The sequence below is a fragment of the Pleurodeles waltl genome, chromosome 10, assembly GCF_031143425.1.
Source record: "Pleurodeles waltl isolate 20211129_DDA chromosome 10, aPleWal1.hap1.20221129, whole genome shotgun sequence".
In the NCBI taxonomy this organism is placed as follows: domain Eukaryota; kingdom Metazoa; phylum Chordata; class Amphibia; order Caudata; family Salamandridae; genus Pleurodeles; species Pleurodeles waltl.
In genome coordinates this window covers 922,986,555-923,058,643 of record NC_090449.1, presented here as the reverse complement: position 1 = coordinate 923,058,643, position 72,089 = coordinate 922,986,555, and positions in this window count along the sequence as shown.

Here is a 72,089-nt window from a genome sequence, read left to right as displayed (position 1 = left end):
GCCCCCCCCTTCCCTTCCGCCTGAGGTGCCTGTAGTGTTTCTATCTGATGCCCCGGCAGTGTTCTCTCGGATTTTGGTCAGGTATGTATTGTGGGCCTCGCCCATGCATTTTTGGACTGTTGGTGCACGGACATTGTTGTGTACATATCTGCACTACTTCTTGTATTGTATATATAATTATGACAGATTTCGAGATATTATTCTGTATATTTTTATATGACATGTATATTGGCACATTACAATGTTTGACCGCAATTCGCTTTGTCTTTGCATTCTTCCGGGGGAATTGTGGGTTGGTGATGTGATATTTTTGACTGCATTGGTGTGTATGTTGTGATATGCGAGGGTGGGGGTGTTTAGTGGGTGTCTCCCTAACTTTTGCCTCCCCCCTCCCCCATGTCGTAGATGCAGTACTCACCGGTATGTTCTGCGCCTACGTCGCTGTTGGTCGTAGAGGAGCAGAAAGACAAGGGCAGGTAGGATTTGGAGTTCCGGCTCCATGGAGTCGTCGTTCCTCATGGAGTGTGTTAAGGTGAGCGTTTTCCCATAGCAAAAGCTGTTTCCGCCGTGTTTTTATCCACGGAGAATCCGCCCCGGAAAAGGTGGCGGATTGGTAGGTTATGATACTGTGGGCGGTACATTGTCTTCCGCCTGTCTGTTGGCGGCGACCGCCAGGCTGTTTGTCTGTACCGCCGTGGCGGGCGGTGTGTTAAAGTGGCTGTCTTTGTTGGCGGTTACTGCCAGGGTTGTAATTCCCTTTTTTTTTTCGCCGGCCTGTTTGCGGTATTTCCGCAGCTTTAACACCGAACGCCAGGGTTGTAATGGCCCCCATAGTTTTCATATTGTGTGTTCTAACCTTTTTCTTACTACAGGTCTCCTTCTCAGCTGTTTCCCTTCCTAATCCCCTCTTCCCCTCTTGAACTCTCTTAGCCTCTGTGATTTATCTATCAGAGTCTTGGAGCTGTTCAGTGGTGGATGTGTTGGGAACGTGGGCAGACCCCGAGGATCTGGTGACTCTGACAGAATAGTGAGCCCACAAATTATTATCCTCCTGGTTTGTGTATGTTCTCAGCATGGCCACGCTGGACGAGTTAATCAAGGCTATCACCCAGCTCCAGGCAGAGGTGGGATCATCCAAAGAATTGACAATTAGCTTAGTTGAGAGAGTGAGTCAGTTGCAAGATAAGGTAGAGAAGAAGGAACAAAGTCCCACAGGTGTGTCCTGGCCAGGTACTTCTTCTCAGGCTTCTGGAAGTAATCCGACAAACATTTTCCTAAATGTTCCTTCTGCAATTCCTTTAGCTCCCCCAGAACGTTTCTCAGGTGACCCTTTAAAAGCGCAATCTTTCCTGGTTCAAGTGGGACTACACTTCACCTGCAGACCACATACTTTCCCCGATGCCCAGTCCAAAGTAGCTTTCTTATTATCATATTTGGCTGGGGATGCAGCTACTTGGGCAGTTCCTCTTGTACGTAAAAATAGTCCCATGTTGTACAACTGTAGAAATTTTGTTTGTGAGTTTGAGAGAGTTTTTGATCGTACAACTGTAACACAGTCAGCAGATCGTGAATTATTAGATTTACGCAAAGGGAATCAAGACCTAGTGTCGTATTTAGCCAACTTTAACCGGCTGGTTGCAGAGACATCCTGGCCTGAAGAAAAACAAGCGGTCTTGTTTTACAAAGGACTCAAAGAGGAACTAAAAGATATCTTAGCGCAAATCGACCCCCAGCCTACAGACTGTCAAGAATTAATAAACCTTGTCTTGAGGCTTGATCATCGTTTAGCAGAACGTAAAGGAACTCCCAATAAGATTGAAAAATATTCATGGCGTGTTCATGATAACAGAGACTCAAAAACCCTGAAAGAGAGAACACCGGAACCAATGGAAATTGGAACCATCAGAAGACCTTTGACCAAAGATGACAAGGACCTACGCAGAAAAAAAGGACAATGTCTTTATTGTGGGCGGAAGGGTCATGTTTCCAAAGATTGTCCAATCAAACCAAAGAACAAGCAAGGTCCAGTTCAGAAGGTAGTAGCCAATGCACCAGTCGAGTTGGAAAACTAAAACACTCAAGATGCAGAGAAGGGTTGCTCTTGGGTGTCACCCTGGACCCTTCACAATCTAGACATCTTAAACTGGAAATAAGAGTTCAGGTCAAGAAAAAGATCTCTTTCAAAAAGGCTCTAGTCGATTCTGGGGCTACTGGGAACTTTGTTGATGTCCAATTGGTTTGTGCATGGGGGATCCCATGTATTGAAAAGAAGACTCCAGAAATCATCCAGGCAGTCGATGGAAAACTGTTGACTGGAGGTCCAGTAACTCTTCAGACTATCCGCTTGTCGATGATTTGTGAAGATAAGAATCAAAGAAAGAAACATAAAGAGAAAATCATTCTTGACCTGATCCATGCTCCCCAATATGGGATTATCTTCGACTTGCCATGGTTAACTCATCACAATCCAGAGATCAATTGGGCAGAATGAAAAATCGTGTTCTCATCTGCGCTATGTAACGAACAATGTCTCCAAAAGATTCAAGTACCAAAAGTTTGTAACTCTTACATAGCTACTGCAGCGGAAAAATAATTTCAGCTGCCCAATCAATATTCATCTTACAAAGATGTATTTGATGAGAAAGGAGCAGAGACTCTACCTCCTCATAGATCTTATGCCTGTCAAATTGATCTAGCCCCAGGTGCGATACTTCCCAACTGTCGTGTATATGCCCTGTCAGAACATGAAAATCAACATTTACGAAAATACCTAGATCAATTTTTGGACAATGGCTTCATTCGCCCCGCTAAGTCTCCTGCAGCTTCGCCCTTGTTTTTTGTTCCAAAAGCTAATGGAGAACTTCGAATTTGCATCGACTATAGGGGTTTGAACTAAGTCACCATCAAGAATAAATATCCTTTACCCCTAATTCCGGTATTATTGGAACAAGTAAAGAGAGCAAAAATCTACACGAAGCTTGACCTTCGAGGTGCTTATCATTTGGTCAGAATGAGAAAGGGTGATGAATGGAAAATAGCGTTCAAGACAAGATATGGCCTTTTTTAATACACCGTCATGCCTTTTGGTCTGTGTAATGCTCCAGCAGCATTTCAGTTTTTCTTGAATGACGTTCTTAGAGAGTACCTCGACATATTTGCCATAGTCTACATCAATGACATTTTGATCTACTCTGACAATGAAAACAAACATGTCCAGCATGTCAAGAAAATTCTTGCAGCCCTTCAAAAGCACCATTTATATTGCAAACTAACCAAGTGTGAGTTTGATGTTACCACAGTTGAGTTTTTAGGGGTTATTCTTACCCCTCATGGTATGGTGATGGCAGAAAAGAAAGTAAAAGCTGTATCTGATTGGCCCATCCCAAAGACTGTTCGTGATGTACAATGTTTCCTGGGTTTTGCACATTTTTACCGGAGATTCATAAATCATTTCTCCCAGACAGTGGCTCCTATCACTAAGCTACTCAGAAAGAAAGAAAAGTTTGTATGGTCCCCAGAAGCTGATCAAGCCTTCTAGACTTTGAAGAAAGCTTTCTCCACTGCCCCAGTCTTGACTCATCCTGATGCGAATCGACCTTTCATAGTGGAAGATGATGCTTCAGATGTAGCAATAGGAGTCGTCTTATCACAACAAAATAAAGACACTGGTCAACTTCATCCTGTAGCTTATATGTCTCAGAAGTTGAACGAAGCCGAACAGAACTATGTCATTGCTGAAAAAGAGCTTCTGGCGATTTGTGACACCTTTAAAGAATGGAGACATCATTTGTTGGGTGCCAAATACACTGTCACAGTATATACTGCACATCGTAATCTTCAATTCATGAGTTCCGCCAGCCTTTTGACCCTTCGGCAATTACGCTGGATGCTGTTTTTTGCCGAATTTGATTTTGTAGTAACCTTCCGGCCTTGTAAAGATAATCGCAAAGCTGACGCCTTGTCCCGTCAAGAGTCTACCACGTTGCCTGCATTTCAAGCCTCCAGAGCTATCATTGCTCCTGACAAGGTTCTATGTATCATAAAAACTGAAGATTTCTTTAAAGAAATTTGCAACTCTTTAACTGTTGAAACATGGGCCCAAGCAGATCCCAAAAGGTCAATCAAGCAAGGACTACCCTTTCATGACGCTCGTTTGTTCGTACCCACTACCAAACTTCGCAAGATAGTGTTTCATTAGTTGCATGTAATACCAATGGCAGGTCACCCAGGTACTCCTAAAACTCTTGAACTGATCAAACGCTATTTTTGGTGGCCTACCCTAACAAAAGATGTAAAAGCAATGATAAACAACTGCGAAGTTTGTGCTTGCATTAAAACAAGTCATTCAAAACCAAAAGGGTTGTTACATCCACTTCCAACCCCAAGTCGTCCATGGGAGCACATTTCTTTAGACTTTATTACCGGTCTACCAGTGGTTCAACAGCATTCAGTAATTCTGGTGGTAGTAGATAGTCTCACAAAATATGGACATTTCATTGCCTGTAACAAATTGCCCACTTCTAGTGAACTGGCAACTATTTTACTGAACAGAGTGGTTCATTATCATGGACTGCCAAACGTTATCCTCCCGATCGGGGGTCGCAATTTGCCTCCAATTTCTGGAAGACATGGTGTAAAACACTCCAAGTGACATCTACGCTATCTACTAGTCACCATCCTCAAACAGATGGTCAAACAGAGAGACTAAATCAGACTTTGAAACAATACCTATGTGCCTACGCTGAAAAGGCACTTCATTCTTGGACATCTATGCTCTGCTTAGCTGAGTTAGCTTACAATAACTCATTCCACACTTCTATTGGTGTCACACCCTTTTTTGGTTTATTTGGCTATCATCCTTGCACCCTGCCATCACAATTCCTCAAGAAAGTTCTCTTACTCCAGCTGTGTCAGAAACCATTCAGCATTTGCATCAAACCCAGAAACTGATTCAACTTCATTTAGAAAAAGCCAAACAAAAATACAAAAGGCACTATGACAAGAAACATTGTGAGGGACCGCAATATCAACCAGGTGACAAAGTGTGGCTTTCCACAAACATATAGACTTCAAGAAGAAGCACATGTTTAATCCCAAATTTATAGGTCCTTACACAATCCTTCAGCAAATCAATCCGGTAACCTATAAACTACAATTGCCCAGATCCTTATGGATTCATCCAGTGTTCCACACTTCCCTATTGAAAAGGGCAGTCCAAAAGGTCTACCCTCATCCAGATCCTGTTCTAGTACAGGGAGAAGAAGAATATGAAGATAAGAAAGTGTTGGATTCTAAACTACGAGGGCATAATCTGTGGTACTTAATCTCATGGAAAGGTTATGGTCCTGAAAGTAACTCATGAGTTTCCGCATCTGATGTTCATGCTCCAGTACTTGTGAGACGCTTTCATCGTCTTAATCCAGGCAAACCAGGCCCTAGAGCGCGTCTGGGAGAGGGGAGTACTGTCAACACCAGGGCAGTGCGCGCTCTATTGGAACTAGAATGCAAAAACCCAACACTCTCAAAACAATGTGATTTATGCAATGTGCTGATATGTTGTTGTTTAACCTTTTGTTTTGCAGAGTTCAATCCTGAAGACTTTTTTTTAATGTGCTTACAAATGCTGTTCATTTGCAAGGTATTGCTGCAGGCTTTCAGAGTGTGTTAGGGTGTGGTCCCTTTCCAGGGCCTTCTAGAGACTTTCCCTGCAACATGCCTGGGTGTGGTTGTGGGCTGGGCCAAGACTCTATAAAAAGGAGCCAGCCCAGCTCCAGGTGCTCACTATTCAGAGGTCCCAGTGCAGAGCAGCAACTACTTCCTGAGCTCCTGTCCCGGTGGCCTATTTGATCTTCCAGACATCTGACTTTCATTCTTCATTTGGAGATCCTTGTTCTGGGCGGTAAGACGGTGGTTGGGCTGGCCTCCCGACGCCGTTATCAAGAACTCTCATGTTCTTGGGCCTAATTCTTTTATGATTTGACAGAGTACTTTGCGCGTGTGAAATATGCACCTGAGTGTTTGTGACATTTGCAGAGTGACTTGCGAATCGGCAAAACGCGCGATTCGTTTAATGATAATTTAGTCTAGTTAATTATTGCGCGCTACCATTTCTTGACATTTACATGGTGGCTTAAGAATCGGCAAGACGCGCGATTCGTTTAATGGTGTTTTAACTTTGTTGTTCATTGCGCGCTACCATTTCTTGACATTTACATGGTGGCTTAAGAATCGGCAAGACGCGCGATTCGCTTTATGGTGTTTTAACCTTGTTGTTCATTGCACGCTACCATTTTTTTGACATTTACATGGTGGCTTAAGAATCGGCAAAAGACGTGCGATTCATTTCATTGTACTTTGATCTTGTTATTCATTGTGAGCTGTTATTTCTTGGCATTTACATCGTGGTTTACGAATCGGAAAGACGCACAATTCTCTCCTCAAGTTTAATTCATGTTGTTTATTGTATGCCACTATTCTAAAATATTTATCATGTAATATTCGAGTTGACAAGTTATGTGATTTGTTTTTCCTGAATCCATATCGTGTTATTCATGGTGCACAATCCTTTTATGGTGTTTACTATATATATATATATATATATATATATATATATATATATATATATATATATATATATATATATATATATATATATATATAAATCTACAATATGCGCAATTTGTGTTGAAACATTTTAAGAGTACACTGAAGATCAGAGTGTCTAGATGCAATATTGTATGGTCCTTGTATGCATTCTCAAAAAAGGATTTGTATGACTGGTTTAAAGTTAAGTCAGAAAATTTTTCTGATTCTCATGCAAAGGAAAGTACTTGAATAAGAAAGTTTTCATTTAATCCATCTTGATTCCCTTACAGGTATCCGGCCATCTTGAAACTTAGTCATTTTAAACTTAACTCTTAGATTGTTCATGTTTTCAGAATGACTATGCTTAGAATCATAGTCTAGTATTGATTTCAGGAGATATAATTTTCATATTGTGTGTTCTAACCTTTTTCTTACTACAGGTCTCCTTCTCAGCTGTTTCCCTTCCTAATCCCCTCTTCCCCTCTTGAACTCTCTTAGCCTCTGTGATTTATCTATCAGAGTCTTAGAGCTGTCTAGTGGTGGACGTGTTGGGAACGTGCGCAGACCCCGAGGATCTGGTGACTCTGACACCTGATTGGTTAAATTAATTTGCCTCTAGGTCACTAGCATATGGTGCCAAATGTATCCAGGGCCTGTAAGTTAAATGCAATCACAGGGCTGCAGCACTCATCGTGCCAAGCACTGTATTTGCAATGTAAAGCATATCTCCAGGCCTACCACTGTACCCTGGCTGTACAGTTTTAAAACTGTCAATTTCACCTGTCAGAACAACCCCCTTTTAACTTTCCTTTTAAATATTAATTAGTCTCCCTCAGTAAACATTATTGCCAATAATGCAGGGTGTATGGTACTTAAAAGTAGGATAGGTAAAAGTTTAATGTTAAACATGTCCTTGTGGTGAAACGACCCTAAAGGCTATGTTCATTGTAGAAGGATTAGTTATTCCATAGGAAAACCTTGTGATACAACATTAAGTTAAATGAATGTTATCTCTGGCTAGGAAACAGCGACGAATTGCATTTTGGTACATTTAGAAATTCACTGATGAAGTCAGATTTATAATAAATATGTTGACGACTTCTAGAAAGTGACTTTTGCCACGCCTGAAGTCCCAGGAAGCTAAATATATATTTTGTTCTCCTCTGTCTGCCGCTAATAATTAACATTTGAGTAGGTGTGAATGAGGTAACACCTTGCTCCATGAGTAAACAAAAGGCTCACCTGAACGGACAGAAAAGACCCATCTGAACCTGATAGAACATGCTGGGCAGGGCTGTGGGGAATCTTTTTGACAGTAAAGTGTCAAGTCAAGCTTGAATATTACATCCCGCTTGAGAGATCTATTAGGGATTGTCATATGACACTTGAGGCACACTTCAAGGAGGTCTGTCACAGGCACATGATAACTGACAATTGGACAGGGCTCTTCTTTTGTCTCCCAGCCTCACAGACATCAATCAGTAGGCCTCTTTTTGACATAGCCTGTTTGACAGTCTGGTGAGTTTACATGAAACATGTAACAGTTTTGAGGCAATCAACAGTTAGGGATCTGCTAGGGAGAGATACTGCTGGAAAGGAGACACTGTTCCATTTCCGTTGGTATCTCTACCACTTGGATTGGTATTTGGGGTTTGAGATATGATCCACCTTAGCAAAGTGAGACCAATAATGATCAAATAATGCTAACGGATTTGACAAAATAATGTTTAGACTTGGGGAAGCTCATTTCTCAAATCCTAGCATTACTTTTATAAAGAAATATTGTACCAGAAAGAACTAATAATGTGGAGGATGAAACATTCATTTCCTCAGCATTCCAAAAATGCAATAAATGTAAACAAAATGTGCATTAAATAAACACAGAAACATTTGTATTGCTGCTAAGTGTTCAAATCTGAAATGTATGTTCTTTTTCTGCCTACATTTAAAAAGATAACATGCATAGAAGCCTATGCATTCCACAAACTGAAGCAGTTTTTTATTAAAACACTATTTAAAAAAAATTGGTAGATAGGTGCTACAAATTCAGTTTTTCAGTGTGCATCGAAAGGGATATGACATAGTAAAGACAACTGTGGGTATTATTTATTTACACTTTTTAAATGATTTTATATGTTGTCATATGGTCTGACTTTATGTTCTCTACTGTTAGCAAAAGGTACTAGCATTGGCTTTACCCATTGTGATTTGCAATTAATTGCCCTACTTCACACATACTTCTCTCAGGGGTACAGTTGCCATATTCCTAGCTTTAAGTTTTGTACTATGATAGACTCCATGAAGCAGAATGCCTGGTGTGCAGGCCTCATCTGGCATCAACGAGAGCTGCCAGAAACAGTGGTATTCTTGCTGGCATGGGGTAGAGAGCAAATGTGTCCTGGATGTCAGGGATTTGATATCATTAATTCATTGGAGAAAGTAGTAGGCTACCCTTGACCAGGGCGAAGGTCCTGGTTGAGTGTACTCTATTACCTTACTTTCATTTTGACCCTCATTCCATTTTCTTCACAGTGGTGTAATTTTAATCTTTATATGTTATTCGTTCTAACTAAATTATCTTTGGATCTGTATATTAAATATTGCTAACTGCAATATTATTTTTGTGTTGATGTGTGTTTGCTACATGCAACGTTCGGTAAGGAAAGCCTTGCAGCTGTGAACTCTAGAATTCCTCGTACAAACCTGATTATCTAATTGAAATGAGATTGTTTTTTCTTGGTTGAACTTTACCACAACTCAATTCTTGACTATGACTCCTCTCTCCCGTACCACAAAGTTAGTTCCTGCATCTGATAGTCATAAACACTGGCCTTATCATTAACGTGTGGGGATTTGAGCCATTCACTCAAGTAGGCTGCAGTTCTACACTCTGCTGTCACCTTCTCTATGAAAACATGGGTGGTAGACTGTCAGCGCTCTGTTCATGGTGCCACTAGGCTCCTGAATGTCTTGGGAGACAGTCTCAAACAGTCAACCACTTCAGAGGTATGTCCAGCTTTGGCCATGTATCTTCCTCCACCTATGCTTTGCCACTCAGTGCCATTGCACTTCTCTTTCACACTTGACCCCAAAGGGGCTGATTTAAGAAAAGTGGTGCTGCATCCAGTGCAGCAGCACTTTCCTTGCACCCCTTAGCGCCCCCCCTACCGCCACCATGTACGCACCTTATTTAAAAGATGTCGCACCATGGCGCAGGGTAGGCGACAATAGGATTTTTTAACACTATTGATGTACTCTGCAGGAGTAGCGCCAACATTTTGGTGCTACACCCACAGAGTACATAGGGGCCCAGTGTCATTACAATCATCTTTAAGACAGGCATTCAGTGCCTTGATTTTGTATTTTCTGGCTTAGTTTTGCCTGTGGACCATCTGTGCCTTATTGTGATTTTCCTGCATATGCATGCCACCATGAATCACTCTGACACGGATTCCTATATTTCTGATCCCTTACTGCACTCGTTATGTACGTAAGAGCCAATATTTATGCTAGGGCACATTGACATTGTTGCTCGGTACACCCCCATGGCTCTGTACTGTTTAAGTACCCATTACTGGTCTGGTCTGATTCTTGCATTTGCTATTGTGTTTGCAGCAGTGACAAAAGCCGAAGACACAGTGTTTAATCCTCATGTATGCTGTTAGTGATGAGGTTTTTTTTCATATATTAAAGATTTGCATTTAGGTAACATTAACACATAGACTCATACTATTTGTAGAGAGAATGTTGTTTATTCATATGCAAACCTGAATTTTAGAATGGCTAATGCTGTTTCCCATCTTGTTTTGTGATGTGAACAATCTATTTCTAGGAGCTGGAATTCTAATTGTCTAACAGGATGCCTTTTTCATTTTTTTCATTCTTTCTCATGTGAAGCAATGTTTTCTTTTCTTCAAGAGAAGCTTGTTAGTAAGAAAGCCTTGATAGCCTAAAGAGTATGTAATTGTATCATCTTTCTTTAATCTGACTAGAGATTCTTATGAGAACTATGTGTAGGTATTTAAAATGTTAAAGTTGTGTTTCTTATATATACTGGAGCTGAGTTGAGACAACTGAGATTTAGAATTAAAAAAGAGCAGAGCAGGAGACTTTAAAGTGTTTTCCGAAGACAGTGATCTGACTTTCGGTCCTTTCCTTTTTGAGACAACTCCATGCTGGTTTGTCCTTTGAGTTTCAAAAAAATATTTACTTTGACTTGCATCTTAACTGAAGCATCTGAATTTTGGTTATTAATTGACCTGATTATTGGATTTTGTAAACCATCAACCTTTAATAAACCTTCAAGGTTTGAAAACAAAATTATTTTCTGTCCTTCATGTGGAGCCTAATGTGCTTCACAGGCTATTGAAGGTATTTGTTGACCAAGTGCAGTTGTGTAACGTAATCCATCCCATAAAGCAATATAGTCCTCGAAATTAGCTCATAGAAAAGCACTAACATTAATGACCTGTATGTTCGATTTTGCTTGCACATGGAATAGCTAACCGAAAGGGAGGTTTTCTTGGGAATGGCTGTGGAGCTTGTAGTTTTTCAATTTTCTTTTGCTATTAATCCGATATTAGTTTCTCTTCTTCAGATGACTTTGGTGTCTTAGTGAAGAGTGTCAATGTCATTGAGTACCCTGCATTTTTTGCTACTGAGTTGCCAGTCATTTGCAGTTTGGCTACTCAGGACAATTCTGCAACTGGAGAGTTTTCGTTAACATATTCCTATGGTTAGTAATTTCAAATACATCAAGGTACTCGTTTCTTAGTGTGCTCCCTATTCTTTTCTTGCTCTTTACAGCAAAGAATTAGGCCAATCCTCAAGGGACTTTTATTTGCTATGTATTGATTGAGGGATCAAAGATCATGGGGTGCTTCTATCAGGCTCAGACTTATCTGTGGCTGCCTAGGTGGAGTCATACACACTTTAGGTTGACTGGAGGTACGAGACAATGTACTGCCCTCCAAAGAATTCTTGCAATAGTCTAAGTATTCCAAGTCTCTTCGACTCAAAGCCAACATAGTCTTTGTTCACTGCCCACAATTCTGGAAAGTTTGAATCAAAAAGGCTAAAAATGTCCTTGGATGTGACAAAGCTTTTGTGTATTAATTAAAATGTGTATTTTTAACAAAGTGCAGAATAATAATCAATACTCCAATTCATTATGTGGGTCACTTATATAATACTATTGCCTTTGAAACACTCTTAGTATGACCTGTTAAATGTATGTTCCTGGATTATGTTTAATAGGACTCACTAGGCCATTGACTGTTATTTCTACTGCATGCAGTCAAGCAAGTCATTATTTCTGAATGACAGTATTCTCTACCATAGGCTCACAAATGTAACATTTCCTCAAGGTCCTCCCAATTGCATGCAGTATTGAATTCATTCAAAATGGTTCACCAGTTTGCCCTGGCACCTCTGAATGACATTCAGAGGGGGCTCAACCAATATTCATGTAATGGAATAGTGCATAGGTGACAAGACTGTTTGATGATTAAAAAATCAGTTTTTTAATTGTTGAAAATGTGTTTCTTTGCTCACACCACGATGAATCCGCAGTTTTCATTTTAATTTATGGGAACATTAAAACTTCTGAATTTGGAGGTTAGCCAGGAAACTTTCCCCTGCTACTAGGGATGCTGTCCATTTTCTTATGATTGTGCTACACATTTGGGACTTAGGGGGTCATTCTGACCCTGGCGGTCACCGACCGCCAGGGCCAACGACCGCGGAAGCACCACCAACAGGCTGGCGGTGCTTCCATGGGCATTCTGACCGCGGCGGTACAGCCGCGGTCAGAAACGGGAAACCGGCGGTGTCCCGCCGGTTTCCCGCTGCCCCAGGGAATCCTCTACGGCGGCGCTGCTTGCAGCGCCGCCATGGGGATTCCGACCCCCTTACCGCCATCCTGTTCCCGGCGGTTTTCACCGCCAGGAACAGGATGGCGTTAACGGGTGCCGTGGGGCCCCTGGGAGCCCCTGCAGTGCCCCACATTGATTTTCAGTGTCTGCCAAGCAGACACTGAAAATCGCGACGGGTGCCACTGCACCCGTCGCACGCCTTCAACTCCGCCGGCTCCATTCGGAGCCGGCTTCCTCGTTGAAGGCGCTTTCCCACTGGGCCGGCGGGCGGCCTTCTGGCGGTCGCCCGCCGGCCCAGCGGGAAAGCCAGAATGGCCGCCGCGGCTATTTAGGTGACTAATGTGAGACTTATAGGGATTTTGGATTTTGTCTACTGATATTGATGTTTAGACTGTCTATTTATATATGTAATTATATATTTTTTTATGAATCATATATGTTTGTCTCTTATATACATTGTTTATGCTCTAGCATTTATTTAACATCCACTATGTGATATGAACAATTGTTTTTTCATTATTACGATACCTTGTCTTGTTTGTTTGTTATATACAATGTTTATGTTCTGTAATTTGCTTAACATCCATTATGTTATATGAACATCTTATTCATCATTAAGATACTCCTCTTTGTCTCTCTTATTGTAGGTCAAAGTTTTGTTTGTGGCACAAATGTAGCATGTCCCAATTTTCAGTTAATAGCTTTATTAGGTTGTAGGGTATCTGTCCTTGGTGTTGCCAGCACTTACAAAGGACTCGTTTAAACTTTCTATTGATATAGAAAGGAATTCTACTATTTAAAGATGGCGCCCTTGGAGCGGTTGTTGTCCGCTTTCCATTTCTTCAATTAGTGCGTCGGAGGTGACGCTTTCAATAGGGCTGTTTCTGGACAGTCGGCTTTTACGATTGATGCCGATACTACAAAACTCCACGCGATTACTTGAACGCGGGTTTCGCATTACTGATTTCATGCCTGACAGGTGAGTGATTTATGGGGAGCCAAACGGGCATGGTTAAGCTTTCTATAAATAGCGAGTTAACTGTGGGAATTTTGATTGTAGATGTGATTGCAGACTCTTTTACCACAGTAACGTTTGACTTTGTTTACTTTTACTTAGGTTACCTATACAATATTTCTCAATACTATATGCTATGAAATTTTGGACACAACAAGGTTAGTCTGGGCCTTATGGCCACACTCTAATTAGATCATTTATTGGTTATTTTACTCCATTATGTGCATTTTGAGCTGGAATCTTAGTGAGTTTATTATTATTTTCTAGATACTCTAATAGATTGAAGGAGTGGACTTATTAGCTTTATAATTGTTTTGGCGAAGGTATGCTATGTTTTTACTTTGGGTAGTATAAGGAGGTTTGGTTCTCTCATTTCACTATAAGTGTGTTTGGTTTTACTGGCTGTCTTGCACGTCTCTTTTTTCATTTTCTTATTATTTGATCACGTGGGAAGGTCTTTTAGCTCAATGGCTGTGAGGACATGCACATTTGTGTCGTGACAACAACTTGATCAGGATGTTAACCCATATTAAATCTGGATGATGTGGTAATTTTGTACAATTAATTGTATTTTGTAATGGAGACCTCCTGTCCTGTTTTATGTGTAATCTTCTTCCCTTTTTTCTTTTGTCACATAAATCACAAACTGCATTGGTTTTTGTTCACACAATTGTCACGGTTTAAAGGGTTTGATCGCCTTTTTTCATATTTCTTTATATTTTGTTAAACAAAAAATTGGATCGTGTGTACTAAAACTGTAGTCACTGTTTTATGTATTTCAGCCCTGATGAAGTCTTTGAGGTTATTATCTCATAGGACGAAACACGTGTTGGCGTTTGGCTGTTGTTGCTTTATGGATATTGACTCCAAGGACGGCTATAGTTGCTGTGATGAACTGTTTATCTCAAGAATAAATTGAGTTCTGTTTCATTCACGAATCCCTGTCCAACAGCGAAATTTATTATGTGGATACTGGCACTAAATATGCAAATTGGACCATAAAACATTTACCTAAGATTGAGCTTTTGATACATGAGTGCCCTGACATTTTGTTTATTCTCATGGTCGTTTAACTAACTTTTTTACTGATCTTTAATGGACTCCAAAGTTTGAAGCCTATTTAGACATTATAGCGGATCTGTATGGCAAAAGCCTATATGCAAGGTTTCGTTTCGGCTCCTTGCCTCTGATGTAATTGACTCACAGGTGGGGGCCGACTGGTCTCCCTGATATATGCCCTGCTTGTGGCAGTACCTCCGAAACCATTGAACACTTCATGTTCTTCTGTCGAGCTTATGCGAATCCGCGATCAAAATGGATCCGCAACACTTGTAGGGCTATGGGATTTAAGATCTGTTCCTTCGCTCTACGGGTGTTAAAAAGTCATAATTTAGCTGATGTAATTCTTCCAGTGAGCAAGTACTTAGTGACAGCCTGGCGCATACGTTGCCACTTCCAAACAGCAATTTAAGATTATTATCTCTTCTTAGAGCTTTATGTGTAATTTGAGCTTTTACTGTTTTAATGTTTTAATGGTTTTAAATTAATTTATTGTTGTGTAGCTGCTGTATTTTATCAAAATGATTATTTATTCTTGTATTTTCGCTAGCTTTGTTTTATGCTGCTTTCATGGTCACTTGATCGAATAAAGCTGTGTTATATATATATATATATATATATATATATATATATATATATATATATATATATAAAATATTTATTTGTGGATATGTTTATATGTATATATTATGTATATTATATATATTTGTATATTTATATATATGTATATATATATATATAAAAAATATATATATATATCTATATATCTATATATATCTATCAATATATATATATATAGATAGATATATAATAATATATGTATATATATATATATATATATATATATATATATATATATATATATATATATATATAATCAAGAAACCGGTGAAAAGCATTTCATATATATGTATCCACACACACACACACACACACATGTTGCAACCCACAAACCTACCAACTCTAAACTCAAAAAATGCCATTATCACCCTGAAACCCATAACCACCCTAACACCTAAAAACACCCATACCACCTCAAAACCCATACCCATCCTAAAATCTAAAAAAACATATATATATATATATATATATATAGAGAGAGAGAGAGAGAGATGCTTAGACCACTTAATACTTACCTGTACTTACATGCAAAACTACCACGCATACACCTTTACCATTCATGCCTTTACAAAATAAAAAATAAAAAAAATCCTTATCTTTAAAACCTTTACCAGGCATATACCTATACCGTTCATGTCTTTAGAGCAAAATCTGTGGTAAAGGCATGCATGGTAAAAGCATATTGTGGTAATGGCATAGCTGTAACTGCATTTCATAGAAAATGCATCATTCTAAACAATGTTTCCCCACCCACAGTTGTACGATCTCTCATGTATTCATGTTGGCTCACATCACTATTCTGTTGTATATTTGAGGACTCTTCGCCTTGATCACTTTGGGCGTCCCAAACTTTCTTTGATTGCTGAGCTGAAGCTAAGAATTAGCTAGTATGTGGATATCAGCTGTTCAGAATTTAGCTTCTTCTAAAAAAATAAAGCAGAGAGCAAAGGTACCAATACAGAATATAAAAAACAAAGCAATTCCCAATTCCCATTCCCCAAGTCAGAGTAGCAACCATTCCTAAGCCATACCAACGAATCAAAACATGCTATAAGAACCAAACTCTCTGTACCATACTTTCAAACAAGGTTATTCTTGAGCGGGGGTGACTGTCACACTATCTGTTGTGGAGGCCACTTCACAACAACTCCTTCAGAAAAGGATTGGGAAGGATTCCACTTCATTAGGGTTGCCCTGCTTGTGCCTCAGTAGGCTATCCATTGTGGCAGGTGAATAGTGGCATCAGCCTTTCTTGAACATGTGAAAAAAAAAACTCCCAAAGGCTTTTATTCCCAATCAAAAAATCGAAGCAAGGACAGGGTCAAAGGTTGTCCACTAGTCTAGACATGATTAAAGTTCCAAAGGTGAGTACCTCAGTGCTGCTGTTATGTCTTGGGCCACCTGGCTTTCCATCAAGCACAATCCAATAGTTTGTTCCCAGTGTCCCCACAGCTGCATTTCAGCCATGAGGGTCCAGGTTCTGGTTCCACTCAGTGCCTCTCTTATAGGCCAATCTAAGGCCGAAGGTGGATCATTAAACAATAGCATGTGGTCAGCAGCTATAATTTTGAGGCTGGCAGGGAACAAGAGCATGTAGCTGATACCGACCTGTTTGACGTGACTGCCTTAGGGTGGTCTTCCACCAACTTTATGCCTGCCTCCCTCCACTTTTGTGATCTCTTGGTTGCTGATTTTAGGACTCTGCACACTTTACCACTGTGGACCAGAGCTAAAGTGCGTGTGCTCTCTCCCCTAAACATGATAACATTGGCTTACACCCAATAGGCATATTTAACTTACTTATAAGTCCCTAGTAAAGTGTACTACATGTACCCAGAGCATGTAAATTAAATGCTACTAGTGGACCTTCAGCACTCATTGTGCCACACACATAACTAGCCCTGTAACCATGACTCAGGCCTGCCATTGCAAGGTCTGTGTGTGCAGTTTCACAATCACTTCGACTTAACATTTAAAACTACCTGCCAAGCCTCAAAAATCCCCTTCTATTACATGCAAGTCACCCCTAAGGTAGGACCTGGGTAGCCCACAGGGCAGGGTGCTATGTAAGTAAAAGGCAGGTCATGTACTTGTAAGCTGTACATGTACTGGCAGTGAAAAACTCCCAAAGACGTTTTTCACTACTGTGAAGTGTGCTTCTCTCATAGGCAAGCATTAGAAATTCCCTTATATGCTTTTAAGTGGTAATTTATGACTGAGAGGAGTGGCATTGTCATGTTTGGTGTGGTTAGAATGCTAGTGAGAAATCCGGCTTACTGGTGAAGTTGGATTTAACATTACTATTTTAGAAATGCCACTTTTGGAAAGTAGGCATTTCTCTGCACTTACTGGTCTCTGGGCCTTACAGTCTGTCTCCAATCCACGTTTGGTCTGTGCTGGCTGACAGTTCCTCTTGTGCATTCCACCCAGACAGCCATAAACACAGGAGACTTAGCTGCATCTGTATTCATCTGCATACTGATGGGTCTTCCTGGGCAGGAAGGGTGGAGGGGCTCTCCATTACACTTCAAAGGTTAGTTCCCTGCCCTCACACAAAGAACTGATAAATCCCCACATACCTCCTGGAAGACACGACTGGGTTAAAAGGGGAACTGGTGTTCTTCAAATCACTTCTTGAAGATTTCCTCCACTTTAAAGGCACATTTAGGTATATATACTGGGCCAGGGACCTCCTAAAAGCAGACACTTCTGAACCTACAACTGGACTCTGTCAGAGGGACTGCTTTTCTTCCCAAAAACTCATCTGGACTGCTTTACTGGAAGGATTGCTCTCCTGCTTCTTGCCCTGTTGCCTTGCAGGCCCTTGACTCTGCTGGAAGGACTTTGCCTTCCCCTACAAGTGCTCTTCAAGGGCTTAGACTGAGCTTGCCTCCTATTATGAAGTATCAGGACCACAAAAGACTTAATCTGAGGGAGAAAATCCATCCACAGCGCTGGAAAAATCAATGCAAAGACTGCAAAATTTGATGCAATGCCTTCTGGATCAATGCAGTGCCTGTTGCCTCTTCACAACGAGTTTTGGATTTTCCACCCATCGTCCCTGGGTGTCAAAATATCCCTGCATCGCAATGAGGAACCAAGGCTGTGCTCATAGAAATTAATGCAGCACCGTGCCGCAGGAAAAGAAACAACACATCACCTTTGCTGTGCCGGAAAAACTGACAAATTGCTTTTTACTTTACAATGCATTTCCTCCTCTGTGGTCCTCTGCGTCGTTATTTTTAACACAACCCAGGTACTCTGTGTTAAAAGGATACAACCACTGATTCTTATGGATTGAGACGCATCAAAATCTTTAAAAAGCGATATCTTGACTTGGGCATATTGGATTTTGGTAATTTTGGTCTTATCTTATTCAGATAAATATTAACTATTTTCCTAAACTGATGTGGAATACTTTTTGTGGTGTTTTCACTGTATTACTGTATAAGTTACTGAACAAATAAGTTACACATTGCCTTCTTAGTTAAGCCTGCCTCCTCTGTGTCAAGCTACCAGAGGGTGAGCACAGGATAATTTAGGTTGTGTTACCCTGACTAGGACTATGGGCTCTGCTTGGACAGGGTGCATACCTTTGCCAACTAGAGACCCAATTTCTAACACTACATCTCTCAATTCTCTCTTGACTACAGGGAAAGATTCCCTTTGTTGCTGAACCTTCATTGTGTAATCCAGAAAGAAAGATAGCAACCTCCACGTTCTTCAACTGAAAATGTCAGGCCTCTTCTGCTTTATGCAGAAATAAGTTGCAATCCCATAAATGCAGTAAACAGGCAACCACTGGCTGAGGGGGAGCCCAGATGGTGGTGGCTTTATGGTAACTCTGTTTGCCTGCTTCAGGGGGAAGAACTGTGATAGACCTCTGGAAGCAACCAAATTGGACTGCCAGGTCTCAAGGAAGACCACAGTGATAGGCCCCTCTGCATTCTTAGATACTCCCAGAAATCTAATGCTATAGCGCTGACGGGATCCTTATACATCTTCAGCCCATTTATCCCACAGGTCTACATGCAGGATGAGAGCCACCACCATTTCTTGCATGCCATAAACCAATGGGCTTCATGCGCTTGAGTGTGTCGGAGTTCCACTGCACTTGTTCAGCAAGTTTGCAGAGGACATCATGGACGATTTCCAAATCAATGGATGTTATAAATGTTGCTTTCTAGCACCTTATGCGTGGATGTCACTGCATTCAATATCAAGTCCAAGTTATCTTCAGAAGGTGGGACCACTTCTTCCTATGAGTCCTAGGTGGGTTGGTGTTAAGCAGCCTTCACCACCTCCTTGACAACTTTGGTGCAGGCCGTAGTGCCCAGGGGATCCTGCCCCTCCTGCAACCACAATGTCCAGAAAGAATTCCACAGGTAGGGCCAGTGCAGAAAGGAAAGGGAAGTCTAGGTAGGTGGGCTCAGGTGCCCAGTCATAAAATTGTGCTGGTCTGTCACCTCTGAACAGGCCTAGTCCCAAGCTTCTGCTCCCAGTCTGCCTCGCAGTTCAGGGGTGCCCCCCCACCGTAATCACATCTCCTATGGGGGCCCTCATGCCCTGCCACTAGCCCAGTTCCTCCCCCTCGAAAAGGGGGGGACTATATCTCTAGTGCCAGGTGCCTCCAGCCACTGCTCTACACTGCTGGCTGCAAGCTGCACTGGTGCCACCTATGCCCAGGCTGAGCATCCAGCCCAGCCCAGCTGCACACTCCAACTCATCCTCCTTCCCGGGTCTCCAGTGAAGTAGGGTGGCTGAGTCTCCTGCACTAAGACAGAGGCCCTGCCTGGGGACATGAGGATGACCAGCTGCTTCTGCGACCTCCACGGTATCTCATCTGCCCCCTTTTCAGGTAGTCAGTAAGGGTTCCTGGTATGAGCCCCAAAGAAGATAGGTGCCTAGAGGAGGCAAGGTTTCTCATCACCACTCATTGCTGCCATCTTAGGCACCATTCAACCAACAGGCATAGTCTTGTCCCTACATTCAGCTTCGCACATCCCCACCTGGGACACTCCTCCACCACACACTCCCTAAAACTGGCCTACATAGGGTCTTGTTCTGACTGTCCTAAAGGCATGATATCTCCAGGGAGTCGGTACTGGTTCCCGGAACTCTGCAAGTGAGAGGCCAGCATGGCTAGCCACCCCCCAAAATGATTTGTATCTAACTAGTGATGTTACTTAGAGTAGCTGTCCAATTGGGGTAATTGAATATAACACAGTGTAAATCATAGAATAAACCCATACCATTTCATAAACAACATAAGCCAATGAGTCGTTCTCAGACCAAGGATCTTATATAGAATTTGGCAGATGTCACACTTAGTTACAAACATGGTAAAGCCTGTTCACCATATTACAAGTATATTAGGCACTTGAAATATGGTGGACAGGGTATCCACATGTATACGATGAAGTATCGCATCTGCCAAACTCTGAATAAGTACCCAAGTGCCTTTAAAGTTCATGGAACTTCGAGATCACTTCCTCTATCCTGCTTAATTTTAGGAATTTGGGGTCATATGTGTAAAGGCATTTTGCATTTCTTAAAGATGCGATTCACAATTTCAGGCCATTAGGAAATGCGAAATGCCACTTCAGTATGTATGAAAGGCATTTGGAGTGGTGCAAAATGCGATATTTATCCAGTAGAAATCGCATTTTGGAAATCGCTAAATAGGAAATACCAAAATAGTGATTTCCAAATAGCGAATTGCTAATAGTATGTGCAAAGATTTCCTAATTGAGAATAGTCACAAAATAGCCATTTAGGAAATGCAATTACCATCAATGTGGATCCGGTGGTAACCAGGTGCAAACTAAACAAAATCGCCCAAAATGCATCTGGCTCATTCTGAATGGTGACTCTGTATGTTTTGGAAGGGAGGATGAGGATTTTGGCTTGTAGCCAAAAAAGGAGGTGAAGACAGAAGAGGATGTTTAGAGTGAGGGTCGCTGTTTTTGAACAGACTGAGGAGGAGATGTATAAGTAGCACAGACTCACTAGTGAGGTAATCCTGGGATTAATTGCTGAGTTATAACCTCAGCTAGAGACCCCAACAGCCAGAAGTAATGCAATCCCACCACATGTGCAGGTATAGTGTTGTCTACACTTTTTGGCTCCAGGCAGTCACCAGGGAGTCATAGCAGTGACAGGAGGAGTGTCACAAAGTGCTTTTTCCAGAGTTTTTTTTACAGGTTTCTGGCCATCATGGTGTGCAAAGTAAACAAATATATATGTTTACCAAATATGCCCCAATATTGAGAACAGGCCTAATTACTGTTTTCTAGGGTGGTACAGTGTCCCAATGTAATTGGCTGTGTTGTTGGCACACATATTGCCTTGTGCCCTTGAATACTGACCCCATACTTGAATCCAAGAACAAGAAGTGAAAGGCAGTACAAGAGGTCACATAAGACACCAGGATCAATCATTGAACGTACCTTTGGTATACTGAAGCTCAAGTTCAGAAGTCTCTTCAAGAATAGCGGAGCACTGCTTTGCAGCCCTGAGACGCGTTGCGTAATCATTGCCACAAGTGCCATTCTCCACAACATAGCCATGAAGAAGGGTTTGCACAGCATTGACATCGAGGCTGAATCCGAATCAGATGAAGAATGACAACCACTACAGGTGCAGCAGGAAGGGACATGTGCAGCAGAGGGTTGTGCACAACACAGAGAGGTCACCAACACCTATTTTTTAGGTAAAGGTGATTACGACATCTAAGAAATAGACATCACACATGATGGCAAATGCATGGTGCATAACTGAGAGATCGCCTTTAGTTCAGGTTGTGACAATAATGCATCCTTCCTAAATCTACTGTATCCATTGCGGATGTAATATTGCTCCAACAAAGTCCTTCTATCTCTCAAGCATGGGAGGATAGACCCCTCTGTGGATGAAATCCAAACATCACAACAGAAAGAAGAAGATATAAAGCAGAAATTCCATCACCTTGCCATCAGATCTCAAGATCTTGTGTCTGAACCTGTGCCACTGTATTCTACTAAGACCAGCATTAGGGTCCCATACAGTAAGCTAAGAACACCATACAATCTTCCTTCTCTGCTGTAAAACATCTTATAAAATTACTGGCTCTATCACTATAGCTTTTCCTCCTTTATGTATTCATCATTTATCTGTTGACTTCCTATTTGGGCTTAACAACCCAACTCATACTCTGCACAAATATACTTGCATTAGAGTTAAATATATTTTAGTAACAGATATTTCATTATACGTAGGAAGGAGACCGGATGAGCTGGTTGATACAAAGATGGCAGTTGTGCATGTGTATTAATGTGTATGAAGAGTCTGACATCCTTAAATATTTTATACAACATTAAAAACTATTCCATGATGGCTGCCTCTGTATGCAGCATATACGTGGAATAAAAAATAATGCAATATTTAACTACCACAATCTCCAAATTACATTGGGCGTTACATCCATTTGTCAGCCCTCATCATCCATTGTCATCACACCAGCTTGCACAGACCAGAAATATTTACTTTGCTTATACTTGTTGATTTTGTTGGCAGCAACGATATTGAATTATGCATATGACATGCACATATGAAGAGTTTTGAAAAGCCCTGTGACAGTGATAGGGGATCTGCCTGGTCTTTGCCAAAATTAATAATAAATAAATGAACAAACCAAATTTAAATGCCTAAGTGATAAGGCACATATTAGCCTGTGGTCCCTGGCACTGAAGGGGACTACTTTTTTGTGTAACTGCACATTTTAAAGGAGCAGGATGCCATCACTCACACTGACATGAGCCTTTGTCCTAAGTGGTTTGAACCTGTCCTCCATTTTGTATGCTGTATTGAGTGGAACAAAAAAACATTAAAGACACAACAGCAGACCAATGGACCTACAAAGGTCTACTATCTTAATATAATTATATGTTTCAAATACTTAGTTACACAGCCATTGTAAATGCCATTATCTTTGCAATATTTGTTAGACAGTAGTTTTTATGAAAGTAGTGTAACGCACCATCAATCTGGCAAAAGAGCCATTTCATTTTGCGATTCCCTAATAGAGATTTCTACAAATTTTCTATTTGGAAATCGCAAAACCCAACTTTCATACATAAGGCCCTTGGATACTTTACTCCTTATAGTACATTGTATTATCATGCCCTATATTAATAACACATATAGGGGGTCATTCCAAGCTTGGCGGGCGGCGGGACCGTACCGCGGTCAAAAGACCGCGGCGGTCATTCTGGGTTTCCCACTGGGCTTGCGGGCGACCGCCAAAAGGCCGCCCGCCAGCCCAGTGGGAAACACCCTTCCACAATGAAGCCGGCTCCGAATGGAGCCGGCGGAGTGGAAGGGGTGCGACGGGTGCAGTAGCACCCGTCACGAATTTCAGTGTCTGAAATTCAAAGTGGGGCTCTCTTACGGGGGCCCCTGCAGTGCCCATGCCATTGGCATGGGCACTGCAGGGTGCCCCAGGGGCCCCACGACACCCCATACCGCCATCCTGTTCCTGGCGGCCGAAACCGCCAGGAACAGGATGGCGGTATGGGGGTCGGAATCCCCATGGCGGCGCAGGAGGATTCCCCTGGGCAGCGGAAAGTCGGCGGTACACCGCCGACTTTCCGTTTCTGGCCGCGGCTGTACCGCCACGGTCAGAATGCCCAGAGGAGCACCGCCAGCCTGTTGGTGGTGCTCCCGCGGAACCCGGCCCTGGCGTTTTTACCGCCAGGGTCGGAATGACCCCCATAGTGCTCCTCCCTTGCTTCACATTAACAAAATGTGGGCCCATGTAAAGTCACGGTAGTATCTGCCGAATATTTAAATAACTCTTGGTGCTACCACTGTCACTGTTCTACTATCATAAACCTGTAAAAATATTGAAAATGATACAGGCAGATCCATAGAAAGTCTACAAATACTAGCGGCAGATCAATACTATAGTGATGTGGTAAGCGCACTTACGGTACTGAGACACTAGCATCTCAGAATAAACTTGTACATAAACTTTGCACATCATTTTTGCTGCTCTACATCAACAGGACAAACGGTCGCGGGGCCTTCCATCCTATAGTTATCTTATGCATAAACTGCGGTGTTCCTGTGAGATTTCGCAAAATCACTTCATGCAGTGTGGGTGTGTTATTTCATAATGTTTACTAGTTGCAATTTTACAAGTTGTCTTAAGTCAGGATATTTTTACATCTATTGTATACCTAGAAGGACAGTCGCTCTTAAATTGCACGGCCGCCAATAGAATCGTCTGGAAAGGTCTCGCTGGGGTGTGTGTAGATTGTTAAGAAAAAGTTGCCAAGTACCACTGACAGAGAACATGAGGTGGAGCTCTGCTGGATTCAGATACGTCTTTTACGTTATTATTCAGCACATAAGCTGCATTTTCCATTTGGATCTATCACCATATATATATATATATATATATATATATATATATATATATATATATATATATATATATATATAATAAATTATGCTGTTCAGCATATTCTATGGAGCGAAAAGACGGTGAAAGCTATTGTTTTCTTCTAAAACCCTAAGCCTGCTCATTGAATGGGACGTGCTGAGGTGTCATTGATGTTCTGCAGTTCACTGGCAGCAGAACAATAGTCCCACAGTACTTCTGGACAGCTGGAGGTGCTGAATACCAGACGCTTTCACTTTCGGTGCAAGATGGGACAGATCTGAAAACAAACTGGTGCTCAGCTTTCCTTTGTAATTTTCTATGGTTATTTAATAGCGTTACTGTAGCATGATGTTCTGTTTATATTCTTTTGAACGCTTGATATGGGTGCAAGTGAGTAGGTGACACAAAGCTGTAAACAGTAAAAGAAAAAGATAGTTCTACGGTTGACTTTCTGTCTGGAAAACTACATTTTAATTCTCTAATTGTTGACGACGCGAATGGATACTGTCTATTCTGGTTACATGTTCTGCTCTTAAAGGGAATCCTTGCTGGAATCAGTTCGGTTATATTTGGTATTGCCTGATGCACAAAGGCAGCTTACAACGTTGTGTAAATGTACCTTTTTTGGGTATTCACACATTCCAAGTTAATAGTAAATTTAGGGCCATATTTATACTTTTTGACGCAAAACTGCGCCAAAAAAATTAGCGCCGGCTAACGCCATTCTGAAGCGCCATGCGGGGGCCGTATTTATTGAATGACGTTAGCCGGCGTTAGCCGCCGGCGCTGTCTGGTGTGCGTTAAAAAAAACGACGTACACCAGGCAGCGCCGGCGTAGGGGGAAAATGGAGTATGGGCGTCCACAAATGGTGCAAGTCAGGCTGAGGCAAAAAAATCGCCTCAACCCGATTTGTGCCATTTTTTTACGACTCCCAACCCCCATTGAAATGACTCCTGTCTTAGCAAAGACAGGAGTCATGCCCCCTTGCCCAATGGCCATGCCCAGGGGACTTATGTCCCCTGGGCATGGTCATTGGGCATAGTGGCATGTAGGGGGGCACAAATCAGGCCCCCCTATGCCACAAAAAAAATACTTACCTGAACTTACCTTAATGTCCCTGGGGTGGGTCCCTCCATCCTTGGGTGTCCTCCTGGGGTGGGCAAGGGTGGCAGGGGGTGTCCCTGGGGGCAGGGGAGGGCACCTCTGGGCCCATTCTGAGCCCACAGGTCCCTTAACGCCTGCCCTGACCCAGGCGCTAAAATCCGGCGCTAATGTGGGTTTTTTAGACCCGCCCACTCCCGGGCGTCATTTTTGCCCGGGAGTATAAATACGACGCATATCGGAGTCATTTTTTAAGACGGGAACGCCTACCTTGCATATCATTAACGCAAGGAAGGTGTTCACGCAAAAAAATGACGCTAACTCCATGAACTTTGGCGCTAGACGCGTCTTACGCCAAAGTATAAATATGGAGTTAGTTTTGCGTCAAATTTGCGTCGAAAAAAACGACGCAAATTCGGCGCAAACGGAGTATAAATATGCCCCTTAATCCTGCAGAGACTTCGAAGTCGGAACAGAGAACCCCTCATATAACGAGATAGTCCTGTCCTATCTTTTTATTTGCGTTTTTCCTCGAATCGACTGCGGAGTCTCCTCGGTCATAAACTTACCATTAACTCGTACTTTGTTAATACCAAAAAAATTTAACCTTACCAAAAAATAAAAAAATACCTTTGTGAATCAGGTCCTCCGTACCTAAGTTACTACTAAAAAGAAAATACCACAGTAGTAAGTCAAGAACTACAAATTGGCGAACACTGGTACTGCAACACCCCCGATAGAAAATAATGGAGGCTGAAGTACCAGTGATTGGCCATGTGTACTGCTGGAATTACTGCAAAAGTGTAAGGTACTAAAAAAGTGCAGTTTGTCAATACCTAAAAGAAGTAAACTCACAAAAAGTCTGCACCTACTATAAAGTGCAGTTTGTAAATGAAGCACAAAGTCTTGTGTGTTACGCCATGTTTGCTTTAGAGTCCTCAAGGAACTGTGCTTGCACATAAATACCGTGATCACTGGGTACTTCAATTGCCGGCTGGCCACTTTTGCTTGCTAGTTCCATTATGGCTGAATATCTCAACTTTGCCTCCACGTTTAGTGACACAATATTGTTCATTAACTTTGGTAAAAAGGTAGGGTTTGGTAGCATTTCAAAAGTAGATGAGGGCCCAGAAGAATACAATCAACATAAAGGTTACTTCCCAACATGTAGAACCTCGAATAGCGAAAAAACTAGTCTGCTGCTCCCCAACTGTACAACAGGATCTAGTTATAGATCTGAAATAGTGTCAGTAATATTGCTGCAGATGTAAAAAAGTTTGCAAATTCTATTCACACGCTGGCGAGGTAGCGGACTTTCAATGTTATGGCCCTTACCAGGATTCAATTGAGTCTTTATAAGACAAAGGCCCAAATTTAAGAAGGGCCTGGCACCAACTAGCGCCTTATTAGCATCATTTTGTTATGCTAATGTGGCGTTAGATTGGCTTAAGTGCTGTGCCATATTTACAAAGTGGCATTGAGCCACTTTGTAAACCCTTGTGCCACATTATGCCTGTGCCAGGTATAATATATGCAAAGGGGTTTTTCCCCGTTAGGAGGCCCAGAAAAATGGAGCAGGGTGCTGGTGCAAGGGTGACTGCGTTTCATGCAGGATTGTTTTTGGGCAGGAAGGGTCAACTTCTAGCACAAAAGCAATTCTGTGAGGCTTTTTTCCTCTTTCTATGTCTGCTGCAAAATGCAGCACACATAAAAAGAGGAATAAACAAGGAGAAATAAAGATATTTCTTCCTGTTGTGCCTCCCCTGGAGAGGCGTAAGGTTTTGACACATCCCCAGGTTTGCATGGCCTTGTAAATCTGGGGATGCGTAAAAATTCATGGATGTTGCGCGGGAACACTCACCACAACACCCATGGAACGCCTCCCTAACGTAAAGTAAGGCAACACAGTGATTCGTACTAACCTTGCCTTACTATATATCTATGAGGCGATACAAAGCCACACAAGTGGCTTGGTGTGGCCTCATAGATATTGTTGAAAGGTTTGCACCACCATTAGATCACTAAAAGTGACACAACCACTGTGCAGGCCTCTCATAAGTATGCCCCTCTGTACATTAAAAAGGTTACCACAACATTTGTTTCTCTTTTTATGAAGGTGATTTTTAGGCCTTGGTGGAGTTTGCATAACAGTGCTACGTGGAATTCCGCAAACTAAAAAAAAAACTCTGTTGCACTATACAGAGTAGTGCTGGTGGGCAGAGTTTCTTTCATTGCTTGTTTGCGTGATGTTTAACGAAGTACGTCCTCGCGTTGGAATTCTTGCACAACCAACACCACGCAGTTCACATAGGTGTGGATATCTTGTTTTTTTTGCATGTTATGGTGCTGGGGCCTACTTTTCTATCCCTCTATATGTCTCCCATCCCTCTGTTTTAAAACCTATTTCCCCCTAGTTTATTTTCATTATATTACTTTTTCTCTTTCTCTTTTTATATTTTAATTTTTTCCTAATTTGTTTGTGTTTTTTGCAACTTTTTTACTCTTTAATTTTTTTGCTTTACATTTTTCCCTTCCTTTTTCCTAATCCTTCCTTATCTCTTTCCCCAACCCAAGTCCCTGCACCATTGCACAGCAGGGGAGCAGCAGTGCCAAGCCCCCAACCACAACCATAAGCTGCCTTCCTTGCGGGCGGCGGCAACGTCAAGGGTGCAGTCCTGCACCATATTTTTGAGGCGGAGGTGGCTGCCATGGTGTTCTATGTGCAGGGCCACGTCCCCTACACCTTGGCAGCAGGAGGCAGGCCCGGGTCTGGTATGGCTTCCGGGAGTGGCAGCAATGCTGGGAGAGGGTGCACCGGGCTGTGCATCGCAGCTCTAAGATCACGCGCACCTAGCAAAAGATTATGCACCGGTGGGCCAACATCCTAGATCGGGAGACAGACCTGCTAGGCATCGAGTTTGCAGGGCTCAGTGAGTAATAATACATGTTTTGTTGTGCTCTATGCTAATAGTTTCTTCCCAAATAGCAAGCATGCTGATCACACACCGGTAAGTAAACTTTATGTTACAGTTATAATATTATGTGGTCGTCATCTAGACAGCTGCTTGGAGCTACCTAATTGTACTTGTTTTGGGCACTTGCTTAGGCTGATTATGAAGTAATGCAGAGACTCCTCCTGTGCACTATCTAAGATAGTCATTGGTAATATATTAGTATTAGTGAGTTTTCATGTTCTCTCACTTCTCTCTTCCTTTATTTGTTGTAGCTTGTACAGTGTAAGTTGCCAAGCAATTTCCCAGTGATGTGTAGTAGTTTTGCATGCATCCAATCTATGCACTGAGAGATTGAGTATGAGATAAGAACTGTAGAAATCATTCATTGCAATTTATTAGTAATTTCAAAATATAGTTTAGGAAATTTGAAAATGGTTAGGAAATCTGGAATAGGATGACCCATGATACTAGTATTATTACCATACAGGTGCTCTGAATCTCTAATGTAGAAATGTTACTGAGCTTGCCTTTTCCTCTAAAAAAAAATAATATTCTTGGACAGATTATTTATTAACAGTACCACTAATCTTTTCTAATTCTTTTTCTTACATCATCCAGCATCCAGGGGCAGGAAGAGGCCTGGTTTTGACGAGGTGGGCGAGGCAGCTGAAGGTGGCCCCTTCACAAGTGCTGGGGAAGATTACTCTGCTGGCCCCAGTAAGTCCTCCTGTTGTTGTTAATATTAATAGTTATGACCTTAACTTTTACCGCTCCACACTTTGGTCCTCATTACAACCCTGGAGGTTGGTGATAAAGCAGCGGTAATACCACCAACAAGCCGGCGGAAAAAATATGAAATTATGACCACAGGGGAAACCTCCCACACAGACAGCCACTATAGCACACCGACCGCCATGACGGTAGCAACAAGCACAGCGGTGGTAACCCCCAACAGCCAGGCGGAAGACAATGTACTTCCCACAGTATTACAACAGGCCTATCTGCCACCTTTTCCAGGGCGGTACCAACGACATCAAAAGCATGGTAGAAACAGAACAAAGAAGTCAAAGGTAACACCTCTGGACACTCAGGGAAGAACCACGCTGCCATGGAGACCGAACTGCAGGTGTTCCCCATGCTGGTCTACCTCCTCCTACACCAGGAATACCAACGGCTGCGAAGATGACCACAGTGAGTACTGCTGCCTAGCACACAGGGTAGGGGGAGGAAAAAGAGAGTTACACACACACACAGAACACCCCCACCCCCACACCATACACACAAACAGATGCAACAACATTACACATCTACCCTGACCCCTCAGGAATAATGCAAGGACAAAAGGAATTGATTGAAGTTAGTGTAATAAGATAAAAAAACAGAAATACGTCCTCAAAAATCAAAACAGTATTTACATATATACAAATGGAGGGACACTGCCCAGTCCATAATGTCCGTGGGCCACAGGGCCACATCACATAGGCCAAGGCCCCACTTGACTCCTGCATCAACACGGAGAGAACACTGCAGGGGCATCAGGTTAAAAATACACAGGCACCTCAGGTGGAAGGGGAAAGGGGGGGGCACCTCAGCCGGAAGGTGATACTACACCACTTGCCCTGTGTGATGTCCTGGGGAGTGCAAAGCCACAGTCTCTCTAGTGGATGGCTTCTCCACTGCTTGGTCCTAGGGAGTGCAAAGCCACAGTCTCTCAAGTGGGTGGTTTGCCCACTGCTTGGTCTTGAGGAGTGCAAAGCCACAGTCTCTCAAGTGGGTGGTTTGCCCACAGCCTGGTCCTGAGGAGTGCAAGGCCACAGTCTCTCTAGTGAGTGGCTACTTCCACTGGTTCTGGAGGGGGCCTTGTGCCCAGTGTGCTTCATCCTGGCAAGGAGGGGGTGAGTGGAGGCCTTCTTCCACTGGTTCTGGGGGGGCTTTGTGCCCAGTGTGCTTCATCCTGGCAAGGAGGGAGTGAGTGAATGCCTTTTTCCACTGGTTCTGGAGGGGCGGGGCTTTGTGCCCTGTGATGCAGCTCTTGGGGAGTGCAAGGTCACAGTCACTCACCTGGGTGTCAGACCCACATGATTTGCAGTGATCAGGATGCATCACAGTCCATGGAGGCAGGACTACACACTGCCCCCAGTGGCTCAGTGGTGGCAGTGCCGGTGCTGGTGTTGGGGCTGCCAGTGGTGAGGGGAGGCTCCAGTCCTTCCCCTGCAGCCTCGGACGGCTGACGCACCATGGTTGGTGTTGGGGGCTCAGAATCAGTCCCAGCACCAGGCCGCCTGTCCTTGCTGCCTGCAGGGGCAGGGCCTTTGCCCTTCCACTTGTAAGCTGGTGGTGCCACCTTACCAGCTGGTGGTGCCTCCTTGCCCTTCCACCTGCCAGCTTGTGGTGCATCCTTGCCCTTCCCTTTGGCAGCTGGTGCAGGCACACTGCCATTGCTGATGGGTGTCTCACACCTGCAGTAGCTGCCGAAACTACTGTGGCCGTGGACTGGGTGGCTGAGGTGCTAGCCTGGGTTCTGACCACCCTAGCCTGATGTGAAGGATGGGGGGAGGGGTAGGGAAGAGGTCAACGGCGGAGAGGAAAAGCTTCTTAGGGACAATAGGGCAGGAAGAGGGTGAAAGGTTTGGGAGTGGAGGAAGAGGGAGTGGTTGTTGGAGGTGTCTGTCTGCTGTGTTTGGGTGCAGGTGCATGGGCTGGATGCTGTTGTGAGGTGGATGGCTGTTGGGTGTCTGAGTGCTTGCATTTGTGTACTTTGGAAGGAGGGGGCACAGACACAGTGGGAGAGGACACAGGGGATGTGTGCATGGAGGTAGGGGTAGTTACTGCCAGTGAGGTGCGTGTAGTGATAGGCGTGATGGTGATGGAGGCAGTGGATGTGGATGTAGTGCATGCAGGTGTGAGTGGAGGCACTACTGGGAGGGAGGTAGACAATGAGAAGGAGGGGGACACAGTGGGGGCAGTGGATGTTGGTGTGTCTGTCTCTGGATGGTGTTTGTGTGAGTGCCTGTGGGATGATGTGTGGTGCCTGTGTTTGCCTGAGCAACTCCTGTGTGTTGTCTTAGGTGCATGCAGTTCTGAATGTGTGGTTGGGATAGGTTGGAGTTGAGGGGAATGGGACTAGGCAGAGGAAGTTGGAGGGTGAAGGCTAGAGACAGGAACAATGGCTGCCATCAGGGAGGATGGCAGAGCCTGGATTGATCTCTGTTGGGCCGGCATGCCACAGTGAATGCCCTCCAGGAATGCATTTGTTTGTTGCAAATGCCCTGTCAGCCCCTGGATGGCATTTACTATGGTTAACAGCCCAACAGAGATGGATCTCAGGAGGTCAATAGCCTCCTTACTGAGGGCAGCAGTGCTAACTGGGGCAAGGCCTAAGGTGCCTGGGGCCAAAGAGATACCCACCCTCCTGGGTGAGCGGGCATGGGAAACTCTCTGAGGGGCTACTGGGAGGGCAGTGCTGGTACAGGGGTGGCGGCTGTACCTGTAGTTGTGGTGGGCACAGAGCTGTCCGCCACCACTAGGAAGCTTCCATCGGAGGAGGTATCACTTTCTGAACTGTCCCCTCCTGTCTCTGCCGTGGTGCTCCCCTCCCCTCTGTCCCACTGGTGCCCTCACCGTCGGTGGATTTGGCCTCATGGGCCCTGTGGGATGCAGCTCCCTCTGTCGCCGGAGCAACAACACCACCGTTGGCCTACACGACACACACACACACACACAGGGAACCTCCCTACGCACTAGGCAATGCACTACCAGTCACAATGCTAGTCACCAGGCCATGGACAGTAATACCTAACGCCAATTGCAGCATACCTGAGACCCACAGAGCCCTGCCCAGTAATGGATGCCACTAGCTTGGTTGGAAGTGGAGTTCATCAGCCCCTGCCCAACATAGAACCTACCCTCAATGTCCGGCTTGGCTGAGGGGCACCAATAGGCCCACATCCCCCACCCGAAGGCCACTCCACCACGCACAAGTGGTATAATGTGAAACTGTACCCACTCCCTTGTGGCTGCTGTGATGCCCTCAAGTGCCCATCCAGCTTCGGATATGCCACGGCCAGTATGCGGAACATCAGGGGGGTCAGGGTTCGACGGGCAGCCCTTCCAGTTGGGCCTCCATTGTCTTCCTTGCCCAGCATCTCAGGTCCTCCCACTGTTTGCGACAGTGGTGCTCCGCCTGCCGTAGACCCCCAGGGTCCGCACATCCTTGGCAATGGCACGCCATATACCCTTTTTTTGATGGGCGCTGACCTGTAGAGAAATACACATAGAAAAAAGGTATCAGTCAAACCGTCCGGCTTGTTACACTAATGGCCCACCATATCCCTCCCATCCCATTACGCACATACATTGCCCACCATACATGCAGCATGCTGCCCAGGACCCCTCAACCACCCCCCTTACACGAGGCCCTCACAAACAGCACTCCATGCATTCATGCCCCATGCATCGTGTTCACAGTGTACTCTCCTGTTGGTCTGGAGGCCCATACAGCAATCAGCACTGGGGTAGGACCCCATCCACTAATCTCTCCAACTCTGCAGCGGTGAAGGCAGGGGCCCTTTCCCCAGTGACACCAGCCATGGTAGGTTCCAGACACAGGTCACAGCAGCACATGCAGTATAGGTCCTCTCCGGTTGAAGGTCAGGTAGCAAGTGAGTGAATAGATAGAAAATGACGGTCACGTCCACGGCAGTGCGTCACCATTGGCTACTGTAACCCATACAGCCCAATGATCACCAATTAGGAGTTGCACTGTGGTACTCGACCGCCTCCCGCAACGACGCACAATGTCAGAGGCATTACCTCATTTCCATATGTCCTTCCACACAGGACAGGCGGATGCCATTTCGGGGGGGGGCGGCAGGCCATGGCACCTAACTGCATCACAGCACACATTGGCACCTTTTGGGCCTATACAACAACATACTGTTTCTGTCTCAACATGCAATGCCCTGCACATTTTGGAAATGTTGAATACTAACCAGATGCTGATTGTTTTGCTCCCTAGATTACAACTGCTGAGGATGAATAGGAGATGGAGACATCCCTCCATGTACAGCCCCCTGGTGGACTTGGCAACAATGGAGGTCAGGCACATTACCCTCACCTACAGACTTGACAGGGCCACAATCCAAGATCTGTGTGCCCAGACCTGATCTCTGCTATCCGTCACCCCACTGGGATCCCCCCTCTTGTGCAAGTCCTATCTGTGATCCATTTCTTGGCGACTGGTTCTTTCCAAGTGACAGTGGCCTTGGCAGCAGGAATGTCACAGCAAATGTTCTCAATTGTGCTAACACGAGTGTTGTCTGCCCTGATTAAACACATACACAGCTATATTGTTTTCCCCCTGGTGGAGGATTTGGCCACAGTGAGAGCTGACTTCTATGCAATGGGACATATCCCCAACATCATTGGTGCAATTGATGGTACACATATTGCATTTGTCTCCCCCCAGAGAAATGAGCAGGTGTTCAGACATCAAAAGAGCTTTCACTCCATGAATTTGCAGATAGTGTGCCTGGAGGACCAGTACATCTCCCATGTCAATGCAAAGTATCCTGGGTCTGTGCATGATGCCTTTATCCTGAGGGATAGCAGCATCCCATATGTGATGCTCAACTCCAGAGGCACCAGGTGTGGCTAATAGGTGAGCCCATGGTCTCCACCCAGTATATGTTGGTGTATGGGTATGGGGTTGGCCCTAAGGGTTAGTGTCTGGCTAACAGGTATCCCTTGATATTTGCAGTTGACTCTGGTTACCACAACCTCTCATGGCTACTGACCCCAGTGAGGAATCCCAGGACAAGGGCAGAGAAATGTTACAATGAGGCACATGGGCGAACAAAAAGAATTATAGAGCAAACCTTTGGCCCCCTGAAGGCCAGGTTTTGTTGCCTCCATCTAACAGGTGGTTCCCTGTGCTACTCACCCAAGAAGGTCTGCCAGAGCATCGTGGCATGTTGCATGTTGCACAACCTTGCCTTACGTCGCTAGGTGCCTTTTCTGCAGGCGGATGAGGCTGGAGATGGGCGTGTGGCAGCGGTGGAACCTGTGGACAGTGACGAAGAGGAGGAGGAGGATGTGGAGAATAGAACATCAATCATACAACAGTACATCCAGTGACACACAGGTAAGACACTGTAACTTCACCTTCCATTGCAGTTTTGTATTGTAAATTCTCACTGGCAGGCTGATGTTCCCACTACTATGGCCACTTACTGTACCCTTTGACACGTCTATTTACAGATATATGTGCCCCACTCTGGCTCCTGGTGTATTGACTGCAGCAAACTACAGGTCATACCTATGTATACATTACTGTACGGTTGAATTGCAATGTCTACAGATTGTTAAACAAATAGATAGTTCAATCACTTGACAGACAATACTTTTTTACAAGGATGTTTATTTATGTGCTAATAAGTGGATGGGGTATTGCTATAGGCTGGGGGTGGGGGGTGGAGGAGAGTCCAGGTAAGAGTTCCAGTCCATTTGTATCACAGGTGCTTTGTCCAATAGGGCATAGGGAGCAATGGCAGTTCAAGGTGGACAGGGTGACAGAGTGGGATACAAGGGTGACAATCAGGAGAGTCTTATTTCCTGGTGGGAGTCTTGGCAATGTTCTCTGGCTTTGGCCTGGATTGCAGGGACCGTTTGCGGGCTGGTTCTCCTTTTGCAGGGGAGGGGTGTTGGTGGCCTGTTGGTCCTGTGGTGTGGCCTCCTGTCCACTAGCGTCAGCGGAGGTGGAGGGCTGTTCATCGGTGTGGCTAGTGTCAGGGGCTCATTGGTGTGCCACTGCCTCCCTCATGGTGTTGGCCATGTCTGCCAGCACCCCTGCAATGGTGACCAGGGTGGTGTGGATGTCCCTCAGGTCCTTCCTGATCCCCAGGTACTGTCCCTCCTGCAGCCGCTGGGTCTCTTGCAACTTGGCCAGTATCTGGCCCATCGTCTCCTGGGAATGGTGGTATGCTCCCAGGATGTTGTTGAGTGCCTCATGGAGTGTCGGTTCCCTGGGCCTGTCCTCCCCCTGTCGCACAGCAGTCCTCCCACCTTCCCTGTTGTCCTGTTCCTCTGTCCCCTGAACCGTGTGCCCAGTGCCACTGACCCCAGGTCCCTGATCATCCTGTGTTTGTGGGGTTGCCTGGGGTCCCTGTAGTGGTGGACACACTGCTGTTTGATGTGTCCTGGGGAGAGAGGTATGGGTCCGCTGGGTGGGTGCTGTGCTGGTGTTTCCTGTGGGGGGGGACTCTGTGGTGGTACGGGACTGTGCCTGGGTAACTGACTGTCCGGAGGTCCCTGATGGGCCAGGTTGGTCATCCTGATCCATCATTGTGGGCCTCTTCTGTGGGGGAACTGGATGTTGCTGGCACCTCCTCTGCGGTGACATTGTGTGGGGGTCCTGTGAGGATGTCAATGCAGTTTATTGTTTCTGCGTGTGACATCCTGTGCATGGGTGTGTTGCCCTGTATGGTTGTTATTGCCCTAGCAGCTTAGGCTTGTGTGAGTGGTGATTTGGTTGGATAGGTGATTGTCTCAAGTGTGCATGCTTTGGTGATGGGTGTCCATGCAAGTCTGTGAGTGGTGTCCATGCATTGGTGTTGCATGCAGGGCTTGGTATTGGGAGGGGTGGGTTGTGTTGGTGGAGTGTATGTGAGGTGGTGGGGTGATAGGGGAGAGGGTAGGGTTTGGGGGTATGTGATGGCATGCAGGTGGGGGGGTGAAAGTAGTGAAGAGTTGACTTACCAGAGTCCAGTCCTCCTGCTACTCCTGCCAGGCCCTCAGGATGCAGCATTACCAAGACTTTCTCCTCCCATGTTGTTGTGGGGGAGGAGGCAGGGGTCCACCACCACTCCTCTGTACAGCTATCTGGTGTCATGCTACCACAGAATGCACCTTCCCCCATAGGTCGTTCCACCTCTTCCTGATGTCATCCCTTGTTCTGGGGTGCTGTCCCACAGTGTTGAATCTGTCTACGATTCTCCGCCATAGCTCCATGTACCTAGCAACGGATGTCTGCTGCAGCTGTGCTCCAAATAGCTGTGACTCTACCTGGAAGATTTCCTCCACCATGACTCTTAGCTCCTCCTCTGACAACCTGGGGTGTCTTTGTGGTGCCATGGGTGTAGTGTGAGTGGTGTGTGAGGGTGTGTGGGGTGATGTGTTGGGGTGTGTGCTATGAGGTGCATGGATGGTATATGGGTGGTGGTGTTCTGTGGCTCTGGTTGTGTGGTTGCTGTATCTCTCTCTAGAGGTAATTCTTTTTAGTCGTAGAGGATTGTGGGTAGGGTGTGTGAGTGTTTTATAGTGGTGTGGGTGTGGTGGGTGTAAGGGTGTCAGGTATGTGTGGTTTGCATTGTCCAATGTGGTGTTGTTATGTTAGGTTGTGTGTATTTTGAGCGCTGCAGTATGTACCGTCAATGGTTTACCACAGTTGAATGTCCGCCACGGTAATTCGTGGGTCATAATGTGGTGGGTGTAGTTCTATTGGCATAACGGTGTGGGTTTTGGTACCGCCAGTTTATCACTGAACTTTGGGCTGGCTGTGTGTGGCTGTATAGTGACGGATTGCTATGTGTGTGTCATAATATGGGTAGCGGTAAACCACCGCAGCGGAGGGATGGTGGCGCAGTCGGCATGGCGGTAAGCGGGACTTACCACCAGTGTCATTATGAGGTGCTTTATTTCCTACCTTTTTACTGTTGCTGTCTCCTTATTGTTTTTCTGACTACACTTCGATTTATCTGTTTTGTAAATTCTTCTTATCCCTGCACTATCCTATTTACTTATTTTCTATATTTCAAGTATGTTTACTTCAAACTGTCTGGCTATACTAGTCAGTCTGTAGCTTCCTTTCTTCTGCCTTGTCAGTGAGACTTTCCTCTCTCCATATGTATCTTATCTTGTTGAGTGGTGGTAAGGTTCAGAGAACACATGTACTGAAGATTGCATGCCCATGTAACGCATTCTACACATGTTTTATGACTAGGCTTTCATTTTCTTGCTCCAGGCTCCTGCTCAATCATTAACAACAAAAAAAAGAAGGAAAAATAAGTTGTTTTTGAACGTGGTCATTTAATTGTTTGTACCCTCCAATGTTGTGCATGTATTATTAGTATACGAGCAGTTGATGACCATGCAATATGGTTAGAAGTATCAGGAGGATGGCCCCATTGTGTTACCAACCAACACCATATGTCCTTCATTGACCAATTATTGCACACTTTTATTTCTCTTGAAAAACTCAGATTCATTAATAGTTAATTCTGCCTCTCCATTTTTTTTTTACTTGACTACTTAGCTTTAAGAAAACTTGCCAACCAACAAAATGCCCACCTGATAGTTTGAAAGAAGAGAATCTGTAACCAAAATATAGTGATTTGTTGCAGTTGTATTTTGCTATTACAAAACAAAAAACAATAGGAAGAGGTGTATGTGGTGTCTAAATTGTACAATGTTTTTTTCTAGCTGCACCCACCACCAGTGCTGGGGTCAGCAGCAAAAGTGCCAGCACCGACGTGGCTGCGGGAGCGGATAAGGGGGAAGTCTCTCTGGTGTCAGTGGAGGGCAGAGGTAAGCCCTATTGCTTGCTTACTGACAATTAGTAAAATAGTCACTACAAGGGTGTTCTAGTGTTGTTCAGTCACTCGTCAGCATTCTACTTTTGCAGATGCAGTGGGAGTTAAACAAGTATTGGCCTCTTCTATCTGCAAATCAGCAGTCTAAGGTTTATAAAATGAAAATTGAACTATGATGTGTTTTGAAAATTTAAACGAAGAATGGAAGTAGAATGGGTGGATGAAATAAAATATGAGTGAAAGTGTGTGTGTGTGTGGATGAAAGGGTGCATAATAATAAACATATAGGTGGGTGATGAGAAAGATGATAGGATGCATGGGTGGGTGAAGGATGGATGAAGGGTATAAGGGTGAAGGATGCCAGCCCAGGTGGGTGAAAGGGTATGGGTGAAAGGATCCCATGCCTGGATGGGTGAATAGACTCCTTGGGTGGATTTGATCTCTTGGATTGGTGAATGGGTGAAAGGTTGCATGGGTGGTTATTGGGTAAATGGAAGTTGGTGAAAGGTTAGTAGACAGCCGTGTTTGAAATTTGGATGGTTTTAAATGGCAAAGGACTGGATGAGAGAATGTAAAGCTTAGCCTAAATGGTGTGTATCCAAACCAAGGGTGAAGAATAATAGTGCTAAAAGAATACATTTGCAATGATGAATAGAGAAATGCTTGGAATGGAGAAACCAGGGAGCTCTTCTGGGTAGGGGTGTTCTTTTCATCTACTTTACTTGCTTGGAATGGTTTTCATCAAAGGTTGATGAAAAGGTTTGGATGGTATTTCAGAATATTCCCTTGATTCAGTATTTTTCAAGAGTGGCAGTAATATGTATCCAAGCTTGCATTTACCATTGCCTCAGTCCCTTGCTATGGCCTTTCCCTACTGCTACCCATGATGACCTAACAGCTGCATGGCTCAATTTGCCAGAATCGGCACTGCAATGTTGGCTGTGCAATGTGCATCTGTCAGCTTAAGTTAAGTTAATGTGTCAAACACTTTTCAATGAATGGCAATGCAAAAACAAGGAAGGTGTCTTTCCCTTTTCTCCCAGTGCCCACTGTGTCAGTCACTTCCCAGCAATCACTTAATCTCTCTTCAGTTCTGTCCCAGACTTCTGAATAATTTGAAAAATCCAATCTTTGTTTGTGCCACATTTTTCAAGCCAAGTGATAAATATAATTAATTATGGCTTCCATAATGGATTTACTTCTATTCTAATTTTTCCCCTTTCAACATTTGCCAGCCACAGTGAGTCACACCTCTGCTGCAGTTCCAGGGCAGCCGCCCTGCATTGTATCATCTCTGCTGCCCCCCCCTCAGAAACTGTGTTCCAATACTCCATTTTTCAGAGGCTGGGGCAGATAGAGGCCCATCAGACACATGCGGATTGGCTCCTCAGAAGAATCCTGGCCCATCTTTAATGCCCTCCTCTGCCCCTTTTCTAACCTTTTATTTTGGTGGGTGGGACTTGTTGTGGTTGGAGAAGGTGGGAAAGGGTTTCTGCAGGACTTTTATTTTTTTGTTATTAATCAACATGGATAAATGTACAGGTTTTTTTTGGAACACTGGTTGGGGAAAGGGACATTTGTTTGGGAATAGGAATAAGTCAGTTGTGGGTGGAAGGGTTGGTTATTTGGGGACATATTTATAGTCAGTTTGCACTGAGTCAGCGATATTTGTTTATGCTAATTCAGTGGAAACCCAACACCATATTTATATTTTGATGCTAGACCTGTCTAGCATCAAAATATTGGTGTTCACATCATTTTTCGGATGCGTGAAACTTCCTTGCGTCAATGAGATTTAGTGTAGGCAATCCATCCAAAAATTGACTCAAACACCCTAGCGCCATATTTAACCACCAGGGCAAAAAAGACGCACGGGTGGGAGGTGGACCCAAAAAAATGACTTTGACACCGATTTGCATCAAAATTTAACACCTGGGTCAGGGCAGGCATTAAAATTAGGCAAACACACCACTACTTAAGGAAAACACACGGAAGCAACAGTACAACCCACAGGAGAAGATGGAGGTGATACTGATACAGCTTTCTAGGCAGCGCAGAGGACAGTATCCACACCAGCAATCACCACCCCGACAACGCAGCCCACGCAGGCCACGCAGAAGACAGGAGAGGGTCTTTAAAACCAGGACAACCCTCCCTGACCTCAGGGACCTGGACATAATTAAGACTTATAGACTCATCTGGCAAGTCATACTGCACCTGCCGCACCACATCAAGCCACAAATTGAAGCCAGCCTGCAGACCCCACACAACATCCCACCTATAACAAAGCTGCTCGCTGTCCTGCACATTTTGGGAAGTGTCTCATTCCAATCAAAGAGTGCACTGGTTGGTGGTGTCTCACAGCCGTTGTTCTCTGCATTCCTGCCCAAGGTGTTAGACAACATCATCTCCTTGACACCCCGCTACATAAGATTCCCCAACACCCAGCAAAAGCAGCAGGAGAACAAACAGTGGTTCTATCAAATCCATGGCCTCCCGCATGTGCTCATTGTAATGGACTGCACCCATGACCAGCTTGTACCACCTGCAGCAACAGATGACATATTCCGGAATCTCAAGCACAGGCATACCATTAATTTGCAGGCCATATTGGACCACAGCAGATTATTCATAAGCATTTTGGCCACGTATCCTGGGAGTGTCCAGGATGCCTACATATTCCGGCACAGCAGGATCAATGAACAATTCCAGGAGGGACAATTTGGAAATGGCCTACTTGTGGGTAAGTCTAGTAAGGTAACATATGGTCAGGATTACACACATGTGCAGGTAATAACAGATATGCACCATGCTGCCGTACAGCACAATCAGCATGCAACATCAATACATACACACTACACCAAATAAACAAGAGCACAGACACGTCAAAGGCATACACCATGCCCATGTCATGTAACTTCCAAATAGGCACAAGTGATGCTGTGCAAATCACTGCCAGAACAAATATCAGACACCACACAAATTCTGCCTATATCAACTGCATCTCATCAACACATACCTAACTTACCTGTAGTGTGCAGAGACATCTGCCTGACTCATTGACTCACACACATAGAAATACAAGAACAATCCCCATCACATACCATGTGCCAGATGTGTGAGAAGTAGAACCACAGTCACTGTAGTACAACCTCACATGCAACACTCACTGACTCACAACACCATCATGTCTCTTCCAGATACAAGAAATGGCCTAACAGGGGGCAGAGACACAGTCAGCCAGTGCAGATCATGGATGTCACAGTGGGACCCAATAGGAGATGAGAGGACATCACTGACCTCACATGCACTGTGCCAAGGGACACATTTGCTAAGTAGCTGAGCTACATCCCATAGCTATCACTGTGCATGTGCCGACAGTAGAAATGCACTTAGGCCCTCATTCCGACCCTGGCGGTCAAAGAACGCCAGGGCCGGGGACGACGGAAGCACCGCCAACAGGCTGGCGGTGCTTCCTTGCCCATTCTGACCGTGGCGGTAAAGCCGCGGTCAGAAAACCGGGGCCGGCGGTTTCCCGCCGGTTTACCCCCGGCTGTGCTAATCCTCCATGGCGGTGCTGCAAGCAGCGCCGCCATGGGGATTCTGACCCCCTTCCCGCCAGCCTGTTTCTGGCGGTTTTTACCGCCAGGAACAGGATGGCGGGAACGGGTGTCCTGGGGCCCCTGGGGGCCCCTGCACTGCCCATGCCAATGGCATGGGCAGTGCAGGGGCCCCCTAACAGGGCCCCAGCCTGCTTTTCACTGTCTGCCTAGCAGACAGTGAAAAGCGCAACAGGTGCAACTGCACCCGTCGCACACCTGCAACACCGCCGGCTCCATTCGGAGCCGGCTTCTGTGTTGCAGGCCCCTTTCCCGCTGGGCCGGCGGGCGCTACCTTAGGTAGCGCCCGCCGGCCCAGCGGGAAAGTTGGAATGGCCCCAGCAGTCTTTTGACCGCGGGGCGGCCGAATGGCGGTTCCCTCCAGGCGGGCGGCGACCGCCGCCCGCCGGGGTCAGAATGACCCGAATAATGTTTAGGAAGATAGGAGAGTTAGTGATGTTGATCATCCTGTGACAATGAGATACACACCCATGGACACTTCATGGCTGGAATGAACATTAGCTGCCACACAGGAACACCAAGGGAACAATGTAATAACCCACAGTTCCATAGTCATGGCCTGCACTGTATGTACATCTTGGCCGATGACCATCTCATCATTACTTGAAACCACATTCTAAATTGGCCACCCTCTCATGCTGTATGTAGCGTGGAAGGGGTGTGCAATGTTTCTCGCTGCAGGTCTGTCACCACAAGATACATAGCATGAAGGTGCAGACTCACATGTAGCTGTCCCCTAAAACCTGAGGAAGTGCCAACAACAAATACCATCCCAGGGGTGCAGTATGCAGGTTGCAAATAGGAAGTAGACTGTGCTATGAACGTGGATGAATGTGGCACAAATGCATGCTGCACACGGCACACGACACACGGCTGCACACACAGAAAGAGCCAATTGGCCAATTGGCCATCAAGAAAGCATATGTCAAGGGCGGTGTGCCGTCCAGCACAGATACATCCACCTCCACAAGGCAGATAGTCAAGTACCCTGGTGAAGGGTAGGTAGCTTTGGTGCACGACTACACATGAGCAAATGGCGCAGGAGACAACAAAGGGTTGCCAAGCAACATGTCACACATGGGGCATTCTTACATAGTTGAGATGTTGCAGGACACAGCAGCCAATTTAGGAGACATGTGCATTCACACTTTCAAATTTTATAGGCCCTAAGTGTCACACATCATCTGCAATGACACATGTCAAAAGGGATGTGATGCCCAGGATCTGTAGTGCTACCATTTTGCCACCATATCTGACCCCATTGTGTTGTTAGGATGTGGCATGTGACCTCTAGAGATAGCACACTGATACAAAGGTGCACTACCCAACACAAGGTACATACATAATGACTATCAGTGTGGAATCCAAATCAAGTGTTCTAGATCTTTGGCCCAAACACAAGCTTGTCATGTCCAACAACCTAGTGCTGAGGAAAGATCACACAAGGATAGTGAATCACAACAAAACATAAATATACATGAGCCACAACCAGATCCTAATATCAACTGCCATGCTATATGATTTGCCTGTTGCAAGCCCTTACAAGAAATTCCTCCTGTAATCTTTTGCAGCGGATCAGGGTTATGGCATACAGCTATGGATAATGACCCCATTCCACAACCGAAGCACAGCAGCAGAGTGTGCATTTTATGAGGGACATCGGAGGACACAGACCATTTTGGAGAGGACATCATTTGGCATCCTGAAGTCCAGATTCAGGTGCCTGGACATCACAGGAGGAGGCCTCCTATATGCCCCACAAATGGTCTGCAAGATCATATTGACTTGTGCTATCCTGCACAGCATATGTGTACAGATTAACGTACCAATATATGAGCAGGTTGATGACCTGCCTGAGGAGGAGGAGGATGATGGAGAAGAAAATGAGGGGGAAGACCACAACATAGCTCCTGGGATACGCAGCAGACTGCACATTGTACAGAACTTCTTCACATAATCAGCACATAATTCACCTTGTAAATTTTGTCAATAAACATCTCACTCATTCACACAATGTGGCTTTGGTTTCTTCAATCTCTTAAACATATACCTTAGGATTATGAGTCTAACCTCAGAGAGCATGTCACAAATACAAATCTGAAGAGTACTGTAGCAACATCACATGTGAAGCGTAAGAATGAACTTCTACCATCACACACATCACAATTAGCCTCATCACTTGAATGTGAAAAATGAAGCACACAGTTTATGGACCTCAACCTATTAATTACACCAACATTGTCAACTTGTATAACAATAGCTCATCACACACAACAACTACATGTCTAAGCATTACCTAAATAAGGGACCCACACAAGAGGCAGTGGATGTCAAAATATGGTGAGACTGTAATGTTTGTACGGACCACTAACACAACTCAGTGTGAGAGTTGCAATGGCTGCATGGAGCATGTGTGACAAGGTGGGAACATCATTGGTGACAATGCTCAACATCATTAGCCCAGGTATGAGAAGTAATGGGAGAAATGGAGCATGCGCAGTACATCCATTGAAATCACTCCTGCCACTGCCATGGGGCCCAATCCTGTCAGAGGGTAAACATGACCTTACACTTTGCACGGCCATGTCTATGGATGCACATCAGAAGGAATGTGGATATATGCAGCTAGGGCTTCATATACATGATATGGTTGGAATGTAGGCAGGGTGTCAATCAAATTATGTAGCAAAGATGTACACATGTGAGACATATGTGTAGTCCACACACAAGTCATTCATATATTCAAGATCAAAATATGGAGACATTTGTCCGGTAACATTTGCCAAATAGCACTCATCAGCCATCATCAACAATCCCTGAGCTGTGAATGTTGTATGAAATGTGATGCTCTGTAAGACAACTACACACAGGTCATAAGTGAACACAAATCACGATGACATACCATGACGCTTGCATAGTACTGACTGCCATACATATGTGGATACTCTGTTGTCACACATACAAACATGTGCATGACGTGTATACTTTTGCATGCTGTTGATTCTGTAACACACACATTGGTGTAACAGACCAATCACACACAACTCACATTGTACAATGGATTACCACATGTGGCCATACACAAAATGCCATACTGCAGCCCAGGACATACAATTTTTATGTTAATATATTAACAAATGTCAAAATCACGCAATCAGGATGAAAGTTAAAAATAAAATGCTAATGCGTTGAAAATATCCACAAACGCAAATTACATGACTTATGGGCCCTTAGCATGTTTTCCACCTTCCCACCCATCGCAGTGCTGATTTGCATTTAAATCAACACATAAGGGTAATGCATCAATATAAATAGATGCACGTAAGTAATGCGTCTGAAATACTCACACAAATATCAGATGCATAAAAAAATACATGCATAACAGAAAACGTGTTTCAAGGGCACAAGAAGTGAGGTAATAGGATATTCTGTTTACAGGCATGGTACAGTGGGTGTACTTTCACTTTCTCTTTATAGTCTGTGCCTCTTTTGACTGTGTGGTTGTGTTTTGGAGTTGGTGGTGTCCTCTTGCTATTTAGTGTATCTTGTGCTGTCCCTCCTGTTGTGTTACTGTTGTATTTGATTGTCATTTGTCCCACTGTCTGTGAATTTGTGTGTCTAGTATATTATACCTTGTACTTGTGCTGTGGAGTGTCTGTGTCTGGGTTAGTTCTATAGGTGGGTTAGTGAATGTTTGGGTGTTAAGTTTCCTTTTATTGTTTCTGTTTCCCAATACTATTGTTTTAAAAATTTTCTACCTCTACCCCAGTGCAATGTCTGGCAAGAGGAGGCAGACCAGAATGGCGGAGGAGGAGCTTGGAGGCTTCATTTGGCTGGTAGCCCACTACCTCCCATTGATGCTAGAGATGGATGGCCGTATGATCCAGGCCTACCGTACGGAGGCGACATGGATGCAGTGGGGAAAGGTGCTCCACCACCTGAAGAGGGTGTACCACAGCAGTCGCAATAACCATAAGCTATAGCATCAATGGGCTGAACTTGTGGCCAGGGAGCAGGATCTTCTAGACCATCTTGGTGTGGTGATTGGTGGCCCTCTTGGAGAGTACCCCATTGGCTAACTAATTACTGTTCACTGTACTTGAATGACAGTAGCAGATGTGTTGGTGTGCTGCATGCAATGCTTGTGGACAGGTTTCATGCAACCAAAATGAAGGGCCACTGTGCCATTATAGAAATGGGTTTCATACATCCTAATATTTTACAAAGGCAAGTCAGGAGTTAGGAGAGTCATGCACATCCGTCAATAAGTTACACATTTCAGGGGCAATGGCAACATCAGTGCCCCAGCATTGTGTCATGTATGATAAGCCAAGACACTGCCAGCATACCATTTGTAAGTGGATTGTGATAACTAAATACAACAATCCGTGTATGGTGCAATAATGTCAGATTTACACATACATCATCCCTGCCATTATGTTTACAAAGGTGGAATACCCACCTTACCCACCTTAGGGGGCACTGCCAATTGGCCATTTGATGCCATCACCCAATTGTGCCACATCAGTCATGAATTACTCAATGCATGAAAATTGTAGACTGACTATTTAGCCGCTTTTCCTCCACAAAGTGCCTCTGTGTGCCTTGTAGGACAAGCCAGAATACATTAATCAGTTGTCTTGCAGAGCACAAGGGTCATGTCATTTATCTGTCACCCAACTCCCCCTCATTTCATGGAGTTCCATCTTCTACAGATTGGCCACACATGGTTGTTGCAGGGTGTAGCACTACATGAGTCTCAGGTGCAGTGTAAGAGTGCAGATGTATGGCTCTCATTCACAAGAGTGACAGACACATTGTGAGTTTGCAGTGGTGTGTCTGTTGAACTGCCCACAACCTGGATGATTTCCTCACTTTTCGGAAATAGTACATACAGCCATATGTTGTCCACTAGAACTGACAGTAATGTGATAGGAAAAGATTTGAGGACTCAGATGTATCCAGTAAGTGTGATATTGTCTGTCCTGTGTAGTGTTGAAGTGTTTAGTGTGAGTGAGTCATGAGTTCAGCATCCAATGCTAGAAGTGATGAGCTGTAAAATGATCAGAATTCTAAGAAGCCTGGATGGTGACACTGTGTCACATTAAAGTGGTTTCCCATGCCCGTGCAGAGAGTCATATCTTGTGAGGCATCTGGCGCAATGGCCAGCATTGTGTAAACAAGGTGATGACAAGCCACATGTAGCTCCATATGTGACTTAGATGTGCACTGTTGTGTATATAATGGCACTGGAACACACTGTCATTCTCACGACACAGTGATGCATCATTTTGGACACAAATTGGTGCATCCCTGTACTGTAATGTGCATGTAGGATTGTGTGGGCATTTGTCCCCCAGCATGGTGCCAATAATTTTGTAGTCCACTTACATGACAATTGCATGGAATGTTATAGGTCAAGTCCAGTCGTGTGCTAGCATGGTTATGGGTATGTGAGGAATGGTATTGGCTGATCAGGTATTGATAGGTGTCTACGCCTGGACACATGAATGTGGAAGGGAAAGACCTACGGATACCACTTCATTTTTGTCATCAGCTAAATTATGGTTCACTCCCTGACTCCATGTATGAGTGGGCATGCATTGGTGGATGACCTGGACAGTTGAGATGTTGATCTGCATGGCCATACCCCCTGAGGCACAGGGGGTCAGATTAACAAATGTGTAGGTAGATGTGATGCTAACAGTATAGGTGACAGACACTGGTGATTGGTGGGCACTCAGCTAAGAGTGACCCACACTGCTTGGACCAAGCACCACAGCTGTGCAGGGGCCCAAATCTGCCAACATGAACATTGCTCCAGCTGCTGTACCCACAAGTACCATCACACAGCCAACCACATCTGCTGCAAAGGACATGAGTGTCATTGCAGATATTTAGAGGGATGTACAACAGGTCCTCCAAAAGTTGGACTCCATTGAGAAGAGGTGGCCAAGAATAGCAAGGCCCTCAAGAATATTAAGAAAATACTGAAAAGGGCCAAACTCCGAATGGCATTATGGGGGTCATTACAACATTGGCGGTATAAGGCGCTTACCGCCGTGCAGAAGACCGCCAATACACCGCCGCGGCCGCGGTAGACCGCCACAGCTATTATGACACACATCACGGAATCCGCCGAAATTCAGACACCCACACAATACCGCCACACCAAAGGTCAGCGATAAACTGGCGGAAACACATCCTCCACCTCCATGCCAACAGAAACACGCCCATGCTATTACGACCCACGAATCAACGCGGCGGTCTTTCAACCGCGGTATTCCATTGGCGGTACACACCGCTGCGCTCAAAATACACACACATCTACAAAACACCGCCACATTGGACATTTCAAAATACACACACCTGATACACATACAAACAACACTCCCACACACCCAACACAATATAAAACACACACCCACATCATCCACAAACACCTACACCCAGAAATTCTGAGAGAAGGCCAGAGAGACAACACAGCTATTGACAACCCCATCACACAGAGGCACACAACACCATCACCCACACTACATCCACGCACAAAACACCACATACCCCTACACTCACCACACTCATCACCACATACACCACCCCACACATCACACACACCACCCCATGTCACGCCAAAGACACCCCCGCTTCTCTGAGGAGGAGCTCAGGGTCATGGTGGAGGAAATTGTACGGGTAGAGCCACAGCTATTTGGCTCACAGGTACAGCACACATCAATAGCCAGGAAGATGGAGCTATGGCGCAGAATAGTCGACAGGGTGAACGCCGTGGAACAGCACCCAAGAAATAGGGAGGACATCAGGAAGAGGTGGAACGACCTACGGGGGAAGGTGCGTTCCACGTTCTCCAGGCACAACATCGCAGTGCAGCGCACTGGCGGTGGACCCCCACCTCCTCCCCCACAACTAACAACATGGGAGGAGCAAGTCCTGACCATCTTGCATCCTGAGGGCCTTCGAGGAGTCGGTGGAGGATGGGACACTGGTAAGTCAAATCTTAACTTTCACATCCCCCACCCTACCTGCATGCTATCACACACCCCCACCCTCACACCCTCCCCTATCACCCCAAATCCTCACTAATCTACCCATGACACCAACCACCCATCCCAGCACCAAGCCCTGCATCACAAAACTAAGCATGGGCACCCCTCACTAAAGCATGCCCCCTGCACATACCCAGTACACCCCCACAACCATCATCACACAAGCCCCCACACAGGAATGCCTGCACTGGGGTACACAAACACCCACCCATTGCACACCATTACACACACACATGCAATAATCATGTTCTTATACCCCTGCAGGAACCCGAAGGACCGTCACCACACCAGAGGGTCCAGGCAACACCACTCCACCCCCAGAAGAGGCCCACAGTGACGACAGCAGCTCTGCCCCACTGGATCCTGATGACCAGCTCGGACCATTGTGGGCCTCAGGACAGTCGGTTCCCCTTGCCCAGCCACAGCCCAACACCGAGCTGCTACCCTCTGGTAACACCAGCACAGCACCCACCCAGCGGGCCCAAACCTCCCTAACCAGGACAGGTCAATCAGCGGTGTGTCCACCACTACAGGGCACCCAGACTAACCCACCACCCAAACAACAACAGGGACCTGGGGGCAGTTGTAGTGGGCACACGGTCCAAGGGACGGAGGCATAGGAACACAGGGGAACTGGCAGGGCTGCTGTGCGACAGAGGGAGGACAGGCCAAGGGACCCAACTCTCCACGAGGCCCTCACCTCCATCATGGGAGCATACCACCACTCCCAGGAGACGATGGCCACGGTCCTGGACAAGTTGCAGGAGACCCTGCGTCTGCAGGACGAACTGTATTTGGGGTTCAGGGAGGAGCTCAGGACTATCAGCTCCGCCCTGGGCACCATCGTAGGGGTGCTGACGGACATTCAAAAGACCCTGAGGGACACCGTGGCACTCCAAGGGGCCCCTGACACTAGCCAGGATGACGAACTGCCCACCACCTCCGCCGGCACTAGTGGACAGGACGCCCCGCCACAGGACCAACACACCAGCACCCCACCCCCTGCAGACAGACAACCACCACGCAAGCGGGCCCTGAGATCCAGGAACAGGACAGAGCAAGAGGGCAAGACCCCCGCCAGGAAATGAGACCACCCTGATTGTCCCCCCACTGTCCCACTTTGTAACCCTGTCCAGATTGGAACTGCCCCAGCTCCACTTCAAATGCCCAGATGGGCAGTGCACCTGTGAGACTAATAGACTGGACTCTGCCATGGACATTCCTCCACCATCACCCATCCCCATTTTACAGCCTTCCTTGATTTTTTTTGCACTTAAATAAACACCCTTGAAAGTCCCAAAAATCCGGAGTCAGTCTATGATTTGGAACTTTGTATTATCAATTACAGTGTCATAATGGGTTACCCATTGTAAGGCTAACATACCAATGTCACACATCACAAGCCCTTCAAGGATGCAAGCAGTTGATACGTAGGTTACCACACCTGTGAAACTGAAATGGAAGGGTACAACTCAATTAACAAATAGTGAGTGAAATGTAGGTACAGGATAGAGGTAGACGTGTGAAAGTTAATGTAATGTTAAACCAGAAAATGTTCTCACCTGTGTGTCACTGGAAATATTGCTGTATGACTGACTCCCTGTTGTCGTTTTTTTCATTCTCAGCTTCATCCTCATCACTGTCCACTCGCTCCAGAGGCTCCACAGCTGCCACAACACCGTCATCTGGATCATCCTCCTGCAGAAAAGGCACCTGGCGTCGCAATGCTAAATTATGGAGCATGGAGCAGGCGATGATGATGTCGCACACCTTCTTCGGTGAGTAGAATAGGGATCCACCTGTCATATGGAGGCACCTGAACTTGGCCTTAAGAAGGCCGAAGGTGCGTTCGATAACCCTCCTAGTCCGCCCATGAGCATCATTGTACAGTTCCTCTGCCCTGGTCCTGGAATTCCTCACTGGGGTCAATAGCCAGGAAAGGTTGGGGTAACCAGAGTCCCCCAATAGCCATACACGGTGCCTCTGGAGTTGACCCATAATATCAGGGATGCTGCTATTCCGCAGGATGTAGGCGTCATGCACTGAGCCAGGGAACATTGCATTTACCTGCGAGATGTACTGGTCTGCCAAACAGACCATCTGGACATTCATCGAATGATAATTCTTCCTGTTCCTGTACACCTGTTCACTCCTGCGGGGGGGATCAGAGCTACATGGGTCCCATCAATAGCACCTATGACGTTCGGGATATGTCCAAGGGCATAGAAGTCACCTTTCACTGTAGGCAAATCCTCCACCTCAGGGAAAATGATGTATCTCCTTACGTGTTTCAGCAGGGCAGACAACACTCTGGACAACACGTTGGAAAACATAGGCTGGGACATCCCTGATGCCATGGCCACTGTTGTCTGAAATGACCCACTTGCAAGGAAATGGAGCACTGACAGCACCTGCACGTCAGGGGGGATTCCAGTCGGATGGCGGATCGGTGACATCAGGTCTGGCTCCAACTGGGTACATAGTTCCTGGATTGTGGCACGGTCAAACCGGTAGGTGACAATGATATGTCTTTCTTCCATTGTCAACAGGTCCACCAGCAGTCGGTACACCAGAGGATTCCGCCATCTTCTCATATGTCCCAGCTGACGGTGCCTAAGAAGGACAACAGCGAAGAACCAGTCACTATTCTTCCAGGTATGTACCCACAGTTACACACAAGACTACACCAGACAAAAAAGCCTTCCTGTATGTGTGTTGAGTATAGGCCTAGCTATGCGTGACGCAGTGGTAAATTAAGCCATGTGGGCCCCTGAAATGGCGGCTGCCTGACCTCTAAACTGGGACAATGGGATTGTGGGTAACTGCGCTGGCGTTGCACACCGTCGCGGTAGGCGGTCGTAGTCCGCGGCGCAATGCTGCATTGGTTAACATTGGACCCTATGGGTCCCAGGAGCCAATGAACAGGTGCGCCGGCGGTGATGATGCGCCCCGCCGCGGACGTCACCGCCATTTTCTATCTGTTCAATCACTAGATACCTGACCTTCGACAGGAGAGGACCTACACTGCTAGTGCTGCTCTGACCTCGATCTGGAAGCGACGATGGCTGCTGCGTCTGGGGAAAGGGCCCCTGCCTTCACTGCACAGGAGTTGGAGAAACTTGTGGATGGGGTCCTCCCCCAGTACACGCTACTCTACGGTCCTCCAGACCAACAGGTTAGTACACAGGGAGCTCATTGTATGGGCTAGGCCTGCGTGGAGAGGGCTGGGTTGAAGAGGGAAGGGGGCAGAGTACATAGATCAGTTATGAATGGGCCACATGGCCAGAGTAGGGAGGGGGCCACTCACATTGACGGTGCAGTTGGTAATGACTGTTCCTCTTTCCTTGTGCATGTCATGTAGGTCAGCGCCCACCAGAAGAGGGACATTTGGCGTGCCACCAGAGACGGGGCACCCACTGCCGTAAGAGATGGGGGAACATTAGCCGCTGCAGCAAGAAGACTGCGGAGGCTCAGCTGGGGATGGCCTCCCAACGTGGGAGGGGTGACCGTCGCACCATGACCCCCCTGATGTTCCGGATCCTGACGGTGGCCTACCCGGAGTTGGATGGGCGCTTGAGGACATCACAGCAGACACAAGGGGGTGAGTACAACGTCATTCAGTGGACTTTGCGTGCAGTGGAGGGGTCTGGGTGGGGGAGGTGGACTGTGGGTGTCCATAGGCCAGGGCGAGTTAGTTAGGCAAGGCCCCTCCGTAATGTAGGCCATGTGGCACTCAACCCCACCTCAGCAGAGTGGCAAGTTGAGGTATAGTTGCCCCTGTGGCATCCATGTGCGCAGATTTCCACCATTGCCATGTAGGCCATGTCCCAGAAATTGCATGTGCAGAGGGCAGGAGCACTGCGTAATGCAGGGGGCTGCTGCGTCTGTCTTGTCCGCCAACGGTAGCGGCATGCCATGCACTAAAACTCTCTTTCTTATGTCTCCCCCCCTTTTCCTGCTCTCCCTGTCCTTTTGTACATCAGCATCATCAGGCGGAGGTACAGTGGCACCGGAGCACGAGGGAGCTGCATCCCACATGGCCATGGAGGGCCACACCACTGACTCTGAATGCACCAGTGGGACGGAGGGCGAGGGGAGCTTCACGTCGGCCACCGGATCACCAACCAGCGACACAGACTCGTCCGCCGATGGGAGCTCCCCTGTGGTGGCGGCAAAACCTGTGCGCCCCACCTCTACAGGTACAGCCGCCACCTCCCCTACCAGCACCGCCCTCCCAGCAGCCCCTCAGCATTCGCCCCGTGCCCGCTCACCCAGGAGGGTGGGCATCACCTTCGCCCCAGGCACCTCAGGCCCTGCCCCAGTCACCCCTGCTGCCCTCAGTGAGGAGGCCATTGACCTCCTCAGGTCACTCACTGTTGGGCAGTCTACCATTGTGAATGCCATCCAGGGTGTAGAAAGGGAGTTGCAACACGGTAATGCATTCCTGGAGGGCATTCATTCTGGTCAGGCTGTCCTTCAGCGAACCCTGCAATCTCTGGCCTCAGCACTGATGGCAGCCATTGTCCCTGTGTCTAGCCTCCCCACTCCAACTTCCTCCACCCAGACCCAATCTCCTGTACCCCAGCCCATCCCAAGCACACCTACAGACCAGCATGCACACAAGTCAACACACACAAGTAGCTTAAGCAAACATAGGCACCATACACACCACAGGCACTCACGCAAGCCTCACCCACATACAGACACAGCAACATCCACTGTCTCCACTGTGTCCCCCTCCTCCTCTTTTCACTCCTCCCTCCCAGTCTCGTCTACACACACACCTGCATGCACCACATCTACAGGCACTAGGACTCGCACCAGGACACCCAGCACCACAAGCCGCTCACCTGCACTCACCACCTCCACTCCCATTTACACGTCCCCTGTGTCCTCTCCCAGTGTGTCTGTGACGCCCCCTCCCAAAGTACACAAACGCCGGCAATCACTCACCCAACATCCATCCACCTCACAACAGCCTCCAGTACCTGCACCTGCACCCAAAACACCTAAAGTGACACCTCCTACAACCACCTCCTCTTCCTCAACTCCCAGACCCCCTCCAGCTACCCATCCCAGTGTTCGTCAGAAACTGTCCCTCTGTCAAATTGACCTTGTTGCCCCCACCCCCCTCCAATTCATCAGTCCCGTCGTAGCGCCTCAGCCAAAAAGCCTCCAGTACCAGAGGTGCGTGTTCCAGGTTTTTGGAGTGCACCGGCCAACAGGGTAGGCAGTAGGACCCGGAGCCAAGGCACTGGCAGCCCACCCCCTGTAAAGGCTCTGAAAATGGAGAGTGGACGATGGGACCGTCTTAAGACCCCTGGTGGGACAACAAGTGACATGGGATCGAAGGGGATTGGTGAGTCAGCTGTAACTGCAACAAAGGTGGGGAAGGTCCAGAGGAAGTCTGCCCAACCTGCTGTGAGTGTCACGGCGGAGAAGCGCGCCATCATTTCCGCCGGTCCAGACACAACCGGCAGCACCGTCGTCACTGGTCCAGAGACCACTGCCAGAGTCACAGCCCAGGAGGGACCAAGTATCGTCACTGGTCCAGAGACCACCGCCAGAGTCACAGCCCAGGAGGGCACAAGTATCGTCACTGGTCCAGAAACCACCGCCGGAGTCACAGCCCAGGAGGGCACAAGTATCGTCACTGGTCCAGATACCACCGCCGGAGTCACAGCCCAGGAGGGCACAGGTATCATCACTGGTCAGGAGACCACTGCCGGAGTCACAGCCCAGGAGGGCACAAGTATTGTTACTGGTCCAGAGACCACCGCCAGAGTCACAGCACAGGAGGGCACAAGTATCGTCACTGGTCCAGAAACCACCGCCGGAGTCACAGCCCAGGAGGGCACAGGTATCGTCACTGGTCAGGAGACCACCGCCGGAGTCACAGCCCAGGAGGGCACAAGTATCGTCACTGGTCCAGAAACCACCGCCGGAGTCACAGCCCAGGAGGGCACAGGTATCGTCACTGGTCAGGAGACCACCGCCGGAGTCACAGCCCAGGAGGGCACAAGTATCGTTACTGGTCCAGAGACCACCGCCGGAGTCACAGCCCAGGAGGGCCCAAGTATCGTCACTAGTCAGGAGACCACCGCCGGAGTCACAGGCCAGGAGGGGCCAGGATGCCACAGCCCCGCTGGGCAATGATGGAACGTCATGCCACACACCAATGCCCAGTGTAGAGATCGTCATGCCACACACCAATGTCCAGTGTGGAGATCGTCATGCCACACACCAATGTCCGTATCAGAACCGCCATGTCAAAGCACTGCAGAACAGGGCAATGACCACCATGGCAAAGCACCGCTGAACTGTATTGAACCGCCATGGCAAAGCACCGCTGAACTGTCCTGAACCGCCATGCCAAAGCACCGCTGAACTGTCCTGAACCGCCATGGCAAAGCACCGCTGAACAGGGCAAAGACCGCCGTGTCAAAGCACCGCTGAACAGGGCAAAGACCACCATGTCAAAGCACCGCTGAACAGGGAAAAGACCGCCATGTCAAAGCACTGCTGAACAGGGCATGCACCGTGTAGGAATGAATGGACCGCCACATCAGGCATCCTTATCCCATGTGCAGCTGGGACAGTGACAGGACAGGTACTTTCACGTGGAGACTCATCCAGTCTGGGCACCAGTCCCCCTCCAGAACCAGTGGAGACTGTTATCCACTTGAGAGACTGTGGCTTTACACTCCCCAGGATGGCACAGTGGGCAAACCACCCACTGTAGAGACTTGAGAGACTATGGCTTTGCACTCCCCAGGATGGCACAGTGGGCAAACCACCCACTGTAGAGACTTTTGAGACTGTGGCTTTGCACTCCCCAGGATGGCCCAGTGGGCAAACCACCCACTGTAGAGACTTGAGAAACTGTGGCTTTGCACTCCCCAGGATGGCACAGTGGGCAACCCACCCACTGTACAGACTTGAGAGACTGTGGCTTTGCACTCCCCAGGATACATCAATGGGCATGGAGCCCCGTCGTGGATCTGGCTTCGCATTCATCTGGCTGAGGTGCCCCCCTTCCCTTCCCCCTGAGGTGCCTGTTTTATTTCTATCTGATGCCCCGGCAGTGTTCTCTCCGATTTTGGTCAGGTATCTATTGTGGGCCTCGCCCATGCATTTTTGGACTGTTGGTGCACGGACATTGTTGTGTACATATCTGCACTACTTCTCGGATTGTATGTGTAAATAAGAGTGATTTTGAGATATATATATCTGTATATTTTTTTATGACATGTATATTGGCACATTACAATGTTTGCCCCAATTTCGCATTGTCTTTTCATTCTTCCGGGGGGATTGTTGGTTGTTACTGTTATTTTTGTGACTGCATTGGTGTGTATGTTGTGATATGCGAGGGTGGGGGTGTTTGGTGGGTGTCCCCCTAACTTTTGCCTCCCCCCGTGTCGTAGGTGCAGTACTCACCGGTATCTTCTGCGCCTACATAGCTGTTGGTCGTAAAGGAGCAGGAAAACAAGCGCAGGGAGTATTTGGAGTTCGGGCTCCATGGTGTCCTTGTTCCTCGTGGGATGTGTTCAGGTGAGCATTTTCCCATAGCAAAAGCTGTTTCGGCCGTGTTTTTATCCGTGGTGAATCCACCCCGGAAAAGGTGGCGGATTGTCGGGTTGTAATAGTGTGGGCGGTACATTGTCTCCCGCCTGTCTGTTGGCGGTAACCGCCGCGCTGTTTGTCTGTACCGCCGTGGCGGTCGGTGTGTTAAAGTGTCTGTCTTTGTTGGCGGTTTCCGCCACAGTCATAATTCCCTTTTTTTTCCCGCTGGCCTGTTTGCGGTCTTACCGCCGCTTTAACACCGTCCGCCAGGGTTGTAATGACCCCCTATGTCACTCCTCCCAAGTTCACTCCCCACCCTCCTCTTTTTCTAGGTTTTTTTTGGGTTTTAGGGTGTTAGTTGCAGGTTAGTATAGGATAATGGGTTAGGATAAGTAGGTTTGGGGTGGGTTTTCTAATCTTAGTGTTTTACGATGTGGGTGGGTGGGTAATGGATTGATGTTGGGGCTTTCATATGTTAATAAAAAATAAAAAAAATACCCAAAAAATTCAAAAACATATATATTTGTTTAGTCATAGTTAGTAAATGTTTAGTTTAGTGTATGAAGTCCTGCATGTATCCTGTGATATAAGGGGGTGGGGTGAATATTTAGGTTGTGTCGTTAAATGTGTAAGGTAAGTGTAGCATAGAGTAGTTAGGGTGTGTTGTGGGTTATGTATAGTTAGGATAGGTTAGATTAGGGTAGGTGTTAATTACTACTGTTTTATTTATTAAATAATCATGGTAAAAATTAATGGGTACTCCCTTACTTCATGTGTCATATGCTTGGGTCTCAGGGTCTTCCCATGGGTGCACAGTGCAAATTGTGTGTTGCCCTGGGGACTCCGTCCTGCATACAAATCCTTCTCTTGACATGTTCAACACCTCCTTATGATGGAGCTGTCACACTGGCAGCTACAACACATCTACGCACCTGTGCACCTGACTTCCAGTGTTCCCACCACTCAAGCTGACTATCTTGCAGTATGTAATGGGTATAGCAGACATGTGTTCAACATGTACCACATATTCAGTGATTTGCTTTTAGGGGATGAGGCCAACATCGTCGTACAACATGTAGGTACCATGTGCATAGATATGTGCCCACATATTCATGCACTCTTGTACTGGCACTCTGTGACTTGAGACATGTTACACACATCAGAAACACTAGGGATAGTAGAAGTGTCACAACACACAGAAACATGCTAGTAGTGTAGGTGGTGTTTATTTACAAGTGTAACAGTGCCAAGTATATACAACGTCCAGGTCTGTGACCCCATCCGTGGAATCCATCCAATTGGGACACTACACAAGTCCAGGGTTGAGGGACATGTCATGGGACATGCTTGGGTAAAGTGTCTTTCAGTGCAGGATAACATAAATTGCCAAATGGAAAGTTAGGGACAGTAGCAGTTCATAGCAGAAAAGCCAATAGTGTGTTGACGAGGAGTGCAGATCTGCCCGAGTGCCAACACTGTCATGATGTCAAGCACAGGGCAAAGGTAAACACTGTACATGTGGCATGGGCTGGTGCTACCCAAAACTCCTGCGGGTGAAGATGATCTGTTCCACATCTTCATCCTCCGATGTGTGTGGTGCCTCCTCTACCTTTGATGGTGGTAGTGGGGAGGTAGAGGGGGGCACACACACCTCAGTGGTTGCAGATGTAGACTCCTAATCCCTGGCAGCTGCCATCTGTGGCACTACATATCATATCACTGCAGCAAGGAGGAGCTACTGTTTTTTAAGTATAGTGGCAACATCCCTGTGGTAGGCAGCCATGTCTACCCTGAGGGAGACCAATTCCCAGTGCATGGAGTCATTGTTGTCCTCAGGCACACTGTTGCCAGTTTGGTAGGGCAGTTCTTGTGGCCTCTCCCTCATGGCAGCAGGTAAGTCCCTCAGAAACTCCTGGACTCCGCACGTCCGCATCCTCTCAAGGCTGGCTGCCATAGTTTGCATCCCCACCCACACCTCCTTGGCCAGCTCCTGTTGGACTTCTACCACTGTCCTCTCAAAGCTAGTGCCTGTGTCCTCGGAGCTCTCTGCTGTGTCGGTGCTGACAGGTTGCACTCTTAGGGTGGTAAGTGGGGCCTGTGGGATATCTGCTAATTCTATACTCCTTCTTGTGACTAGAGGTGGTGTCTGCATGTTCATAAGGACTTCTTAGAGGGTCCTGGTCATCAAGGTCATCAGGGTACCCCAGGACAGGCAGATCCACAGGAGAGCCATCACCCTCTGAAGTGAGATGATGTAAAATCAGTCTATCTGTGTTGTGGCAGTTGACAAGTCACATCACTGACTTGATATTGCAGGATCATTGTCATAATCGGCCCATGTTGATGTAAATGTGGTGCAGCACGGTGCTGTGCTATAATAATCAGCACTGCACTGCTTCACTTTGCTGACACAAGAATGCACCTTATGTACGTGAATATGGGGCACCCCTGTGTTGTCCCCTATGCTGGTGCAAGATTCAGCTGCCATCGTGCAAGGATGTATGGGTTAAAGGGTGTGACTGTTTATGTGCGTGAAAGTGTCCCTTCATGCACATTAACAATCACCAATAGCGCTTTGGGACTTCTGTGTGAGCTGTAGAATGCAGCACACTTGGAAGAGCCAAATCGTCATTTTCATATGATTGCATATGTGCATGAAGGAACACCTTCACGCTCATAAACAATCATCTCTGGCACTTTGCTCTTTCTAAGCATGCTGCAGAATGCAGCACACATTGGAAGATCTGAAATGAAGGAGGTATAAATGTATTCCTCCTCATTGCGCCCTGCTAATGCCACCCCTGGGACTGCCATAATAGGTTTGGCTCTACCTCAAGTTTACAATATTCCATTTATCTGAGGCAACATTGAAATTTAATGTGTGTTGCTGTGGCACGCCCACAGCAACACCTATTGTACCACCTTCCATGCACAGTCATGATCAGGTGGCTATGTTTTAACAAGGTGACATAATGCCAAAAAAGGTGACTTAATGCTACCTTGTCAATACAGCACAGTGCTTAGCGGCACAGAAGCATTACTGAAAGTGACGCTCCAGTGGCGCTATAGGCCTATGATGTGCCCATTAGTTCCAATGGATTGTTCCAGTACATCATAGATGCAGTCTGCAGCCCTATGCCCAACCTGCATGTCACATGAATGGAAGCCCAGTTGCCACTATTGGTTGCATCATTCATTCTAAGTATGTTGTCTATTCTTATTGAGTCTTATCTTGTTCTACCCTCCCTTTGCATCCATTTGCATGGTGAGGCCTTGCAATGTGTGTTACTGTGATCATGCCACAGCACCACACCTGGCAATTTCCACCTGTCCTATTCTTACATGTTTCACATACACCCATGCTGTGTTGAGGCTTTTTACTCCCCAGGGATGACATATTCGCAACACTGTGCTCTTGTTGCCATTGATGTCTCCTCATGTTGTCATTTGTGTTTGTGTGCTACTTTGCATAGCACTCAATGACCTGGCAGAGTACTGTTTCAGCTCCTGTCGGTGTAGGTTGTTTACCTTGCTAAATACATATTTCCTCCCCCTGAATGCAGCCCTTTTTGCACTATGATACATGAGTGCAGCATGGTGACAGTACAGCTCATGTGACAAAATAACAAGGTTGAACCCGGGGATGGGCAATATGGGTATGAAATTTCTGTACATCATTCTGTATGTGAGAGTGCCTTATGGTAAATGTGTCAATGGACATTGCCAATTCAGAGGAGTTGTACTTCAGGGCCTGAGGTAGGTTCATATTTAATGAGCATCAGTCCAAGGGGCACCTGACTGCTACTGTGTAATTGTTTACCCCCTACAGCACAGGTGGTAGTGGCAGCTGTTGTCAATGTGTAATGCCCCATGGGCCAATGGCCTGGACATGGCAGGTGACAGGTGACTCAACACTACCCTCCATGAAATGGTTGTTGGTGAAGTGGTGTGGCCCTGGGTGCCCCTGCAGAGCACATGCACTTGGCATGAGCAGTGCAGGGTGTCCCATACCTTGGCCCTTTCCACTGCTTGATTTGCAGGGCTAAGTGCAGCGTGTCCTGTTACACCCAATGCAGGCCACAACTGGCACTGACTCTATATGATCCATCTATAACGTCTAGTAAGTGCCCCACAGAGCTACCATGTGCAGACATATTACGAGCTGCCATAACAACGTGTGACTCATACTGAAAAGTGCAATAGGTACACTGTACTGGCAGTCTTACTAACACCGGGCTCGGCCATGCACCACCCCCCACCCGTTGATGTGGAATTAACCACCAATATGTGACAGCCATAGCCCATGTGTTGTGTGTGTTTATTTCCTCATTCCCATGTGTCTGACATGGTTGTGTCCAAATAGTTGTTGGCTCAGCCTGTGACCGTTTTGACCCACTGTTTGCTATCTGCGGTACATCTTTTCTGTAGTGGCACATTTCAGTTCAGCATCACGATGTGTGGTTGAACACAACTTCAGTTAGTTGGTCTGGGTAGTGGCATATTACCAATGATACCAGTCCAGCCTGCATTCCACTAGCACCTGTTGAGTTAATTGTTCCATGCACCCAGGGGGCACTATGACTGCGTGATATAGAGATGGCGCCTCAAGTGGAAGTGTTGTCTAAGTGTGGTGGTGCTACGGGCACATGCCTGGGTGAAGTACTAGAGATTTTCATTCTCAGGGTAAGATAACAAAGAACTTGGCAAAGAAGCTGAAATATGAAAAGACATCTTTATTAAACTCAAATGAGTGAGACTACGTCTCCCAGAAGCTGACCTATAGCAACTGAAAGAGGCAGTCTCCTGAAATGGTCTTAGCTCAGACCTTTTATATCATTTATTATGCCCTAGGCATGCAAGGGGCTGTACCAGTCACATTTCTAAACAAATGAGAAAAGCTAGAGAGGCAACATGTGAGTAGCCTTTGGGGTTTTAACAGGATTACAGTTGACCATTCACATATTTTCACTACAAAGAAATAGCAGGTTTATGATGACAAGCCCATATTCCAGTTTGTCCAGCCCTCAATCAATTACCCGGCAAGGCTTAGTACTTTCATCAGATATCGACGGACCCCCAATATAAACGGGCACCTCCTCCTTGTAAAGCAAGTCATAAAGAAAGAAACAGGGACAGGTGTGTGTAAGATTAGGCATGGTTTGTGTGTGATGAAAGGTTTATGATGTGTTGTGCCTTGATACTAATCTCATTTGGCCACTGGGAAAGAAACTGGCCGAACAGGTTTGGCTTCAGGCAGTGGAGTCAGCTTGCCCAGGTCACAGAGGAGTCAGCAAAGGTGTACATGTCCTTCAGACTCGTTTTCAGCATTAGACATTGGCCTATGTGAGGGCAATCACAAAATGGCTGTCGTTTAAATGGAACACGAGGGTTCAGGACGGAAACTCTGATATTCGGGTGATTTTGTTACCCGAATATGAATACAATGCTTGTGCATACTATTCTAATCATTCCCGGTCTGCTGATACCAAAATCGTTGTGATACGACGACGTTTATAACACGGGTCCAGAATTTTCAGTACCACAGACCCTCCTTTTGCCCTTACATAGGCAATAACCTATACTCACGCTAATCTGAGTCCAGGTCTATATTCATAAAGTCGTTGAGATGTTGCTGGAGCAAAATTCTAGTACTTGGTAACTCTCTCTGGACAGGTCTCCTCGAACATGAAGTAGCACAAAAGGCCACATATGGCAGGACAAAATAAGGAATACCTCTATCTGCAGTAGGTGGCATAAGATCACACACCCAACAATTAGTGATGTTCACTACTAACTAGTGTTGATGCAGAAGCTGTACAAAAGAATTGCTTACGAATTCTGATCTTCTAACCTGCTCATGTTCAGGAAAAGGGTGAAAAGAGTGCAAAGAAACAATAGTAGGAAAAGACATAGGTTGGGAAGTGGGTGCAGAAGTCAATTGAGTAGAGAAAAACAATCCCACCCATAAATGACAACGTCATGTTTAAAAGACACTAGAAAACACGTTATTAAGAACATATAGACAACGGGAAAAAGTAGTGACCACTATTACAAATGAAATAATAATTTTTCACAACCTTAACCAAAAAGCAAATCCTAAAATTATCTAGTAACATTTTTAGGGCTCCTCTGCATTTCAGTAATTTTTGTATGTTCAGGTGGAACAGTGGTGACTCTCATCAATGCTCTAAGGTGAAAAGGGGGTACTCTTTCCACAGAAAATGGACTTTATTCTGCTTTTACTAAACAGAATAGTACTTTAAAACAATGCCAGCAAAACAATCAGTCTCCTAACACCTAGTCTATACAATCACACGGAAACCTCTTGTGAAACCAACTATGCCCAGAGTCCATTCAAAAAGCCTCTCTGGCAGGCTTCTATTGTCCATCAAATTTTCTTTTGTTGTTTTCTTTCGCATGGGCCTCTCAATTCAGGCCTCTTCGTGAGAAAAGTACTGCTTAGTTGGAGTGCCCTCCTGGCAAACACCCACAGCTCACTCGAAAGTCTCAATGTCTTAAAGCAATGCACCAGTGTCTCTCCTCTGTGGCAGATACTACAAACAATGTGCTCTTCATTGATCAAGGGCACAAATCATCTCGTGCAGACCCAAGCACCATTAATTGGGAAATAGCTCAAGCTCAGCAGCACTTTCAGACTCCAACACTCATTATTTAGTGTCAGAGGACGCTCAAGCTGCTCTTTCATGGGCACCACAATATAGTGCCTTTTTCCAAACTTGAAATCTCCGGTGCACTGCCCTTCTTCCGTTGGAGCAAAGAAAAAGGGGGTGTGTGGCCAAAACTCAGGCCAAGGGGCTCAAGGGATTGCACATTGTCAGAGGTTACCAGCACATGACAGGTAGATAAATGAAACCTCAAAACAGCTCTGCCATCAACAACAGCAATCCTTCTCTTTAGCTCTTTTACACTGAAACTTTGGTTTTGTGATGTCCAACGCCGTCTGATGGAGCAAGTACGATACCATGCGCTGGCGATCGCTGTCCAGCTTTGCTACTTTCTGGGTGCTGAGACTGTAGGGCCAAGACGTCCGTCTTTCATCTGTAGCTGTCACTGATGGGAATTAGGCTTAAATCAATGTCCTGCAGGTTATTATGACTTGATACCCGCAGAATCTAGTGACGTAGGAAATGTGCCACAGTTGTTAGTTTCCTTCAATTTAGTACAAAAACAGTTCATGGTTTTTAACAAGGGGACTGCAAGCAGGTGGTCTGCAATCTTCAAAGGAGTAGCCATACACCATGGGCATAAAATACAAAGACAAAGGCAGAAGGGCAAAACAGGGTCTCTAGCATCTTTAATTGGGTTCTCTCCATTATTCTCTGCCATCTATAGCTACATGAGAATTCTATCTGAATGGATTTTCTCACACAGTGGCATTGTCTAATGGGGTAAACACATATTTTCCTCAATGATTAAGTCTAGGTGTTCCTCCTTATCTTAGAACATCTCAATAGAGAAATCACATGATACCGATTATCAGGGACATGTAGAAACCTTCCTTTAAAAACTGTGCATCAGGTGCACCATGCAATACACAGGCTAATAGTAAAATGTGCAAACAAAAAGACAAGAACTAGAGGGTCCTGATATTTGCATGATTAGGACACATCTGATCCCACCAAAAATTAAAGTAGCAGGAACAGAAGGGAACCGAAAACCAAATTAAAATAGACATTGAAAATTCGTCATGTTCAAAAAGGTAAACATAAGATATCTCCTATTGAGATGGAAAACTTGTCTTACTATAATATTGAGTCAGTTAACCAGTCTATCGCTACCCTGACAGTCAGGCTGGAAAACATTGAAGCAGGCCTAAGGCAAATTCTTGAAAACCAGTCTGGTCATACCAAAGGGAATTATACATAACATGGGGGTCCCTGGTACATCACTGCAGTCTGGAAATGTGAACCTGAACAATACATCAATAATAATAAAAGGGCTGACTGGTGAAAGGAATTCGAAAAAGAGAAATGGGACTAGGACATAGCTAAAATCTCAATAACTAAGCATGATGCTACATTGGTCAGGGGAAGTAACAAAAGAAAAAAATCTATAGGAAGAACAAAAAAATTATTTGGGTGATAGTCAGGCATGTGACACAACACCGAGAGTACGGGTGATACACAAAGGCCAAAGTTACACAAATTTTAACTCTACCGTTGGCGACTACACCATATACGGTACTCCTAGCTAATGTTTCAGTTCCTTCTTCAGGAAAAAATGGAAACCTGGTTTTCTTTTAAGGAACAAAAGACATATGCTACTTAGGAAACAGAACATCATTAACTAATGTGATATAGAAATTAGGCCACCTTGAGTCACAGATCTATAATTTCATCCTTAGGTCCAATCAAGGCTACATAAATGTAGGGCTGCCTGTTCCTTTAAGGGAAGGGGCAGTAACGTGACTAACTGCAGGTGACACACTTTGATCCTGTATATCTCTTTTTATTTTCCTTCAATACCATTATAGCCAAATAGACATGCACTGGTGAAGTGTTGTCTCTTATGTTCACAGCATGAAATATCATTATCTGTGGAATTTAGTAACCAGAACAAGTTCAACCAACTGTTGCGTAGCGATGGGCATCGTCATGACCATCCCCTCACAACACAGGGGAGCTTGTAATAGTATCAAAAGCAGCAACAAACATGCAAAAAACAAATAAAAAATAATAAAAACGCACAAAACGTCAAGCCATCAGATATACTTGCTGTGTATCATGCACAAAAAGCATAGACAAAACAATAGCATGTGTGAATAAGCGGTGACACACAACACCATGTCATGTACTTTATGCACTGTAAACCTGCAGCCCAAACCCAATATTTGGGCCTGTTTAATTTGTCAGGTTTAAAATCCTTACCCTCCTTTTGACAGTAGATCACCAGGCAATGGAAATCTGCTGTCAAATATAACTTTACTGTTTCTCTTCTAACATACAGCACCAGCAAGAACAATTCATGATAGGACCAAATACACGAAAATAAATTTCCATTACTTAACTGTTACCCTCTTGTCAGTTACTTCGCAACATCAAGCCACCTTAGTTTTACCTTTCTAAAAGTAAAAATTGTTACACTGACACTCCATATTAATTTGGCACCTACAATTTCCACTGTGAAAAATAAGTCTTAATTGGCAAATCGTTCTCATTAAGGCATGTAGCCTTCAAAAGTTTAGAAAAGGGCTGCATCTTATTTTCTGTCTAAGACTTAATGCAACACTTCGTTTTCTGTCAAATAAAAGCAACTAGCAGGCATCATTTTATTTTTTTAGAGCGGAGACACAAATGTATCAGTTCTGCAGAGCATTTAACATGATGTTGGGACTTTCGAAGAAACCCCTTTTTTTTATATTTTCCCTTTGGAATTAAGTTCTTTAATTGTATTGATGTTCTTCTGGTGAAACCAGAAATCCCACTTTTAGAGGCCCGTAGGGTCATTCTGCATTTCACAGAGACAAGGCCCTAATTTAAAAGGTCACAAGTGTCAACATGACAGCCTCCTCCATTGTTTATGGGAAAACTAAAGATAGCATCTCAGCAGCGTGACTTGAGCCAGCCTCTGTATCTCTCCTAGCTTCTGCCACTCTGAATCTGTCAAAGACAGTAGGCCTTCCTATTTTCCTTCTAACCTGCAATAATTCACTCTATTTAAAAAAATAATTTTTCCTTTTTAGGCGCTAAAAAAATTATCTCTATTTCCAGAATATTAAACTACATTTACTGTGAATAATTCACAAACCTTAATAACACACATACCAGTTGTTAGAATAAATGCTTGTTGCAATCCCATGCAATGGTACATATTTCATCAACCTCGAATGAATGAACGTCTCAGTAGGCCCAGCTGAAGTTAGAACCTTCAACCTTGATATTAAAACAAGCCTTTGTACTGGCACATTGACTCATTGAATCATAAGAAGGCACAACCTGCAAATATATCAAACCTAAATGTATGCATTTACTGAAGCCTGAGACACTTTAAAAAGTACTCTGAATGAAAGAAAATGCAGTTTAAACAGTGCTTTTGCCCAAAATCGACTTTGATATTTTAGGCATTAAAAATCAATATCCTACAATTTTCTTGCATAATATGCATTACCAGAATGTCTATTACACAATCCATGAGTCAGCCATTGAAAATATTAACTTATACTTTATAGAAATGAGCTTGTTTGCTCCTGCGCCAAGGGAAAATTGCACATACAAATGTCATTTTAGCGGTGCAACATAACTTAAATTAAATTTTAATGCTAGGAGGTCATAGTATAGGTATTAAGCTTTATAAATATTAAAAAACGATTTTGAAAGGCACTTATTTTTAAAATAATTTTTCCATAATTAATAATTTTCTTTTAAAAAAAAAAAACCAATTATTCTTTTTTTTGTGATAATTCCACATATAAAAGCAAGCTGCATCCCTTGCCTATTATTTGGGATACATTAACTCACAAGCCTAAGTGCATAAGCCTAACTTGAAATGCGTCACATTTTTGCGCCACTTTCATTTAAAAGGAAGGTTATGCAAAATTCCTCCCATGTTTAACTGGGAAAGTGCTGGCTGAATTGAACATTCCTATCAAATATACTGCAGCTGAAAAGTTTGCCTGTGAACATCTAATACAATGCATCTAAGAAAAATGCTGTACATTTTTTTTTTTTTTTTTGCAAAAATAGATAATTTCGTTTTTTTGGGGCCCTATTTATATCTATTGAATGTGTTTTCTAATTTATTAAGCATTTAACGGCAGTTTTGTATATGTGCTCAATTGCTCATTCTATAAATTAAAGAGCAACATATAGCTATGTTAGCACATCACATGGTTCATTTCTGGATTTTTTTCTAAGTTTCTACTTAATATTAATTAACCAACATTTTACTTAACAAACTGAAAACATCAAGAAGACCCACAAACACACATTGAGCTCATTTCAGATATAAACAGAAAACACTCAGGACACACAATACAGCGCGCTTTAGCCATTTTTCATAAATAGCGCCGTCGCAATTTACTTACAGAACCGTTTGCAGATCCTAGTTGTAAGTCATATTTACAAGAAAAAAGAAAACTTTTCTCAATAGTGTTCCAAAAAACTGCAAAAACAGCCTCACAGACATTTATTTCCAAGAATAGCAGACCCATACTTTATTAAACGTGATGGGGCCCACGCCGTGTTTAAAATAGAACTCATAAGTTGGAGTTCCAATCGGAGGTATCAGACATGAATCCTCCAATCGGGAATCCCTGTTGCCACCAAAAACCAAACCAAGTACCAAATTTGCTACGATTAGGCATCTTCGCTCACTAACCGAGCTTCAAACTTCAAGGGGCTATCTCTATCGATACACTCGCAAATGTACGAGACCCTCGGTTTTTGAAAATTGCAATCTTCAAATAAAACTAAGGACCAATACTAAGAACCAAGAACCAAAAACTAAGAACCAAAGGACCAAAGAACTAAGGACTGGGAGCGACCCATTTATACTTCAACTAAAGCAGATGGAGAAAAAGTCTCTTCATTACCTGCCTACACAAATTGCAATTCGCGTATACAAACCTATACAAACCTATCAAAGCTATACCAAACAAATAGTTGTCCAAATTCTAATTGCCAAGTTCTAAATGACCTAACAGTCTTTTTTTTTTTTTTTACTTACGCCAAAAAGGTTCTCAGTCAGGGGTGACATCATGTGGCGGATCAAAATCAGGAAGATCAGAAATATACTGGGCTGCATAATCAAAGAATCTCCAGAATCCCTGCGCACAGAGTACCTTCTTGGTAGAATCCTGTTCTGTCCTCCTCAGTAGATTTCAGTCTCCTGACAAGATCACTCCCACAGAAAGTCACTTCTCTGATGAGCCCCGCGTTGGCTGCACCATTTGTAGTACTAGAGATTTTCATTCTCAGGGTAATATAACAAAGAACTTGGCAAAGAAGCTAAAATATGAAAAGACATCTTTATTAAACTCAAATGAGTGAGACTACGTCTCCCAGAAGCTGACCTATAGCAACTGAAAGAGGCAGTCTCCTGAAATGGTCTTAGCTCAGACCTTTTATATCATTTATTATGCCCTAGGCATGCAAGGGGCTGTACCAGTCACATTTCTAAACAAATGAGAAAAGCTAGAGAGACAACATGTGAGTAGCCTTTGGGGTTTTAACAGGATTACAGTTGACCATTCACATATTTTCACTACAAAGAAATAGCAGGTTTATGATGACAAGCCCATATTCCAGTTTGTCCAGCCCTCAATCAATTACCCGGCAAGGCTTAGTACTTTCATCAGATATCGACGGACCCCCAATATAAACGGGCACCTCCTCCTTGTAAAGCAAGTCATAAAGAAAGAAACAGGGACAGAAGTGTGTAAGATTAGGCATGGTTTGTGTGTGATGAAAGGTTTATGATGTGTTGTGCCTTAATACTAATCTCATTTGGCCACTGGGAAAGAAACTGGCCGAACAGGTTTGGCTTCAGGCAGTGGAGTCAGCTTGCCCAGGTCACAGAGGAGTCAGCAAAGGTGTACGTGTCCTTCAGACTCGTTTTCAGCATTAGACATTGGCCTATGTGAGGGCAATCACAAAATGGCTGTCGTTTAAATGGAACACGAGGGTTCAGGACAAAAACTCTGATATTCGGGTGATTTTGTTACCCGAATATGAATACAATGCTTGTGCATACTATTCTAATCATTCCCGGTCTGCTGATACCAAAATCGTTGTGATACGATGACGTTTATAACACGGGTCCAGAATTTTCAGTACCACATGGGTACTGTTGGGACAGTTGCAATGACTAGTGTGCTGCGAGATGAAACACACTTGCGTTTGGGTAATGAGGCAAGGCAGTTGCAAAATGCTACAGCAAGGGACACCACTATGTACTTACCCCAGGAATTGTGTTGACTGACTACCTGGTCTTTGGGGTCTTGGTCATGTTAGTGGTATTGATGTGACTACATGCAAGAGATATTGTGATGTCACAACCAGAGGCACAGTGATTATACATGCTATCCATCCCATGTGCTGCATTTTACATGTGGGTATTTAGACCTGATGTTCTTAACATGTCCAGGTTGTGTATGTTTCAATGGTGCATGGCACTCCCAAGGTGAAGGTAAATGGGTAAGCTTACATTGGCATGGTGCAACTTGCTTAATGTGCATTGTATCCCTCTGCACTCCTTTAACATACATTGTGTGAGTCCTGTGTCCCCCCACGTTCTTGCACTTGACATTTATGCATATATTTTCCCCCATGTAACTTAGCCTGCATCTTTGGTGTTTCCTGGTATTCTGCACTGTCATGTCCTTGTATCCCTGTGACGATTTCTTAAGGGATGACCGCTGCAACCATCTCCTCCATCTCATCCATGTCCTCTTGCGGTGCTGGACTCCCACCTCCTGTTTGCATTGCTGCCTTCTTGTTCCGTGCCATTTTTTCCTTGGTCCTTCTCTTGCAGTCATGCCAGTGTTTCTTGCACTCAGTCACAACTCTCCTTACCTCTGCCACACTATTGATCTTAACCACAATCTGCTCCCATATTGCCTCTCTCCTTCCAATTGGCAATTTAGAGGCGATGGAGAATTGATTTTGATGCCCCGTCACCTTTCTCATCAGCATTTCATGCTCCTCTGCCCTGAAACAACACTTCCTCTTTTTCTTCTCTCTCCCCTGGGTCTTGTCGGTGTCCTGCTGGCTGGTTCCTGGTTGAATGGGGTCTTCCTGGGGTCTCTCCTGGCTTTTGGGATCCATTTTGGGGATCATTTGCACTGTTGCTCCGTTAGTGTCTGTTTTTGACGCTTTTGCAGACAATAATTGTGCATTTCCGTTTTCCATGTCGTAAACTGGATTAGAGTCATTTTTCCTCTGTTAACGTCATTTTGCCTTACGACAAGGCGCAATGGTTAACTTGGAAAAAAAAAACTCTAAACATTTTTTAGTGCCACCCAGCATCAAAGTATAAATTTGACGCCTGAGTGACATTAAAAAACGGCGCTAGTCAGTGCCAACCTTTTTGACGCAAATCAGGGCCTTATTCTTTTTGTTAGGGACGGGGTAAAGTAAATAGTTATTTACAGTTATTTATGCCTAAAAATATTTTTTGGGGTGTTTTACTTCCCACTGTTGTGTTTACGCAGAATGTTTTCAAAATCTGCTGATAGTATACTCCTTTTAGCCGCTTCTATGCCGCAGCCCTTCCCCTTCCACCCCCTCCTGCCCTCACCCCCGGTAATGACGTCAGCGCGCGATCGCTCGCTGACATCATTACACAGTGCCAGTTGCACTGGAAGCCATTTGCTTCCAGTGCGATCAAGGGAGAACAGGTGAGTTTCTCCTCCGGTTGGTCGGGGGTTGTAAACAAAGAGGAACTGCGATCGGGCAGCAGGAATGCCCACTAGACGCCAGGGATTTTATTTTTTTATTTATTGTGGCAATGTTTTGTGTTGGGGAGCGGCCCCTTGGGCAAGGGTCGCTCCCATTTTTGGGGGCATGTTTGTGTGGCCATTTCTGTCCCCCTTGGGGGCAGATTGGCCTAATATTTTTAGGCTGATCTGCCCCCAAGGGGGTAGCAACCACTAGAATGCCAGGGATTTCCTTATATGTTTATTTTTGTGGGGGGGCGTTCCCCTGGGCAAGGGGTGGCCCCCAAGGGTGGCATTGAACTGTTGGCCATGTCTGCCCCTCTTGGGGGCAGATGGGCCTATTTTTTTGGGCCCATCTGCCCACAAGGGGGGTAGAAGCCACTTAGACATCAGGTTTAGTGTGTGTGTGTTAGTGGAGGGGGGCGGCCCCTTGGGCAAGGGTCACCCCCCTTTGGGGGCATATGTACCAAGGCCATTTCTGCCCCTCTTGGGGACAGATCAGCCTATTTTTTTTAGGCCCATCTGCCCCCAAGGGGGGCAGAAACCACTAGAACGCCAGGGATTTTTTAAATATGTTTATTTATGTGGGGGGGGGTGTCCCCTTGGGCAAGGGGCACCCCCTCCAAGGGGGGCATTGAACTGTTGGCCATCTCTGCCCCCAAGGGGGGCAGAAGCCACTTAGACACCAGGGATAGTGTGTGTTAGTGGATAGGGGGTGGCCCCTTGGGCAGGGTCGCCCCCTTTTGGGGGCACATGTACCAAGGCCATTTCTGCCCCCCTTGGGGGCAGATGGGCCTATGTTTTTTTTAGGCCAATTGTCCCCAAGGGGGCAGAAGCCACTTAGGCACCAGGGATAGTGTGTGTGTTTTTTTTGGGGGGTGGCCCCTTGGCAAGGGTCACTCCCCATGGGGACACAATACCTAAGGTATTTTCCTCCCTCCTTGGGGCAGATAGGCCTATTTTCTAGTAGGCCCATCTGCCCCTCTGGCAGAATCCACTTAGGATTCTCCTCCTTTCTGTTCTAGTTCAAAGCTTTTGCTTTCTTTGCTGTGGCTCCTTGCGGTTTTGGCGGTGGTTGACCTGCTGTTTGCATAGTTGCATGTTTTAGGTAAGTAAAAACAATTTACTCCAAAGGAGTATTGTTGCCATGCATGAATGACATGTTTGTAGGTGGTGTACTAAATGCAGGTTTGTGTGACATTGTCCTTACATTTGTGCACAATGATA